Here is a 72,089-nt window from a genome sequence, read left to right on the forward strand (position 1 = left end):
CCTCCTCTGCCAGCAGCGCAGCAATCCCTGCCTGCCCAGGGGGAATGGGAGAAGCCTGGATTTTGAGTGCCCCTGAGGGCACCTGTGTGGGATGTCCTGACACCCAGGGATGCACCTGGGTGCATCTGCTCACTGAACTGAGACTGGCCTTATCCTGGGGAATTGTATTTTTGGTCTTAACCCTGGCTTTGCTTCAGGCTCGGTGCATTGCAATTTAGCTCCTGTATCTGCAAATGGCTTTGTGGCCATTGCACAGGCTGGAATTTGTGTTTATTCTCCAAAAATGTGTGGAGCTGGTGATGGCTCTGCAGCTGGAACAGGAGACAGGATTACCCAATTACCAGTTTTTTTTCTCCACTGAGCTCGACAACAAGATTTGTGAAAAATTAAGAAAGGGCAATGCTCTTCCCTGCATAGAGGAAGAATGAGAATCTATCTGCCTGCCATAGGCTTCCAGATGTCATTTTATATTTTCTATAAAAATTTATAGGGAACCCAGCTAGCCCTAGAGACACAGTGTGAGGAGCAGACAGTGAATTGCCACTTGGCAGAGGTGACCATGCAGCACGTGCTGGCAGTGCTGCTGCCTTTCCCAGCCGGGGGTCATGGCTAAAGCAGTCCTGGCACCAGCCAAAGCCTCTGCCCCGTGCCAGGCTGATGGGCTCAGCCTGGCCTCGAGTGGGCAGTGAGAGGGCAAAATCTGAGAGCAAGGTAGGCTCCTCCTGGAAGGGGTGGGTGAGGTCCCCAGGCTGCTCCTGCTCTCCAGCTCTCCTCACTCCTCGCTGCTGCTGGACCCGGTGTTCCTCTGGCAATCCCCAGCAAGCAAAGTGTGCTGCAGCAGAGAGGGGAGCAGGATTGGCCCCTTCTCTGACTTTGTTTCACATTTTCAGGAACATGAATTGCCATGGTTACCAAAGCCTGGGCTCCTCATTAGCAACATTTGCTCCCGATGTCAGATTAGTGAAGTTGTTCCCTCTCAGCACTGGCAGGAGCTGCAGCTGTTCTGGCGCCGTTCGCCAGCGCGGGCCATCGCTTCACCTGCAGCCACCACCCGGCTGTGGGACGAGAAACCAGCCTGGGAGCCTGGCACCGGTGTGGGAAGGGAGCCCAGCCTGGGAGCCTGGCACCGGTGTGGGAAGGGAGCCCAGCCTGGGAGCCTGGCACCACTGTGGAAGGCAGCAGCGCGACCAGGGCTCATTCTGCTGCTTTTCCCCAGATCCCAATTATTCCCTGTGTCATGCGGATGCCTTGCACCCCCCATGAGCTGCAGGAACAGCCCAGCTTTCATTTTCCCTAACGCAGGCTGCCGGCAGAAGTGCCTTTGAAAGCACAAACCACATCTGCTGCTCGTATCATTACTCGGCGATGGCTGCACAGAGCCACGGCCATTGTGCCTCTCTGACCCGCTCTCTCTCTCCAAAGAGGAGCTATTTAAAGCATCCTATTGAACCAGATCATGTGTCCACAGAGGAACTTCGAATGCTCCCACTATTGCACAGCTCTCGCTGGTGCCAGCTATGAAAATGCTGTTTGTGCACTCTCATCAGCAAGGAGGGAGCGACTGCTGGGATCACACAGCCCCTGCCAGGGAGAGGAGAGGACCGATGGACACAACTGAGTGCTGGGGATGTGCTGCTCGGCTGGGCATTCCCGGGATGCTGATGGGGGGAAGAATCATCAGCTCATGCCAGAATCTCTGGACCTGACCAAATGCCTTCAGTGACATCAGCATGTACATCGTTACCCGGCGATGTCACGCCATCAGGCTAATCCCCAGCGGCGCGTAATCCCCTGTCACTAGGACAACACCTGCAGAAAGCAAACCTGGACCAATATCTCCTCATTTACCCAGACCTACCTAATCCCAGAGAAGCAAGTTAATAACATACATCAGCTCGGTATCTGCAGGTTTTTTATTAAACTCTTCACGTAAATTTTATATTATTTTGATCCTTGCCAAGTCAAGCTGCCCAGCTTCAGAGCCAGCAAGGATGTGCTCACAGGAGATGTTCCATGAGCAGACCTCAGGCTAAAACTTATTTCCTCTCACTATCTGATCAACTCTTTAATAATGAAAACATTTGTTTAAAAAATAAAAAAAGTGGGTCAGATCCCAAGCATTTTACAGATGGAACAGGCTGAGAATGATTGACTGAATGATGTCACAACAGGTTGTCCGAGCAGCTCCTTTGGTGAGCGTCTCCTCCTGGCATCCAGCGACTCCCTGGTGCTCACGGGCCCCTTCCCACCAGCGCCTGGCACAGCAGCCACGTAAGCCTTCTTACCCACAGCTTTATCATCCCAGTGTGGATGAACAGGCTTTTCCTTACCCAACTATGGCTTAATAAGCTTCTCCAGTGAGTGCAGATCTGTAAACAGTGGTATCAGTTATTCTGTCTGACCTGCAGCACAAAATTGTTTTCCTACTTGTGAAGGAAATCTTCAGAGCAGAGCTGGGGATACACAAAGGCAGCTCCATGTAGACCATAAATAAATATATATCAGTGCACGTGCTCTTTTACTTTGCACGCCTGAAAGCTAGAAATAATGTCTGATGCTTAGAAGAAAGGAAATATTTAGTTAGGAGAAAAAGAGAGAGCTGTAAGAAAAAAAGAAAAACACTATATATTTATTTTTTATGGCATAAGTGAAAAGCCTGCGCTTTCAGCTTTGTTGAATTATTTTACGCCGTATCTCTGGCAGAAATCGAAAAGAGACCTGCTTGCATCCAGCCCCTCAATTATTGCACCTCGCTTTGCCGTGTGCCAAAATGACATCTGAAGAACTGGCAGGAAGATTTGCCTCTGCACTCTCCCTTGCATGCAGGAAGGCAGCTCTGCCACGCTCAAAGGTGTTGGGAGATTTTGCAGCTTAGGTCAAAGGATGTTAATAAAGCACTTGAGCCTCCATATGGTATTTTGGCACTAAAATGTCAGCTGCTTTTCAGACACTGTACTTTAATCATTTCAGACAGGCCCCTTTTAAATGGTTTGTTTAGTTTGCTTAGAGAATAATATTTGTTATTTGGTTTTCAGAATGACTAATAAATGAACTGTCTTTGCTCAGGGAGAATAATGCCACTTAAGCAAAACCTGGTACTGCAGTTCAGAGCTATTTAATAAGAAATACCTGTCAGTGTCAGAATATATTTAGTGTGCATTAGCTTTGAAGAATTGCAGAATAGGTTTTCCCCTCGCTAAGTTTACTTTATGTAAAATGTAACACATGAACTGTGAATATGTGGACAGCAAACAGACTGTATCAATGAATTCAGCCTCCCCCGGAAAATGCTGACAGTGGCAAGAGAAACACCTCCTCACAGACACAACTGACACCATCAAAAGCGGAACGCGTGACAGCTGCCAAGGAGCCGCAGCCTCCCGCCTCCCTCCCCTTGTTTAAAAAACAAAATCAAATCCCAAATAACACGCTGTAGTCTATTTATCCTCTTGTTTAATCCGCTGGGAAAGCATCAGCATAATTAAACGCGTTTAACCTTTCGGTTTTAGCTTGCGATCAGCCGGCGGAGCAGAGCGGAGCCGTGGGCAGCAGAGCCCGGCGCTGCCGCGCCCCAGCCCGGCCACGGGGCACCCCCGTCCCCGCCCGAGCGCCACCAAAGCACCGCCCAGCTGTGCTGGACCCGCACAGGACAGCGCATCGGGACTCCCCAGCAGCTCCCCATCCCAGATCCGGGCTGCAAACAGAGAATTCGCCAAGCCACAGCCACCCCGTGTCTATTATTCATGCGACCCGGCACTTTCTCTCACAACCCAGGTGCCTCTCGGATGCTCCAGCCATCTGGGGCAGCTGCTTGGGAGGCTGGCAGTGGGCTGCATGAAGAAGCAAGTTATTTACTTAGAAACTGTCTCTGTGGCATCTTGACCATCTGGAAAGAATATGGAAATGAGACTTTTAGCGAGATGGAGCTTCTCAGTTGATAAATTAACCAGGCATCTCCAGAACTAGGTAGAGCTGATAAAAGTGAGCATTTCTGAGCACGTCCCAGCTTGCACACACATTTATAGGTGTGAGCATTTGCAATTTCCCATCTCACTTACACATCTGGGGACCTAAGTCACTCTCCTGCAAACTGCCTGGGTTTCTGGGCAAACAAAGCCTGACTTCCAGCTGCAGAATTTTTGTGCAAAGAAAAGAAGGTCTAGGCAGGGCTGGGTTACACAGCTTTGCCACCAAAGCTCTGCTTGCATCACCAAACCTGCCCCAGGGGGACCAAGCCCAGTCCTGCAGGCAGAGCAGGGCTGTGAGTGTCCTGTCGGCGTGGCTGGCCAGCAGGGGCTCCTCATCCCATCGCAGGGATGGTGAGGTGCAAGTGTGCACCCCACCTTGGTCCTTACTCACTCCCTGAAGTCAGAGCAGCGAGCAGGAGCCTGGTGCAGTGGGGGAATATGCTCACAGCCTGTCACACACACAGGAACCACTCGGCTCTTATGCCAGCCTCTTACTAATCAAAATATCATGCTAGGCTGGAGTGGATCTGGCTTCTTTGAACGTGAGTCACATCATTTGCTGATTGCCAGGAGAGTTCCCAGGAACCGGGGGCAGCAGGACAGAAATTGCAGCTGTCCTCAGAGCACTGTAATTTGTGCTGGAGCTGGATGGCTCTCCCAACCACCCCGAGACAGGGCAATTAAGGCTGGCTTCGAGCCAGATGCAGGTCGCTGGGATCAGAGCATGGAGCCCCAAATTAAGCACTGTGAGAACGGAGCCAGGAGACTGTACAGAAGTAGTTAGTGAAGTCCCTGGAACAGCTAACGTGCCTTTCAAATGCAAATGCCATCCTCAAGGAAAGTGTTTTGTTCTGCAGCCTCAGAGCGCTGACTTCTAATCACCGAGCAGAGAAAATACACCCAGGAATACTAACGTGGAGAAAAGGCTCTGGGGGTGGCTCAGGGCAGGTCAGTGGTACAGGGAAACACATTCCCACCAGCTGAGTCAATCCAAAGGCACACACACTCAGCAAAGCCCTGCTCTGTGCCCACCGATGGTCAGGGTTTTTTTGAGTGCCACTGTCTTGCTGCATAAAATTACCTCCAGCTAATGCGGCCCTGACACTTTCCAAAATGAAATCTAAACTTCCCATAAGCAGTTGAGGTATATGGTACCCGTTGTCCTTTTGATATCACGTACAAAAAGTGACTTACAACAGCAGGAAGCTCCTCCATTGTCGGCTTCCCAAGTGTCAGAAATGGACAAAGTTGGATGGACACCCACAATCCAATTAAAAACTGGAGTTAATAGAAGTGAAACACCAACAGGGCTCTAGGAACAGGAGCAGCCCTTGACAGCTTCCACCAGGGGTGAGGGTGTTGCCAAATTCCCAAAGGATTTTTAGTTTCCCAAAGCTTCCCTTCATCTTATGGGATCAGCATCAGCCAGTGGTCCTTCTGCGCTAGGACGCACCTCTGTCCCACACCTGCAGGTTTTTCCATGGAGCTGTGGCTGTGGTGGAGTTGGAGGTTGCATCTGGCCGCACCTGTGTGAGCCTGTTCTGCACCAGCATCAGGCAGGTGGATGCCACCAGTCCCTGGAGCCTGAGGAGATGAGACCCAGCACAAGTTAAGGAACACCCGGAGGGGGCTGGAGCTGCCTTGGTGGAGCAGGGAACAATATTCCAGGGTGACACATATTGATCTCTACAGGGCAGAGGACCCTTTTGGAGAAGCCCTGCTGTGTCCAAGCCCTGATGATGGTCAGCAGACGAGCAAGTTCCTCATTTTAGGCTCAGTGTGGTCTGCAGGTCTCCTTCATACAGGTGCTGGTAACTCTGGTGTGATGAGGGTCAGGGGCAGAGCAGCAGCTGAGCATCTGTCCCCTGGGCCCATGCTGCAGCTACAGCCATCCACTGACATTTTTAACACTTTTCTCTACAGAAATGTTTTTTTCCTCTAGGAATGCGTCAAACTTAGGTGTGCCCATATGGCTCGAGGAAACCCATGGGACCTCAGAGTGGGATTTACTGCCTGTAATACTTTGTAAACATGTATGCATTTTAAAATCCGTGATTCTATTTTGTTAATTGACTGGAAAAAGAGATGCATTAAAGCAAAACTAAGATCTGAGCAATGTCAGATGACCTTGGACACTCACAGTGCCAGCAGGGCTTGAAGCTGGAGCTGGTGGAGGCTCAGCCTCTGGCTATTGAGCCAAAGGCTCTCCAGGCGGACTCATCCTCAAACTGCCCACTGCAGCAGCTAAACAACATGGGGAACAAGAGCCCCTTCAGCGGGAAATATCCCACGAGGCTCCATCCCAGGTCCTTTGTTGTGCTCCTTTAAGAGCAGTGACTCAGGCAGTGTGAGATTTTGCCATTGCTGGGGTTTCCTAAAGTCATGAGGGCCTTGGCCAGTGATGGGCTCCAGCTCCCTCTATACCCACAAGTGCCCTGAATTTTTTCAGAAGCAGGAAAGGTCTGAGAAGAGACCCTCTCCTCTTTCATCCCAGGATCACAGGCAGCAGTGCTCACTTTCTGAGGAACAAGGGTCCTTTTTAAAAGCACTCCTTAGGTTTAACTCCCACGACATTTGTAAACTCTTTAAAGGCAGGAATTAACCTCGGTTTCTAGAAAGCATCTCTGATGCTTTTAAGCAGTGTTTCAGAGCCAAAAATGATCTTCAAAATCTTCTGACTTCTAGTTTTGAGAGAAACACTTTTTTTTCTTTGAAATTAGTCTAATTAGAAGATCACAAAATTAATTAAAATGCAAAATGAAATGCAACACTTTGCATCAGGTCAAATTAAACGTTTTCACAAGTTTTAAAATGAAATCAGAGCTAGTTTTCACTTTGATTAAAGAAACCTCCCTCTCCCTCCCCAAGTTCTGGAAAACATACACCCAAAGAAAATCCTCCTTTCCCAAGCCTGCCCATTCCAGCAGGCAGAGGGGTACAGCTCTCCCTGCCCTGAAATATCAGGGACCAGAGCTTCCACTTCACACTCAACCCTCGGCTCTCACCACAGGCACTTTGGCTGGATGATATTTTAAGTGCTCCTACTTGGTGGCAGCAGCTCGTTTAAAATTAGCAGCACCCCTAATTGGGAAGGGGGAGCTGTGCCTGGCAGAAATGGCACTGCTGGCCCCTGGCACAGCGGGGGCAGCCCGGTGCCACTCTCAATAGCCATCACTGTCAGAGGTGAGCTCCTGGCCAGGGCTAAACCGTCCTCCTGTTTAAATATAGCAAATCCCAAAATGTCAGGAGCTCTGTCGATGGCTGCAGGGGGGAGGCAGGGCTCAGTGCTGGGTGCTGGCTCAGAACCAGTCCCTGCCACGGGCTGGGTCACTCGGGTGTGCTGGTGTAACACCTGAGCTTTAATTGCCTCTGCTGCGGCCCTGTCCTGCTCCCGGAGGAGCTGCTGACACAGCCCACTGTAGCTCTTGGCACCAGAAAACACATTCTCCTCCGAGACCAAAAATATCAGCTCACTCCAAACATCAAGAGAGCTGCTTGTGATTAAGCATTTGGGGTTTTACAGCATCCTGAGGATGTAAAGTGCTATTTAAGTGATAGCTATTTTTGCTGTGGTTATTTATTATGTGGGGCTGGTCAGTGCTGGGGTCCGGCCCCCTCTGCACAGCAGGTGCTCCCAGCACAAAATCCGGGTGTAAGGTGGGCCAGCCTCAGGCAAGCACCACACCAGCAGGTGGCCCCGTTCCTCCTGCTCCTTCAGCAGGCTCCCAAGGGCAGGAATCACAGAGGGAAGACCCTTTTGGCCCCAAGGAGAGTGGTTAAGCCCAGACCCTTGGAGGCATTCATGTTGCTAAACCCGTGGGGGAACCATGGCTGCTTCCCCAGAGCAAAGCACTGTAATGTGGCTGCAACGGGTGAATCCCCGTTTCACCAAGCCAACCTTGGCTTGGTTTGGCTTGATGAACTTGGAGGTCTTTTCCAGCCTGAATTCTATGAATCTATGGTTCTATCCCTACAGAGTGGGGGGAGGCACAAGCAGGCATTAGGTTTGAGAGAAATACTGCATTTTTCTCCCCTAACCCTGTGATCTGGCCAAGTGCAGCCAGTTCTGCTTGTCCCAGTGGGACGACAGCAGGACCACAATCCCCAGTTCAGGCTCACAGCGGCTGCAGAAGGTTTGGGTTTTACAGCTCCCTGCTGGCTCTCCTGCTCAGATACCAGACATGAGCTCCCTGGGCAGACTGATGGGCACATCCCAGTGGGAGGGCAGCCAAAGGGGCTCTGTGTGGAGGGACCGAGGAGCCAGGGCATGCACTGCTCTCCCTGCAGCCATGGCATTTGTGAATGGTCATTTGAGCCCGAACATCGCACGGCGTCACTCCCGCATTGCTGCAGCCCTGGGGGCCATTAGGCCTGCAGGAGCTGAGACTCCCCTCCACCAGGCTCACTGCCACTGCAAATCCCACACAGACATGGATGCTCCAGCACCATCAGAGCCCTGCCCCTCACTGCAGCCATGCAACCTCCTCCCATCCTACAGACGGGATGCTGTGCTGCAAAAGCTTGAGGATGAGCTAAGCCAAAGCTAACCCCCAGGCAGCTTCCAAGGGGTTAAGCACACCCTCTCTCCCCTCTGCCTTTCCAGCCTCCTCCTGCAAAAGGCAAACAAAGAGGCTCTCCTAAGAGTACCTCGGCCTGCCATAATGGCATTAGGGGAAGGGCGGAAAGAGATCCTAACTCTCAGCTCACATTTAAGCATACAAAAACAAACAACCAAAAAAAGGGAAAAGTTAAAGCCATCTGAAAGTGCCTCCCTCTCTCCCAGAAGAGTGATAAAGGCTTTTTGGCAGAGTGAGGTGGTGTTTATTTTGGTTTGTGTTGTGTTGCTGCTCTGACCCCCTCAGCTGTTAGCCGGCAAACTTGACAGCCTGATTGTTTTTACTGGACTGTGCCGGAGTTTTTCGCTCTGCGCAGCGATCTGGGAGCAGTTTGCACTGATTGCACAGAGGGCTCTGACCAGGGCCCGCTGCCATGTCCCGCGCCCTGCCCGCGTCCCAGCCCGGCCCGCAGCTGGTTCAAATCAGCACTTTCTCCCCATTTCACTGCACAAGGCAGCGCTTGAAGATTTTCCTTTCTATTCTGCTGAAATGTGACTCTAATTAGATGATAACAAGGCTCTGACATTTTCTAATCGTAATCCTATCCGTGCAAGGGGACATTATTAAAACGATTAAAATTATTGATAAAGGGGAGGAGGGGTGCTCAGTCAGAGAACTTGGCCTGTGGCACAGGAGGGGTGTGCAGGTCTGGGTGTGTCCCCCGGGATAAAGGCACCACTGTCCCCAAGGACATGGCACTCTCTAAACACTTGCTTGAGTAACACAACACTGCCCACCGAGCTGGAGCTTCCTTTCATGACCAGGACTTAAAGGAAAGCTGGCTTTGGAAACAAAAGGTGGCTTTCATGTAGAGCTAAGGAAGCACAGCTTCACCAGACCTGAAGTTACCAAGGAGGTTCTGGACCCAGTGTTTTCCACACCCATATGTGCTCATGTGGAACACACTAATATCAGCATTGCACATGTGGCTTTCAGTCCCTCTTTGAGCAAGGTTTTTGCTCCATGGGATTGGCACGAGGGATGAGCAATTTTACTACCTTTGCACCCATCAAGACAATGCAACAAGCATCTTCTCTCTGACCCAGGGGACAGGCAGGTGATATCCTACAGCCCCTGTCCCCTGTCAACCATGGGCCCTACACACAGTGCCATGTGAGGGGCGTGCCAGCATCCTGAGGGAGCCTGCTGTGCCATACAAGGGATGTGGGTCCCAGCTGCAGCCTGCTGAGCAGTCCACAAGCACAGGGCCAGGCCCTCCAGCACCCCTCTGGGTGGTCCCTGACTCTGCATTGCTCCTACAGGATCCCATTGATTTGTCAATCAAACACCCTTCTCTGCAGGGCTCTGCGCCCAGCTCTACATCATCCCTGTCTGGCATGGAGGCAGGCAGTTCTGAGCCAGTTTTCTGCTCTGGAAACCTCGGGAATCTCCCTCAGTGTTTCCCAGAATAGCCCCAAGGCTCCTCTAACTTCCTCCAGCTGCTGCGTGGCAGCGAGCCGGCGGCTCCACCCGGAGCATCCCCCTCGGTGGTGGCAGGAATGTCGGTGGCACAGCCCCCGGAGCGCGGGGATTCCTCATCCCTGGGGAAGTCCCGACACCTGCAGAGAACAAGGCTCATTTTTTAACACCAAAACAAACAACAGCAACCCAAAGGGGACAGGGACACGCAGGCAGCTCAGCCTGTGCACTGACACTGCGGACGCTTCCAAGGTCCACCACCAGCCCTCCTCACCCCGAGGGCAGGGCAGACACAGCACTGCCCACCCCGATCAGCCCACACGTTCCCCAGGATAAAACAGAGCACCAATTTTTCCAGCAGCATCTGTAGCCCTGCTTGGCATGGTCATCCCCAGCTGAGGGGGAGAAGTCCCCAGAGAGCAGGAGCCAGAGACAGAGTGGGATGGGTCGGTACAGCCAGGACATGCCAAAGCTTGAGGTGTTTCAGAAGCCCCCCCCAGCACTGGTTTGCATGCAGGGTCAAACCCCCGATCCACAGAGGACCAAAGACCCCAGCACTTCTCAAAGAGAAAAGCCCTCTGGAGCCAGCAAACCGTTTGCAGAGAACAATTTATTAATCCAATTTACATCTTATTTCTCTTCACAAGCAGATCATGGTCTTCATGAAATTGCCCATTGCTAGAAATTATGCAGCAAATATTTTAGGATATGAATCTCCAGCAAACTGCCTGCTGCCAGTGCTATTTCCCTATGCAGGGCTGGAAATTTGAGCTGTGTTGACAGGACATGCAGCTCCCATGGCACGGTGCATTCCCTCAACAGAGGCGTGGTGCTCTCCCAGCCAGGCACCAACAGGCAGCACTTCTTAGCTTATAAATAAAAAGCTACAACAGAATCAACCTTACAGTGCAAATATTCATGATTCTGAATTTGAAAATCACTTCCTATGAATAAGCCTGCATAGTTTGCATTAAAATATGCTGCTTCAGCACCATTCCTGACAGTGTACATGTTTGCTAGAACAGCCACACAGAGCAAACCTGAAAAGGTCAGGAAGGGAAAGGGAACAAATTTATTGAGGAATTGAAACATATGTTTGGTGCTGGTTTAAAAAAAATCTGCTGCAAGTACATAGGTGGTGTCTATGTCAGGGAAAGTGCACTATGCAGAACTCGCTACGCAGGGACAGAGGTCTCAACTAATTGAAAAACTGATTAATTTTTACACCTACGAACTTTGGTATTTGGAAGATTTTAATTTCTCTTTAAAACGCTGAAGATTCCTTTGAAAAAGATGTAGAATTCATACTGGAAACCCACAAAGGACTTTTTAAGACTCTACCTTCTTATTTTAATAAAATGTAGTTTAGATTTTTTTTTTCTTGGAAATATCTTCATTAAATAGAAGAAGAACTAAAGGGCATGGTAATATAATTCACAGATGATACTAAATTAGGATATATTGTACGGCAGTGCGGACTGAGAAATAATACAAAGGGCCCCAGAGAGATTGGAAACCTGGGTAGAAAATAAATGAGATTCAATTTGGAAAAATGCTGTCGATGCCTCTGGGGAAAATAATTTGAAACACGCGGAAACCTGGGAAGCAGGAACGGCTAACACGGAGTTTAAAACAATAACAGAGAGAAAATTGTCTGCAAAGCATTACGGACCCCCTCGGACGCCCGCTGGTGCCAGCAAAGAGGTTCCTGCTCCCTGCCAGGACGCCCTGGGGACGGTCACTGCTGATGGCAGAGGCACGGCAGGGCCAGGGGGAGGCTCATGGGCACAGCCCCGGGCAGAGCTCAGGTGACAAAACCACACGGAGGCCACCAGGGACAGGATCGGGCAGGGGAATTCAGGTGTCTGGGGGAACGACCAGGGCTGGGAGCTGGGACCGGCCCCTGATGGGCTGGCGTGGGGGCACAGAGAGTGAGGATGCTCAATGGGACCCTGATAAAGGTGTGGGGGAGCGGAGCAAGAGACACAAGCTAGATTTTGAACCGCTGCCTCAGAGGATCTCCCAGCAGTAAAGACCAAAGGCACAAAGAGGTTTTGAGAGCACAAAACTCTGCAGACACACATATTCCTGCATGCAGCCCTCTCCTGGGAAGGAGATAGGCTGGCACCTTGGTGGTCCTTGCCTACCTCAAGTGTCTCCTCTCCTCTCTCTTCTTCCTTCAAACTGGTTTGTGTTTACCAGTGGATAAAAGGCAGAAACGGGGAGCACAGAGCAAGTGTGATCGTGGATCACAGGGGTCCATCGTGGGATGGATTATGACCTTGCTCAAATCCCCTTTTTCCCCCAGTCCCCCACAAACACGTGCTTCCCCATCTCCTGGGACCACTGTTTCAAGAAAATGAAGTGGGGACGATGAGGATGAGGCTCCACAGCTGCACTTGCCCCTGCTTCAAGGGCTGTGAGAAAGGAGTCTGGTCCTGTGTCCAAGGCACAGGGGCAGCTCCATCACACACCCAGGTACACCCTGGCTGTGCCAGGGCTGTACCCACAGCCCCAACCCTTCCATTCACACAGAATGGCACCAGGCCAGGCTACTGCAGGATAACAACTATTTTTTTTAATTATTATTTTCTTTTTAAAGGGTTGGGCACTATTTCTCCAGGGCATTCAGAGCTCTGCTCACATGTCTTCTGTCTTTCATGAAACCATCTAAGCCTATATATTCCAGATGATAAACTCCACCTAGCAATTTTCTCCTTTTCATCAAAATTATTTACACCAGAAGAACTTAAAACAAAAATCGATTTCAGGAGAAACAAGGAGGGACAGACCAAGGACTCTGGCTTTACACTGCTATTTTTTAGCTTCTGAAAGGCACACACTTCACTTATGAACTTGAGCATCACATATATATTTTAAAAGGAAACAGTAGAAACGCTTGTTACTGTATCCATCACTTTTTCTTGACCTTACAAAAAATAGAGCTCATCAGGTAACAACATTTCTGACATTTTGAAGTTGTTTTCTTTCACCTTTGGGATAGAAATAAAACCTTTAAGCATTCCGTTGAATGAGCTTTCAGAAGTGTGGCTTTAGAGACATCTAACCAAAAATCAATGTTTTTGTTTAGATAAGGTTGAAAGTATCCAAAACTTCCAATCAAGTCTAAAAAAACTTCTTATTTCAATTCTAATCCTAAAATAAGTTATCATCTCCTAAGAGCATTTCAAATTAAATGCAATTGTTCTTTTCCTCCAGATAAAAACTCTGGCATGGGAGTGGGGCTGAAGATGGTTTTGATGATCCTCCCCAGAGACATCCACAGGCTCTTGGAGACTTCATCTCAAATCAGAGGGAAGTTGTTTACTTTTTTCCAGGACTATTGATTTTTAAAGACATCTCTGAAACAGTTTGTATCTGGATCTCACGAGAGGGGTACTCAGGAATGAAAGGTGTGGATGTAAAACTGGCTCTTGAATTCCTTGGGAAACAGCAGAGAGGAGGTTTGAAAAGGCATTTTCCTGCACACCAGGACTGCCACAACACATCCTCATTCCAGTCAACACTGAGATTGAGCCAGCAAACATTTAAACCTTTTGAGGGCAAGAGAGAAATGAGGAGGCCTCAGGATCCCAGCCTTGTACAGCTCTCACATCAACAACAACCAGGTGTTTCAGAAAGGCCAGCTTCAGGTGATGGATGTGGGAGCTTCAGCAGGCTACAAACTCAGAGAGGAGCATCCCTGCCTTCAGAAGCAGGTAACCCTTGGTTACCCTTTGGTTATTTAACTGCACTGGGTCCCACACTGGAACACCATGTCACTCTTTAGACTGGAACAAAGGATGGATTTATCTACTACTCGTAAATATCTGCACATTGTCACACAAAGCTCATCTCCTCATGCCACCAGTTTCCAGTCCATCTACCAAATGTAGCTTAAGGTGATCTTCACCCAGCCCAACTCAGACGGAACTGGGAAAACAGGGAATCAATCTTCCCATCCTTGCTCACCTGGCAAATCTGAACCCACAAGGGAAGGGTGAGAGCTAGAAATTCTAGAATTTAAGAGGAAAAAAGGCCACGCAAAACATTTCAAAAAGCTGTAGGTACTAAACCAGTAAATGTAAGCCCTTGCTCTCTCATAAATGGCTTCTGGAAATGCTTTCCATGGTTGCAGAGGCCCTGCACAATGAAAGGCATAGTCCTGTTGTGACCAGAATCTGTCACATTCATTATCTTGTACTCAATCACTGCAAAATGCAAAACATGGTTTGACAAGTTTAATTTCTGTATATAACCAGTTTTTAAAGTATATTGTTTATTTTAATTGCATACCATTCTTCATCTAAGTGCAGCCCAACAAAATTCAAGCTAAAAACCATCTCAAGGTTATGTTCACTTTTAAAAAGTGAAAAAGCTGAGGTTTTGAATACAAAAATTGAACTATGTAATTGTTTAAATGAGCATTCCTTTACCATATCATCCTCCCTAGTAAGAAGTACTGCCATTTTTAATGCAAGCAGCTATATTTGGTTACAAATCATGTTTTAGCAATTATACTACACAGCAAGAATGAACAACTCTGTAGTCTTTAATAAAATACACATGAGAAACAGGATCTTCAATTTACATTTATTTTTATCTTGCTTGTTCATTAAAAGTCTTGTTCAAAAACTACTTTGTCTTGTCCTTTCATGAGAGCAAAGCAAGGATGTTCTTGAGAGTGGGACTTGCCTGTCCTGATCGGCCTCTGCAGGTCTTAACTCACATGTGGCACCACCAGGGTTTGCAAGGGGAACGGGGCATAAATCCTGCAGGCTGGGAAGGGGCAGCACTCCCCTCTCTTGAGGGGCAGCACCCTGATCTCAGCTGCATCAGTTGCCTCAGGGGGCTTGCTCCTCCTCAGCCTCGCAGGTTCCTGTGATTTCACACACCCAGGACCTGACACCTGAGAGGTGAGAGCTGCACCTCGCAGAGACCTTGCCACCTTGCCTTCCTGATGTGTCCCACAGACAAACCAAGCACTCCTGCTACTAAAACGAGCCCGTAAAAGCAAAATTCATCTCATTTTAAAGCCTACGAAAGGCTGCAATTAATTCCCATTGGCAACAGACAGGATTCTTACATCTACTGCGTTCCAGCCCTTAATTAAGACTTCGTGTAAGGAAAGGAGGAAGACAAGGAAGGGCATAAGAATGTAAAATAAAATAACAGGGCTACATGGAAAAGAGATGAACAAATCTCCCTCAAAACACCCAAGTGATGAGTAGCAGCTCATTATCCTCCAGAGCACCTTGCTTTCCTGCTGCCCCCATGGTTGGCCGGATGTCAGAAAGGATTCTCACATCAGTACACTTTACTCCCACTCTAGGACAGGCAAGGCTTCACCATCACTGCTCCAGCAAGTACATTGACAATTTTTGTTAAAGATGACAATCCAGGTGGGTAACTTGAGGAGAGTGATGACTTTGGTGGACTTGGCACCACAGAGCTGGCTACCAACAGCCAGGGCAGTACCCTCAGAGTGTTCCCAACAGGCTCACTCACGTTTGCCAAGGCAAAGCCTTCCCTGGACCCAGAACTTCAACAACTGGGATGAGGATGCTGCAGGTCACCCAACTCAAGAACTCCCATCAGCAAAGTAGAATTAAAAGGACACAAGGGTGAAGACATGGCAGTGCAGTTCACTTTCCATCCACCATGGGGATTAGCATAATTAATGAAGTATTTAGAAGCATTTAGAACGGGAAGCAATGCCACCTAGTGAATGGGATGGCGTGTGACAGACAGGGGACACCTCTCTGAAGGTTGGTCCCTGGGTGAGGTGTTGATGCAGCAAGTCCCACTGCTGCCATGAGGTGAGCAGTGCTCTGGATAAGGCATCTGAGCAAGGACCATCCAGGAATCCCAACATCTGCCCCCAACTCACCAGCTACACAAACACAAGTTCAAAGACATTTTACCAATGAATAATTTAAAGAAAAATACATTTTCAGTAGACCATGAATTTAAATTTTCCTTCAACAAGACCTTTTAAAGCTGGAAAATATACAGCTCAAAAATGACAGATGGCTTTAAAATTAGAGATCAGATTATATGGGAATTTATAAAGGTATTGCAGAGAAAAGTGAGCACTGAATGTTACTAAATTTAGGATAAAGCCTGAGCAGACACCAGCAATTAAATAAAAATTCAAGAAAATGCATGGCCCAGAGGCTGTCACAGTGTTTGGCAGTGGTTGACAGCCACAGCACAGTCCCAACTCACTAACAGAGGGCAACCAGTTCCCATTCCTGTGCTGAACCATTTTCCATTAAAAGATGCAAATTGTGAGCAATTCAGACTCCACACAAGATATTTGATGCAGCCGTTTTTTGGAGTTTTGGGTAGGGTTTTTTCCCTCCCCCTAAAAGAATTCCTGGTTTTGTTTAGTTATTTGCAAAACCATGTCAAGTTATAAGCATATGACCACAAATCAGACAGAGGTTGCTACTGATGTGGTTTCTCCCCCCTCCCAGCATTTGCCACGGTAATACAGAGTTATAAAAATAACAGTCATGATCTATGGTAGGGCAGCAGTTTGATCAGACTAAAGACCTCTGGAATGCAAGGCTTCTCTACCAAAAAATGTTTCGGCCAATTTGTAAAATTGATGGGACTCAGGAGTAATCGCACTGGAGCCAAACACTTACATGTTTGATACAGAGGGATTTTCAGTGGATTTGATGGTGGGTGGAAGGTGCTGGTGGGGGGGTTGGTTTAACACACACATTCTTTCTGCAACTGCAGTGCAGACGTTGCTGAGGAACGTGTGAGAAGACAACCACCGACGTGGCAGCGACACGCAACCAGGAGACACCATGGCTTGGTCAACCCATGAGCTGGGAGCTGGAGCTCAGCAGCACACGCTGTTCTGGTGGTCCTTGTGTGACATCTGGTGGCCAAAGAGTACCCTGGGAAGATCCATCTGACTCAGGCTGCACCCAGGGAACCCCCACAGCCCCAGGAAAGGCCATGAGCTACAGCCCTTCTAAGAACTGCATCAAAACTTAAATGCTTTGTTTCTGATGTTAGTTCAGGTAAAATGATCAGAGAGTGAATTTGGGAGCTGGACCTTTTTGCTCCTTGTTTTCTAAATAGCACTGATCCCCTCAAAACACCTCCCAGTCCCTTCTAAAGACTAGGACATCCCATCTGGGGACAAACAATTGCTTACAGTGACCTTAAGTGGTCAATTAATTCAAGGCACTACATTTCATTACTTAAGAATATTTTAGCTACATTCATGTTCTAAAGGAAAAAAACCACTGACCTGAAGATCCATTCACCAGAGAACAAAATCCAAAATCCTGCCAAAAGTTCAGCCCTTAAGACTCTTTTCTGCCCTTTAGTAGTGAAACAGAAGCATTTCAGTACGCAAAACTGAGAGCAGATCTCCTAAGCCAAGTATCCTGAATGAGAAGGGAACATACTAATTGAATACCCTAAAACTCTCTGTACTTCAGACTTTTTTAAAAACAAAACAAAAACCAGCAACCCCCCAAACCTGAAATCCCAAAGAAGTCAGACCTGAAAGGTGAGCTGGAATCGATTGGATTTGTGAGCATCCTCCCTTGGAGCAGCCCCGTGTTTGCCTGGAGCAGCAATGCCTGCCAGCTCTTCAATAGGCTGGAGCTGCCAAGAGATGCTGAGGAGGAACTGTCAAGCCCCAGCTGCCCTAAAAGAAACGTGATGTTCAGCTGAACACTGCAGAGGGAATTTCCTCCTTTGCTGCAGTTGCTGCCTGCATTAAGTTGATGTAAAATGCACAGGCCTGAAGCAAGACAGTGTCTCTGTGCAGAGCAATGATCCCTGCAGAAGGCATCACTTCCCTGCATTTCTCTCCCACTCATCTCAAAGGTTTCCATAAACAAGATGGCTCCTTGTCTGCATCAAGCCCTATACATACCATAAACATGACCTGACCCACATTATCCAGTTAAATACATCTTTTCTAAAGCTCAGTTTCTCCCCTGCCCTTCCTCCCACAAAACATTTATCACAAGGTGGTGCAAACAGATTCCCCAATGGATTTTTGATCCCTCCTCCTCTCAGCCACTTCCCAAAGTTGCCTGTAAAGAGCGCCAGGTAACCTTAGTGCTCAGGTAAGGTCTGGAACCCCAAAGTGCCAGTCTAGGGGAGATGAGTTACCAGCAATGCTGAAATTAAACCCAAGAATGAATGATCATCAGAATTTCAGGCAGGAGCTGGAGCTGCTTCGCACATGTTCCGCTTCCTTGTGTTGAGAGAAAACAAACCAGTTGATTTCTCAAGATACTTCACTCCGTTTACAACAGTTTTTAGCTCTATAGTTTGTAATATTACATACTCTGAAATGAAATTCAATCCCCAAATCCTTCTAGCTGGTTACTCATAAAACCCATTAAGTTCAGGCATAAGCAAACCAGACTCATCTTTTTCCCTCCCAGTGCCTATTACATATAAATAGTAATTATTGTTCCTGGCAAGGCTCTAGTGTCTCTTATGATTCTGTACTTTAATGATCTGATTTCTTAGTACTTTCCACTGAAGAATATATTTAACAAGCATCCATGTTTCCTCCTCCAAGATAGGATTTTTAAATTATGAATGTAATAAAGACAATGATGTTGCCAGTCTCATGATTAATAGCTTAAAGAGACATTTGCTAAGCCTTCATTCTCACCATTATCACAAATTCACAAGCTGTATAGCTTTGTAACATGTAGCAAAGACAAGATTTAACTCTATAGTTACACAGCTAAATCCACAAGCAATACAAGAAGGGCATTAGTGTAGTTTGATCTAGAAAAGCAATTTAAGTCCTACGTGCTCTGTTGACAGATTTGTGTTTTTTAAATGCCACCTTAGAAGAAAGTGTCTAATGCAAGATTTCCACCCTTATTTATGCAATGGGTGACATCTCCAATCTTGTATGTTGTCAGAACTTAAACCACAGTAAGTTACATCACTGCGAGACAGAGAGCATCATTAGTGTTCAGCTCAGAGGTACTGAACTAATCAACTGGAGAGGCTTCTCCTCATAACACATCCCAAACCAAGCTGCTACAAACATTCCCTCAAACATCACATCGGTCGCTTTTAAAATTAAAATGAAACCGAACCACTGAAAGAAAACAGGGTTTATGGTAAAACTCAATTTTATTACTGCACAGGAACATGGGCTTCATTCAATGCAAGAGCACACCCACAGTGCACAGTCGTTGCTCAGTGGAGTTAACTCTGCAGCACTTTCCAAGGTTTAAATTTTCACGTTGAATTGAGTAAATGCTACAGTAGATAATGCCAATCAAAAGTCTGAGAAAGTAAAGGTAGGTTAAGCATTACGCTGGAGATTCAACACAAGCCAGCAGCTCTGAGCAAGCCTGTCTGGCTCAGTGATCAGTGCATGTGAAACATTCAAAATATCACCTTCACACTCAAGAGAGCCAGGTAAGAACAGAACAACTGCATATTAGACAGCACAAAGGTCCAGCCTCCATTCTGCAAGTGCCAGCAGCTCAGCAATAGGCATCTCTCTACTCACCTTGCAGAATCAAGGCCACACTCTGCATTTATTGATTTGTATCAGGGGCACAGTCATTTAAAACTATAGATTAGAGCAAACAAAATGGAAACTGATAATTCATTTTCAATTCTGTTTAAGGTTTATTACAACTCAGGTAGCTTAAATTTGTCACGCACAAGGCAGAGGCTTCACCAGTTCTGGGACTATTTGTATAAATCAGCACAGCGAGACAATCTCTTTGGAACAAGTCGTGAAATTTAAGCATCTGCCAAACCAGTTCAGAGTGATTTATGAAAATCTGAAGATCACATTAATGGAATTGCTAACAGCCATAACTACATCCACATAAATGTGCCTCTCATAATAAAAACACTCTACATAGTTCTGAATGTTTTAAGAACTAGTAAAATGACTACAGATTATGAAGTCCATCTCCTTTAAGGCATCAAAGACATTCTCAAGGAGGAGTTAATTAGTCCAGTTTCACAGGATACACCATTACAGAGCCTGAGATTCCGACTGCCTGTGATTAATTTCAACACTGCACCAACATACTTTGCTTACATTAGATCTGTTTTCGATTTCCCCTCCTTTTTTTTTCAGAGGCCCCTCACTGGTGTGTTCACAGCTGGAGACTCAAGTGCAACTCCTCTGTGCTGCCCCATAACCAACTGGAACACTTGTCAGGAAACCTCTAGATGACAAGAAAGCACATAAGAAGTACTTTCCGACATGCATGTTTCCCCACCCTGTTCCCCAGTTCACAAGGCAGCAGATTCAAATGCAAGCCCCCTCCCCTCTAATGATCTGGGACACAGATGCACTTGCTGCGAAGCACCCATGTTCAACACAGCTCACAGAAATCCTGTGCTTTGGTGATGCTGCTGATAAGGGGATCGTGATTAAAGGCTCCTCACCATCTCTCATACAGAGCAAGATGGATGCCTACCAACCAGCAGTAGGCACCAAGCCTTAGGAAACAACTGTTTGTAGTGCAGTGTTCCAGCACATTCCCATGCAATGAAAAATATTCATCAAGGCAACTTGCACAAAAAAATAAGGGTCTTTCTTTGAGGCATTGAGCCTCCCAGGCTGGTAGTCTCACAGGACACCTCTCAAGCTTCCTTACCAAATTGCTCAAGTTCTGAAAATAAAAGCAATTTGCTCATGCAGTTCCTTTTGTTCCACTCCCTTTCTGCCAGGAATCTTGAAAATAAAGCCTCACTTTTATGCACCCAAAGTGGTCCCAGCTCCACATCTCTTCCTGGCCACCCAATTCTGTGTATTCCTTCAAACCGGTATGCACAATTAGTAGCAGGTTATACTGAGGTAAGAACTGTCCTCTGGCTTAGCTGTGGCCTGGGTCAGCTGTCCCACCACAAAAGCACTGGAACCATTCATGTGACAGCAGTGCACAGAGAAGATGAGAATGGCTGCACTGGCTTGTATGTGCTACCCCACAGGAGGAACTACATCCCAAGTTTCAGTTTTCATGGAAGTCACTCTCCACTGCTCACAAGCACTCACCTCAAGAAGGTACTGCTGTCCTGTCAGGTTCACCTCAGGGAAACACAAACCATGTGCTGTGGGGTGCTCTGCACCATACAACGGGCAGATGTATCTTGCCTGTTTGGGTTTTAGGTTCTTTCTGATTCATTAAGTTCCTCGTTTAAATTATCTAACCAAGTGCTTAAGGCTTTCCTTATCTTGCTAAATTAAGCCAGTCCTTGCCAGCTGCCAACAAGGGGAAGTGGGAACACGCAAGAATACTGCAGGAACTCCTTCTCCAGCACAGCAGTGTGCACGTGCTTCCACTTCCTGGCCTGACTGTGCTTGGCACTCCCTCCCTTTTCCCTCCCGTCATCTAGGAGGGATTTGCACCTGGCTTAGCTCAAGTCTGAATGAATTTGCAAGACAGGGAAGTCAAAGCGGTTTTCCTCCATCAGAAGCCAGGGCTATGGATGGACACAAAGTGAAGCTGTGCAGCAGATGATGCTTAGCAATGAAAATACTTTTCCTCTGGGCTCATTCCTGTATCTGGCAGAAAAACGCATCAAAGACATTTGCTGGTGTAGCAGTGCCAGACAACAATCTCTTCAAGCAGAAGTAGCTCTCTTCAGCAAGGAGCACATCACAGTTTACAGCCAAGGTGAAAGCCCAGCAGATCCACTGCTCTCACCCACCCTCTGCCCAGCACAACAACCCTGTGAAGTTCAAGGCCGGGCTCGTGGGCTCCCACCCCTCTGGAGCAGGGTGACATCACCTCGCTGTGTTTGCACTGCATCCACCACAAGTGCTGCAACTCCCAACCAGACCTATCAGTGCTACTGGACACAGACAAAACCAAAGATGTTCGAGACAATCAAACAGCAGATGCAGCAGAAACAAATTAATTTACATTTGAACAAAAGCAAAAGCCAATAGGAGGTTAAAGACAACAATCTTTGAAGACAGAGCTGAAGGGAGAAATGGTACATTTTCACTGCATATTGTGGATCTGAGAAATGACTCAAAGGCATCTGAGATGTAAACAGTTACTGCCAAGGAGTTTATCTTACTATCTAGGCTGTGACTCTTCAAGGCTAGCTTTATAGTTCTCCTTAATAGACACATCATGGAGACTCCTGCAGCATCTTGGAACTTACCACCTACCTGACTGACTGAACTCTTCTGTACTTTCTCTTACACAGGCAAGTGCTGAAGCTTTATTTGTGCAAAGACTGCTTTTTGTCTACAGGGACAGGCTGATAATGACAGCCAGAGAAATGCCAACAGAACAAACTTTATTAGCAACTTGGACTATTTGAAAAAGGGGTCTTCACAAATTAAAGCTGTAGATGAGTTTAGCCACCCTAAAATGTGGTATTCAGTATTACACAGCCACAACAGGGACAATGAACTATCAAATACATTCTAGCTGTTCTTTTTATGGCATTGATTTTTTTTTTGATACATTCAAAGCATTATTGCATCAGAAAACATATCATGCATCTTTATTTTTCCAGACAAATTCACCTGTATTTGTCATTTCTAGCTACACCTCAAAGGTGCCCCAAATCTACGGTTTCATGGGTTTAGTTGCATGCTTTGCCTATATGCATGCTGAAATAATAAATATTAAATACAGGAAAGAACGTAAGAGAACCAAACTGACATTAGGAATAGTCTATGGCAGCTCTGTTATGTTCTGCCAGTTAAAGAACTTTGCAAAAGATTGAGGTAACAACAGTGGCCACACCACTCAGCTGAGAATCGCTCAAAATTCATGGAAATTTTCAGAAATTCAAGTACACAAACACCAGCTGCAACTTGTCAGAAATGCCAGAGAAATTAGGTTGGCTGCATTTTATTAGTCTATTAGCTGGCGTTCACACAGCTCCTTGTAAATCCTTTTTCTCACTCGGGGCATATCTTCCTGGGAGAACTGAAAAGGCTGGTCTAAGGCGAGGCACTTGCAGTACTGGGGAAAGGAAAAGGCTTGGTTGAAAAAAAGGACATTTACTACATGAACAACATAGGCTACTGATTTTTACATAGGAATACTCTTACCTGGAGCACAAAAACCCCACAGTCACTGTCATTTTTCTGTTGTGGAATGCACTGAAAGGAAAAGAAAAAAACAGAGACACGTCAGATCTTTATCCTTTTACTTAGATCCTTCCGTTCTCCAACTCCTGCTTAATGTCCTAAAGCAGATTCAGCATAAGGATCAGTTGTCTTGTGCTCAGAGATAGCTGTTCTGCAGCACCAGAAACTGGAGTTGAAATTACTTGTTCTCATCCCAAACTTTGCAAGGTGACACTCAACACCTTGTTAGAATAACACCTAATATTTAGAAAAATATATAGTGTAGGACAGAAAATAAATTACAGTCTTTCTTTCAAGTTTATTTTCTTTTAGTGACCTACACAGCACAGCTTCTCAATTAGTTTAAATAAATGTTTGTACAGCATTATCTACTTTACACAGGACAAAACTATATCAGCAAAGTCACACAGGCCTAGAGGAAGATTACTCTCGGCATCCATGCTACCAGCAGTGGCTTTCCTCCCCCAGCCACACCAAAGGGCTTCAGAGAACATGACAAATGGTTCATCACTAGGCAACAGGACTGAGCAAGGCAGTCTCAAATGATAACTTTCAACCTTCATTATTTCCTCAAACATGCTCAATTTTGATATGCAGAGCTAAAAAGTCCCAATCACTAGTGCTATTATGTCTCTGGCACTTGAAAAGGCAAAGTAATTGTTTTTTCTCAACTCCCAGATCTTCTGCCTCACAGAATGCAGGAGGATGAACTGACTGCACAGGTTGTGCATGAGTGCAGAGAAGAATCATTTTATCATTGTATCAGCATCTAAAAATAAATCTGTGCAAGGAGGGAGCTGTTGGAAGTATGTCTAGTGTGCAATGACCTGTTTTATATCTTTGGAGCCATTATGGGATGGCTACGCAAATTACATATTCCCTCATTTACACTACACACAAGTTATTCCCTTTTATTGTTGCCAGACTTTGTTTACTTGTGATCAAACGCAATGTACCACAAACAGCCCTGGAGACCAAAGCCCTCTATCCATAGCAAACATAAAATATCAGCAGTAGCAACACCAGCCTTCCCTCCCTCACCAAAGCCCATCCATTCAGAACAGCCCTTTCAGGAGAAGGGGGGCAGCTGAGTGCCCAGCTCAGGCAGTCCTTGACCCTTTGTCAATATGGACACCAGCTGCAGGTTTTGCTGTGCACACATTTAATTGTTCATAGAAAGGCTCAGATCATCAAACCACTTGCAGAAAGTGCTGAAGTCCTGGTGGGAGTTGAATGACCAACAGAGCTGGAATTCCAATGTGTAACTACCTGCATCTCTCCCAGCACCCTCCATGTGGGCAGCATAAACCCATTTACTTGTACAAATATATGAATTTAGAAGCAGCTTCATGAAATCTCCCACAAAGTCAGACCCCAGGCTCAAAGTGCTGTCATTTACCTTTGTCACAGCAGTCTGCCAACCCTGAAGGAACTCGGGGCGATTCTTCTCTTTTGCTTCAGTCAGCAAATACTTTCGAATGTTCTTTATAGAAGAAAGGGAAAAAAGCAACATTATTCACCAACCAAAGAACAGGAGAGAAACACTGCTTGATTGGCATCCTTTTGACAATGAGGACAAATTTCAGGTGAGCATTAGGAGCTAAGCTAAAATCTAGAGGTAAAGAGATGAACTCTGGTGGGTACTGCGCCTTCCACCATCAAGGCTCATTTTATTCTATCAAGGGGAGCTCTAACACCCCTCAGCCACATTGTACACTGCTCTACTTCATACCAGACTAGTTGTGGCACTCAGGCACAAGGTCGGAGTGCTCCCAGACATGCACAGAAAAACAGAACAGCCTGGCATGTGCTCTTTCCTGGCTGACACTAAGGCCCTTACATTCAATGTGGCCACATTTTCCTGCTGGAATCTCAATACAAAATGCTCGAGTTCTGCAGCTAATCAACAAAGCTCCAGGGAGAGCTTTAGTGACACACAGGGAAAAAAAATAGGCTGACACAAGCGAAGAGAAGGAAGCAAGATAAATGAGACTATGGTCTTGGGTTAAGCAAATCCTACTTCTCTGTAAACAGGCTGGGAATTTACAGTACAATTTAAACACTGCAGCGCACAAATATTCAACTTAGTGTGTGGATCACAGTGAATTTTGGGGTATTGCTCCTCTCCTACCCCTAGAACAGGCAGAAATAAAATCTCCTCATGTCTGTGAGACATTCAGGTGCAAATGCCTTGCCTGGAATAGGATGGGAGAGATCAGGCAAGGCAGCAGGAGAGACCGTAGGGCTGCTGAGAGGGATGGCCGGTTCATGCTGCACATTCACAAGCTAGAGAGCATGAGATCTCTTGCTCCCAGGACAAACATTAGCTTCATCCTTAGCAAATGCCAGCAGGCATACTATCTTCATTCAGAAGTCCTGGCTGGGAACTCTCCTGGGTACAATAATTACTACTCTTCTGTAAGCCAACAACTACACACAGTTAAAAGTAGAGGGCTTGCATCAAGCAAGCAATTAAGTTGACAAAATTAGCTTTTGTAAGAGGGTCATTACAATTTGCTAAGCCCAGCAAAAATTTCCTGGCTGTTCTTTATCAGGAAGACTGATAATTTAACTCCAGTGTTCAAGCTGCAGCCCTGAAAGGTTGCTGGGTTCTAACCAGAGGCAAACACCCCATTTCAATGCAGGACAAGGAAAAAGGCAACACACTGTTAACAGCACAGTAACACATAAACCCCAGCGGGTAACACTATGGCATCTTCAGTCCTGTGCTCTCACCCAGGCAACCTATCCCCTAAAGGACCACAATTTATCATTTATCCTAAACACAAGCCCCTTAACAGATGAAAGAAGTGTCCTCACTCTCCTTGGGGTCCTTCTGCTTCCCCATGGCACTGAGCTTTGAGCTCCTGCTTTTTGTGGGAGTGCCAAGTCAGAGTCATCAAAGCTGTGCTGATTACACGGTCAGGCTAATTGGGCAATAGGCAGTCTGACCTCAGCTCCCGGCTCTGGTGTGACCCTCGAGCTCTGTGCTTCAGACTCCTCAGCAGGACAGGCTGATTCTCATTTCATACACAGCAAGACAATGACAGACACACCACATTTAAAGTTTATGGCTGAACAGAAACAAAGGGGGAGTGTTTCCTTTAAGAAAACAGTTCAGACTTTGCAGACACAGCTGTCACTCTTACCTCTACACAAAACTTAAAATGAATGCCTTGGGAATCATAAAATGAAATAATTCGACTGGGGATGTTCACAGTAATGAGGGACCAGTGGACTTCCAGGTGAATAGGAATTAACAAGAGAGTCTTCTTAAATAAGTCCACCTGGCAAAAAGAACAACATATATTACAGAGAGTTCCACAGGCAGAATACAGCATAGCCAGAGATAATTGTATCCAAGTTTCCTTTCTGCCACTCCATAACTGAAATCTTCTTTTGCCCCCTCCACTCTTTCACCAGATTCTTCATGTTTAGCTAATACACAACTTATTAGCAGGCACAAAAATACAGGTACAGTCCAGAAAGTGGCTGAGGAACCTTGTACAGTATCAGAATTAATCACTACTGTTTTTGGGACAAAATCCTGCTCATGCTGCACTGCAACATCTGTGTTGAAGTGGGATTTCTGAGGTAATGATGGCAATACAATTGAGCCTTAGTTTAGGTTAGCTCCTCATCTCTTCAGTAATGACACTTGCCCAGTGTGAGCACCACTCATTTCTATCAGAGGTTCAGATAGAAATGAGTAAGCGACAGATTTTGGGGCTGTTGAGAAGCTCAACACAAGGTAGCAATGTGCATTCACAGCCCATTCACAGCCCAGAAAGCCAACTGCATGCTGGGCTGCATCACAAGCAGTGGGGCCAGCAGGTCAGGGAGGAGACTGTGCCCTTCTACTGCTCTCACAGGAGACCACACCTGAAGTGCTGTGTCCAGCTCAGAGGCACCACATGTAAGAAGGAGGTGGACCTGTTGGATCAGGTCCAGATGAGGACAAAAAGATGTACAGAGGCCTGGGGTACCTCTGCTAAGGAGACAGACTGAGGGAGTTTGGGCTGTCCAGTCTGCAGAAGAGAAGGCTCCATAGAGACTTTACAGCACCTTCTAGTACCTAAAGGACTACAACAAAGCTGGAGATGGACTTTGGACAAGGGCATGGAGCAACATGACAAGATGGAATGGCTTTAAACTGACAGAGGACCAGTTTAGATTAGATGGAAGAAAGAAATTCTTCCCTCTGAGGGTGGTGAGACATAGGCACAGGTTGCCCAGAGAAGCTGTGACCCACCCCAGGAAGTGTTCAAGGCCAGGCTGAATGGGGCTTGGAGCAACCTGGGATAGTGGAAGGTGTCCCTGCCCATGGCAAAGGGGCAGAACTGGATGATCTGTAAGGTCTCTTCCAACCCAAACCATTCCATGATTCTATGAACAGGCTGTAATTACAAACACCCCACAAAACAGCAAGTTTGTAGTTTGACCCCTTCTGCTCTAACACAAGCTTTGAGACTTGCCAGAGGAAAGCAGAGGAGTGCAGGATGCTTTGGTGAACGGAGGAAAGGAGGGCAAGAAGGTAGAGCAGATTCATACTTTCTCAAAGCTAGCTTTGTAGCAGATGTACTGTGGTCACAGGCAAGCAAACAAGAGAAAAGGTCTTGAAGTACAGAACAAGTAGATCAGATGCAACACCCCCCGCGTCTGTATGGCAGATGAGCCCTTACGCTTTTGGAAGCCAGCCAGGGCCTTTCATGATCTTCCTTCTCCTAGCTCCTCTTGAAAGAAGTGTCTAATTACTGGGGTTTTGGTGGCACAGTCCAGAAAATAAGCAAAAATAGAATCCTGAACTAAATGAACTCATCCTGTGGGAAGATTTCTAAGCTTTTTTCCTGTTTTTTTAAGCACTGTGCAATTTGAACAGTACATAATTGCAACACTACTGGCAAGGGCAGGTCTTTTGTAGGAAAGAAAAGTCTATTTCTTGAGTAACAATGGGAAGTCAAGAGACAAAAAGGTGTGGACATTCACAGCAGTTATCAGCTGAGCCTGGCTCACAACAGTCCTTTGATTGTGACAAGCATGGACCCTGCTCTCACCTGCAGAAACTGCTTCCTGACCAGATTACAGCACATTCACTACACACCAATCCATCACTCCTGCAGAGAAGCACAAGGATGTCAGCCAGCAGCAAGCTGAGACCACAAAGGAAAATTGGAATAAGAGAAATGAACTACATCTTCTGTGATGTCCAGCAACAGCAGAGCCACACAAAACTCAAGGGTCCTCCTGTGGCTCTAGTTGTGGGATTACTGCAGGTGTGCAATCCTGCAGCAGAAGAGCAGAAACAGGCAGCCAAAAGTTTGTCTTTAGTTACAAACTGATGTACAGAAGAGTGGTGGCAACCCAGATTCACTTCATCAAGAGAGCAGAGTCAGCTCTGTGTCATGACAGTGAATCAGGAGTGCCAGTGTGATGGGTGATCAGAAGGGACAGACACTAACAGGAGCTCTGAAACCACTGCAGCCAGAGCCAGCAAGGATATCCTGTATCCCAGATACTCTGGTGTGTTTAAAGAGCAGAAACAAATTCCCCTTAATTGCACATTGCAGGATGAAGGAGTCTACAGAACCCTTCCCATAGAAACTGCTTAGTTCTCATTCTTGCTTGAGAGATTCTTTAGGAATTTAAGTATAAATATCTAAAAATTGTCCTGTCTCATCAGGTACCTCTCAGCAGCAACAACAATACAGATCCTGCTTCCAGAACATACCTCAATTTCAGGGGTTTTTAGAAAACTTGGGTTGCTGGAGAAAAGGAATGTTTAAAAAATAATATGTGGGAATATTAAGCACCGATATTCCATCTCTCTTTAAAGAGATTTTTAATAAATTATATGAATAGATCTTATATTTGGATAATGAGTTCATCTCTAGCATTTCACAGATGTGTGCTATTTAAGTACTTCTGCAGAAAGATCATATATTCAAACATGGCCTTTGATTAGTCTTGCCTCATCTCCCATATTAGAAAGGACAAATGTTCATAGAAAAAAAAGAGAGTATTTCTTTTTGCATTAGCTATCCCTGAAAATATTACACCCATGATCTGGTGTGGGTTCTGGAAAGCAAGGTGAATTCTGTTCTTGCCAAGGGAACAACATTATTAACCATGGGTCTCTTTTTTCCTTTCTAGTACCTGGTATGTGTTACTTGGAGTAACAATTTGATTTTGTCAAAGAATACCAAGTTGAGATAAAAGGAAGAAGCAGAATTAAGTCTGCTCTCCTGTAGATTAGTGTACCTGGCACTGTCAGGAGCAGCAAGAGACATTTCATGCAGTTAAATTAACAACTTGCATGAACATACACAAAGAGATAACCTCCCACTGAAGATTTAGCCATCCCAAGTACAACACACCCGTACTAACTTGAGTAGTGCCACACTACTATTTTCATCAAGCCCTTCCCACTTTGTACAGCTCCTTTGCTAACCCATCCTTTGCAAATAACACACTGTAACGCAGCTTCAAGTTAGTGACTGAGCCCAGCCCAGCAGAACCCCAGCACTGATGACAGCATGCTGAAGGTACCTTTTTAGTCCATCGTTTTACCCCATTATATCCTTTGGTTACGAGCTGTCTATGAAAAAAGCTGTTAAAGAAATGAACCTAAAAAGAGAGAGAGAGGAGCAATGAGCACAGAAATTTTCATGCATAGTCATTCCCCTTCCCCCAGGATAATTTATACAAAACAACTTGTAATGAGGCAATATTTAATGTAGGTTTAGAAACAGAACCCCAGTAGGGACAAACAGAGGCTTTGCCAAGCCTCAACTCTTAACTGTTCTTCAGCAAGCTAATAAAATAAGCCTCATTTCCCTATAATATATCATGTGAGCCACTGCAGCATTTATATTTACATTTTTGTATCTCCAGGCATATCATGTTTAATTTTTTTGTTTGGGACAGACTTGGGAGAAAAACACCAGGACAAGGAGTTAGCTTTTGTTGTTCTTTACAGGGAAGAGAACACTGGACTGGAAAAGCAGGGGTGGTGGAGAACGGAGCAACTTCTGGCTTTAGTTGCTGGAAGCTGAGACACAGAAAAAGAAAATGGATCAAACCAGTTATGAGATTTAGTCCAACAGCATTGTCTTTGGCATTCAACTCTTATGACATGAACAATATTCTACTATTGAGAAGTATTTTTAAGATATGACTGATCCATTTGGAAAGTGAAAAACATTTATGACAAAAAAATGTAGGCTTATTCATAAAAAAAAATTAGCTCCAAGTTCACACCATTATTCCCTGTGCTTCACTCGGGCAATTATACTAACAGATTAATACAAATAGAAATCTGCAACATCTGTTTTTAATAATTCTGCTAGTGTAGAGGTGGTAGGAGGCTCGAGCTGTTACTTGAAAAAAAAAGTTAGAAAATTCAGCATCTGAGAACACAGTCTAATAGCCATTAGCTATGCCAACAGACTTCAAAACCACATTCTGAGGTACCAGCACAAAATCTCCCATGAGGATTTCAATTATGCACTAGGAAGAAAAAGCAGACACAAGCAAACAGATACAATCTCCAATACCCCTAGCCTAGCACACTCAGGAAATACGGAGAATACTAATGAAGAATCACCATCACCTCCAATCAAAGCAACAACGCTCTTTCTTCAGAGCTTGAAGATTTGAAGAGTTACATTGTGCACAGCTCATCTAAAAATGGCTTTGTTTGGTTCTTCCTTTGTGGTCTCACCTGAAAACTGTTCTGTCCCTAAACAGATGGGTTTTTATAATTGTCACTGCTGCAAATTTAGTCACAAAATTGGGGGGGGGGGGGGTGTGTGTGTGTGTCTTGATTACTTTTTTTTGCTTTCTTTCTCTCAATTGCCACCAACAGCCAGGAACTGCAGTTGCAAAGCTGTAAGCATTCTGAGGAGGATGCACAAAACAGTCCTGCAGAGTCAATACTGCCAGGGAACCAAGCAGCTCCACACAAATTCACATTCACCAGGCAGGCAGCTGACACAGCTTGAGCTGTTACAGCCCCCACAGCTACAAGGTGGGCGGGAGGGTGAGTGCAAGCAGCACATGTGCATGGTTCAGATGCTAACACTCATGGTTAGTCATCTCAGCAGAAATCCATCTTCATCAAAAATTTCAGCTGCAACACCAGGCTGCTGAGGAAAGGCACTTTAGGAGCAGATAAGCTAGAAAGAGAAACCTCCAGGGAAGTAAGGAGAGTGGGATGGGCCAAAAAGGGGCACGTGTCTTCTACAGGTACATCACTGACATCAGGCTACCACAGAGAGCACCTGCAGGGCTAATACAGACAGTTCCTGAAACAGGAGCAACAGCACTGAAAAGGAAAAAGGAAAGGTAGAAAATTTGAGCAGCACTTAGCAAAAAACTATAATGGAACCACTCGTTCCATTATAATTTGTTGGCCATCGTTGAGCTGAATCCTGATTCTATACCTGAAGTGTGCAAAGTTTCACCCTCCCCTCTCCATCTCTCATTAGGTACATTTGTGTAATAACAAAACCCCCTCACCTTTTCAGGAACTGCATCCATTACGAGTTCACCATACATGTTAATTATCTGGAAGAGTTAGTAAATAGTTAAATACACGCATCACAATTTTTTAAGACCCAAATTCACACGTGCCCATAAAACATAGACCCCTACCCACTTAAATCAGCAATATGGAGAGGAGACTTAAGAGCCACATTGTCTGAAGGACAAGAACTCTGCAACTAATAGTGGTCATCCTGGAGAGAGACTGTAACTTGCTGCTTGAAGTCTGCCTCAATCTTAAATGCAGTTAATTCAATTTAAATCTACTGGTGCATGCCCTGGGCTCTGCAGCCTTCCTGTTTTTTTGGCTGTGGGCCACAGTTCACTGTTTCACTCTTTCATTCTTGCAATCTGCTCAAGCTCTGGATGGGGAGAGTTACTAAAACCTATATGAGTAGCCACTATTTTATCAAAATAGTACAACATCATTTGTTCAAAAGGAAACAGTGTAATTGTGACACCTCCCAGCTTCCAGACTTACTGCACCTGTCACTGTAAAAGCTGCCCAACACTCCTTTTACTTGAGAAGTATAAAGTAAGGGTAGCCCACCTGTAATGTCAGCAGAAGGTGTACAACTGGTATTCTAATACAAATGGGCTAAGAAGGGTTAGGGAAGCACATAAACACCAAGCATCTCTGACCTGGTCATTCAGCCAGTTCTGGCCTTCCAGTGTAGCCAAATCATCCATATCTAGCATGTGCTTATTATAGAAGACCCGGAAATTGCAAGTGGAGGTTTTTGGATGTTTTTCTCGATACTTCATGATTTCCCTGGTGATAAAAGGTTTTCTAAAAGAGGATTGAAAAGGGTGAGAAAAATCAAGTCAAGGTCATGTCAAATGGATTCTGTCTCCTAGTTGTTAGATGTAGATCATGCAGTAGCAATGCAAGTGATTTTTGTTCTTTACCGGGTGTACAATGTGATACTGCTACACACCTATGGGAGAAATCTTCATTAAAGACTTCTTTTAATCTTCCCATGACATCTTTTTCACAGAGTGGTACTAAACTGCCATATTTCTTCATAACTTCATCTAGGAATCCTTTAAATACACCAGAAAAATTAAAGTGCAAACATATAAAAAGCTTCTGAGTTCACCAATCCAATAAAGATCTCAGTTTTTACAGGTACAAGCAGCAGCCATTCTGCACCCAACCAACACGCAGCACCACCTCACGTGGCAAGTACAAATTTAAGAAAACTAAGCTCAAACTGGCAACATGAAATAAAAGCGGGGGTAGGGGAAGAAGGACAAAAATAAAAATGCATGAATCTGATCACTCAGCTTCACAGGAAAAGATCACCCTCTCTTCTTGCCATACACATACATATCTACAGCAAACTAATTATACCAGGGCTAGAGAAGAACCCATCCCCTTCCCTGCTTCAATTAGCATTTTAAATCATTTTACTGCAACGAGAAAAGCATTGGTTCCTGCAACAGGTTTCATTGAAAAGCCAGTATCCTGTCCTTATGGCAGGCAGAATGACTCTCCTCAAATGCAGGCAGCTGGAGCTGGCAGTGTTTGCAGCCTGCTCAGTTCCGCTGCCGCACCACAGTGAACAGAAAAGACGCCAGACAGACTCCCAGCAAGTTTAACTCCTTTACCCTTGTATCCTAGGGATGGCATTTAAGGTGACACAGACAGCCATGCCAGCCTGTCATTGCCCAGGAAAACACGGAGAAACCACACCAGAAAAACATATTAACTCAGAAATAATGAAGAGGTGAATGCTGGAAGAATTGAAAAACCTAGGAAATAGATGTTTTTCTTTCTCAAACACAAGACTGGAATACTGGAGATAAAAATTCCACACAAGCATCCAAAACCACTCTGAGAATGAAAGAGAATGGAGAACAGGATTTCAACACTTGCTAGTAAACAAGAGAAAAAAGACCAAGCTGTCCAGCTCTCTGAAAATGAATTTTCAGATGCAGCAGAAAACATGTGTTCTGTGTACAGAAAGCTGGTGCGTACAGAAAGCTGGATCCGAGATCAGAGTCCAGGAAAACTGCATTAATCCAAAGTCCAGGACTCTTCTGAGGCTGGGGTGTGATGGCAGAGCATCACTGGATAGGGCATTGTGTGCTTACTAAGGCTGTAAGAACATTTCCTGGAAACTTTCAAGATCAGGACAGGAAAAAGCAAGATGAGAGAAACATTGGACAGAAAAAGTGCCCGAAGAACAGAAGTAAGAATAAAAACCAAAGGAGAGAGACCAAGAAAAAATCCAAAACAAAATGAGCTGAGAATACCAGTGAAGATATAACAAGAAGTGTGAGGGAAGGAAGGGAGGAAGGATTGAAGAACAAGATCAAACCACAGTGAAATGGTCTTCATGGGAGAAGAACCTTCTTGCAACTCTGCCACACTTTTGCCTAACAATTTTTATCCCTTACATCTCAATACACTGCGACAGGGAAGATGTTCCTCACTCTGGCTAGAAGTTACAATGCATGGGGCTTATGAGGGTACCTTATTCTGTTTTAATATGTAAAAAATTTAAAGGCTTTTTATTAATGCACAGAGGAAGGACTGTTCTTGTCATTACAACTAAGAGCAGCAGAGCTCCAGACCTCTAGCACTGCTGACCTCACTTGGGCTGCTGTAACTCAAGGAAGAGAATACAAAGTTCAGCCCCTGGGCAAAATCAGATACCCATCGTGAACAGGATTTACCAAGGGGCTGTTTGATACCTAATAGCACTTCTGAATGCACTAAGCATTGCAGCCCATTAACGTCCGAGTTCAGCTGCTGCAGAGAAATTCAAAACCCAAGAGCAGCCCTAACACTTGCACCTCCTTCATGTGTCTACCCCAAGAGCTCTTGCCAGGTCAGCGCTATCTTTTAGGGTGCAGTTAATTATTAACAACACTCCTAAACACACAAGAACTCCTACAACTAAAATTCTTCTTTACAGCTTTTCAGCTGAGAAAACTCAGAAGTACCATACTGACAGACCACAAAACGTTAACCTTTGCCACCCTGATACAACCTTGGCTCTTGCCTGTTGTAGAAGGACTACATCTCTTTTTCTGATGGACAAACTTTAAAACTCCGTTGCAGAAGTGATCTCTTCACTGGGTTACCAGAGTTTCTCTCCATTTCTCACACAGCATCTGGTCCTTGCTCCATCACATAAAGCCAGTCACCAAGATGCACATCCCACACTAACTTACAGATATGGATGTGGAGAGCTAACTCCTCTCTCGTGGTTCACTGTCTCCTTCTTCACATTTTGCTTCAGAGAAATCAATTGCAAAATTGAAGGACAAACAGGTAGGCAGAAAAATCAGAGCACGTCAAACTTCAAACAATTCCTTTAACACTCATTGACACCAGCTTACAGTTTATGGGACTCTAAAAAGCCAATTTCTCCAAAGGAAGATATCAGAAACTCTCTGAAGTTACTCTGATGATACAAGATGGCACAATGTGTTAGCTTACTGCTCCTTACTCTGTGTGTAAAAAGCTGCTACACATAAATAAGACACCAATTACTATTTTTATCATGCTTCTCTTTAGAGAGACTATCGAATACTGCATGCTCAGCATAGCACAAAAAAACCCCAAAGACTTTTTGCTGAACCTTTGCGAAGTCCAGTCTTTTAAAAAAAATATTGTCTCATAGGATTCATTAAGCTTACTCTATGAACAACTGTAGAGATAAATAAGGGACAATGAACAGTATTTGGCTATTAAAACCCAAGTTTAAGTGATTTAGTGAGCAAGAAAAGAGAGTATAAGAGCAGAAGGAAGCATTAAAATATGTAGGATTTTCAAAAACCAAATTAAGAATAACAATTGTCAACCAGTTAAAAACCTGAACCTTTTGATTCCTCATGATAAGACATTTGAAATTTCTATCAACAATTTCCTGCAGATTCCAATTAAACTACATTGTATTCTCTAAAACAAAATAATCTTAAAATAGCTTGTCAGATAAACACTCATTTGTCCCTCCCTTCATGCAGCTCCCCTCTTTGCAGCCTCATTTAACCAAATGTTATGCTAAGTGACCTTTACAATTCAGAGTAAGAAACCATTTTTATAAAGGAATTAACACAGTATGTAAACTCCACAATACACACAGCAGTTTTCAGGAACTACTCCTGGATGCCCTAAGATATTTAAAAGGTATACCACAAAGCCACGTTGCCAACTGCTCATCAGCCACCCGGGAAGTTTTCTGACTGTTCCTTTTGCCTCCCTTCCGAGCTCCTGACTTCAGTCCTGTGCTTTCTGGTGAAGGCTCCTCCAGAGGACTTTTACAGTAAGGGTGATCTAGTAATTTTGAACTAAAAATGTCCAAGTTTAAGGAGCCTTCTACTTCCATCTGGCTAGAGCTGTCCTCATTCTGTGTCAGCTCCATGGATAAAGGTCCATTTGCAAAATTATCATTGACATCAGAATCCTGCAAGGAGGATTGCAACAGTGTCATTCCATCTACACCTACAACCTCCTTGGATTCTGCCCCATCTTGATCTGAAACAGCAATTTCTTTTCCTGCCACGGAGACGACAATGTCAGAGCAATGATCCTCTGCGAGAGCCCCATTGGTCTCCACCTGGTGCAGGGTTTCTGCCTCTGGAGAAGCTCTAACATGCAGTTCTGGTGGGACAGCATCCACACTGCCACCGTCCCCTCCGGATTCTGGATCCTCGGAACACGGCTCCGTGGACACGTCCTGCGTGTGGCAGATCTCAGGTGCACATATCTCGTTCTCCGCTCCTAAAGATTTGGGTGTATTACTGTTCATATCTGATAAGCTGTACCGCTTCCAAGGACGCTTACTTTTCGATTTCCAGGAGGAAAACAAATTACACAATCCACCTTCAAAATCCCGCTGAAGCGTTTCCTGATGGTCCCTTGTAATTTTCTGCACCCACCTTCGCTTGATTTTTCTTAATTTGCAAGTCTTGCCTCTTGCTCGAAGTTTCGGGAATTTTATGATTCTATACCGAAACCTAACCATAGAAAGTTTCTTATGCATCATAAATAAAAATCTCTTTTTTACAGTATGATGGTTAAATTTGGACCTCTTTAGAGCTGCCAAGGGGCCACAAGTTCCATTCCACTCCCTTTGCAACAGCATTTCCTTTTATAGCCGTTTAAATCTACCAGGACTGTGCTGCCCTCATCGTTATTGCTCTCCACCACGCTATATACAAAACCACCTTTCTTCACAGGTAAGGCAGCACCTTCCAGCAAGCCACATGAGACATAATGGATATGGCCAGAGATGCTATTGAGAACAGCAACAGTTTCAAATTCTTCATTCAAGGGATCTTCACTCTGAAAGGATTCATTGTTGAGTTTTCTTACTGCTTCTCCAGATGAGCTTTCAGCTTCGTGATAGGGATAGGATCTTTTTGCTCTCAGTAGTTTTGTAAGGAAAGCTGTATAATTCAACAGTAGGTTTTGGACAGGTTTCTGCATTTAGAAGCACATCAGGAGCCCACCTGCTTTGGAGCTCAAGTGTCTTCCTTCTGCACTGCAGTATTCTGTACAGTTTGTTGTGATTTAAACTCACAAATAGCTGGGCACTCTGTCTTTCCTCCTAAGTTAGGAAAACTTGGTTTTTGAAGCAGTATTTCCCAAGCTTCCCAAAACCAGTGGTCCATCTTCCAGACTGGGCCAACAGCTGACTTCTTTGCCAAAGCAAATGTCTTCTATGGCTTTTCATTTTTCTGCTGCATTATGATCTTCAAAAATAGCTGAAAGAATAGGGGAATTAATTCAGAGTTATCTGGACTGTAACATAATAGCAAAACACTAAGGCACAACCCTCAGGCCACATGTACATCTAAAATTCCACCCCTCCTCCATTCACAGCCCCACATTCCCGAAGACATTTTCACTTCCACCAAAAGGAAAAATAAGTAATAGTTGCAATGGTTCGGTGTTTGTTCATTTACCTTCCCTAGAGGCAGAGCAATAAACAGGTAATTCTCCATCCCATGCTCCCCATATGTAATTCATGACTCTCTAGCCTGAGGTTAAACCTCTCTCACTGCCTATGCCTAGGGCAAGCACAGTTAACCAGCTTGCTTTTGAAAAACAAAACTCTGAAGTCCAAGTTATCAACAAGTGTGTGCAGGTACCTCACACCATCAGCACTGTACAAAGGAGTCCTTACTCTTGTGCAATAAACGTGAGCAGCCTCTGAAAACACTTCAGTAGCTCACAGTTTTCCTTTAAAGGAACAGCAAAACACAAACACCCACAGAAATTTTGATTCTCTGACTAGATAAAGAATGGCACAGTTTACTCTTGAAGTAATTGCTCTGTATTTACAGCAACACCTCACTCCGTATGACACCACCACCATCAGCTTCTATAAACCTGTGTTTATCTTTGCATTAACAAAGCAGTACCAAAGCAGCACAGCAGCTAATCATCTTAAAAACTCTTTTCCCCACTAAAAAACCTGCATCTCAAAGTGTTCAATAAGGATATATCTGAGACTACACAAGCGTGTAATGCCTGCATAGTAATATCTGTTTACTCCACTACATAGCTAAAAATATTAATTAGAAGTTAGAAGAATTCAGAAAGGGGAAGGCAAAAGCAGCACACACAACACAGATGTTCCATGCAAATTGCCCCAGCCTCACTATGTACATCTCATCCTGTACTTTACAAGTTTGTATTTTCTCAAGTTCAGAAAAGGACTTTGTCCTGCCTCTCTATCAGAATTATTCTGACTTACAGACTATTATAGTAAGTTTTGCCTTAGCTATGTCTAATCACTACACGTGTAGCTCAAAATAAAGGAGTCTATAAATAAACAAACATAAAACATTAACAACTGGACTTTTAAGGAAAGTATGAATGACACCTGCAAAACCAGGTATTCAAAGTCTGCCTTAAGAAGCTCTTCTGCATTTTTCATTCTACTTATCTAAGACACAAACAGCAGTCAGGATTGTTTTTTGTGTGTGTTTTTGTGGGTTTTTTTTAATTTTATTTTTTTTATTTTGTTTTGTTTTTGTGGAGGAATGAGAGGGGAGTGCAAATGTAGAGAGGACAAAGAATAGAATTTATCACTTGGGTAAGATATTCCCATCACATAGAAAACTGTCCAGAATTCACTGGACCTACAACATAGAAGGAAATCTGGCTACCTCCACTGATAGCACAGCTTAACAGTATAAAAGCACTGCAACAGGGCCTAGCTCTTTTGTAACCCTCTATTACTCACCACACAAACCAGTTATCGGAAAAATCAGGACATAACACCTCGTCACACCAATTTTCTTGTACTTGCTCGTCTAGCACTTCCATATTTCTCTACCCTAGATGCAATTTACCCCTGCTTTTCCACTACAAACTCTTATGTGTCTGTTTGTTGTGTGCAGCACCTACAAAACATTCCTTGGGTGGCCTCAGTAAACATCAACCAAACCACAGGCTTGCTAGGACAGCTTATTCCAGACACATTTCATCCAGGTAAAACAAACAAACCCAGGCAAATCTCAACATTCTCAGCAGAGCCCCATACACAAGGGGCTTCTGCCAACACAGCGAGTGTTGAGCACACCAAGGAGAGCACAGCAGATGAAGGGTTTAATCTTCTCAGGCTCTGCAATAGGTGCCACATACCTGCCAGCTTTTAAGAACACTCCTGAACAATTTGGAGTCATCACCTTTCCCTGTGCTCTCTCACAGCCAAGCCCAACAGCCTCCACAGACACTGCCTCAGATATAGGAAAAGGCTCTCTGAATGGCCATGGACTATGCAGGAGCTGAAATTCCTACAGCTGCCACTGCTCTACCCAGAGGAGACTGAACTCATGGGGAAAAACACTGCTTCAGATTCTAGCAAAGGTAAGTCCTGGTAACAAAAAGGACCCAAGGCAAACCTGAACGGAGACAAGAATGATGCCACAGTTTCAACATAATAGCAACAGCAATGGAAATATTTACTTATGGGTGTCATGAAATCCAGCCTCTTAAAACTGCGGAAAAGGAAGACGTTAGGAAAGCTACTCTACCTACCTGTTCTTCTGTTTAATTTTTAACATAGACCATTAAAAAATGCTTAAATTATAACTTACAGGATTAAAAAATATTCCATGTTTGTCTGTGATGTCCACACCAATTTTTCCAATTATACAATTTTTCTGTACCAAAAAGTTTCTCCCTAAAGTTTGAGTAAGCCATTTAATCCATGCAACGTTTTCTTGCCCTCCCCTCTCCCTTTTCAAACATGATCTGTTTTGAGTCTGAATCCCCTTAAAGCGAAGGCCTCCAAAGAGCAGTTAATCCCAGACCTATAAGCTAAAACAGTTCACTTTTTTAACAGCAGTGTTACTTAGAGTGACAAAAGATAATCCATATGCAAATACTTAATTCAAGATGCTGCTTGAAGAACTTACTTTCTACCAGGGCTACAGGAGTATCAGTGGGTCTACTTGGCACGATAAACCAGCAAGACAAAGGGGCAGCTTAGAAGTGCACTGCTAGAAAAGGAACTGAAGTGAGCAATGTAAAACTAAAAATAAAGCAAGCACTGCCGGAAGTTTAAGAACCTGAAGAGAAGTGAAATATGTGCCCCATTCATTAACAGAGATGAAAAACCTCTGAACTCAGGAACTTGCACCACTAACTGAGTTGTGTGGCTAGTCAGTGGAGGTAGCCAGGTTTCTGTGCTGTGTGACTACACAGGGATGCTGCCAGTACTACACCAACAAACCTCAGAAAGCCCAAGATGTACACGTCCCAAAGACCAAAAGTGAAAGAAATTTACTGTAACTGACCCCTTTAGCTGTGCTTGACATACCATCTGCAAATGGTTAAATATTAAAAGGCACAATCTCTTTTGCACTGGACGAAGACAACCCCAGACTGTTACACCTCTATATTAATGGCAGATTCTGATTACAGATTTGCTTTATACTCGAATTTTTAAAAAATATGTTTGGGAACCACTCAGTTTTCAGAATGCTTATCCCAAGAGCTCTGGTAAGATACAAGCAAAATGACTGTAGCAGCTTGTCATCAAGCACTGCACACTTGCACGGGGATGGAAAAACATGAGGCCCTCCATCCTTTATGAGTAACAAATTCAGTGCACACACACACACTCACACTCTGTATTTTCCTTAGATCAATCAGATCACTCCATTTGCAACTTACATGGCTGAAACTTGCATCACCTTCAGTGAAGTTGAGCACTGTAAAAGATACTTTACATTCACCTTTCACCCATTATAAGCCTCTTAGTTTAACCACTCATTAGTCCTTGGCACTCCTATTTATTTTTGACAGTTTTACAGACCCCAGGTTCTAACTGAAAAGCACATAAATGGGGAAAGCAATCCCAGCAAATGCTGCCGACAGAACGCTACCAAAGGTTTCTAGCTGACACCCGAACTGTCAGACCACAGAAACCTTTTGTCCACACAAGTGCAGAACAAACTCACAGTACTGCAGAAGAGCTCTCCTTCCTGCTGAGATCAGCACAAGCCATCTAGGGCTGCGTCAGGGTGCCCAGTGGGTCAAGAGACACATGGAAATTCTTCTGTTAAAGAAGCTTGTTTCTAAGAGCATCAGTAATGTAAATAAAGCGAACAGCTGTGAGAGCGTGGCCTTGTGCAGGCAGGAGCAGCTCAGGCATCACCCACTCACTCCCGTGGGAGGCACTTCTTACAACATCCAGAGCTCAGCCTTTCCCACTGGAGGTCTGGGCAGCTCCCAAGGACAGGAGGTAAGGAGGAAAGAGAAAACCAGCCTGAGACCTTGGTGTGCAGCTGAGATATGCTGGGCAAGAAGATGCCCTCCCTCCACCAAGCAGGATCCAAAATTGGAAAGAGAGAGAAAGCTGAAAAATGGTGTCTCTCCTCAAACCACCACGTGGCCAGAGCTAAGCTGATAAGGTCAGGAAGTCTGAAATTGCTCAATTATCACATGCAAAAGCAGACTCACAACCATCCCCTCTTCTCTTTCTTTTCTGACCAGCACAGTTGTGTGAACTGTTAAGCAAACATTTTGTCCCAGAGGTGAAGCAAGCCCTAGGAAAAGGCCCTTTGACACAACATAACTCATTAGCACAAGACCATACAGAAATAGCCAAAGTCCGAAGTTACTGACTCAGAGGAACACAGCAGGACATGCAGCTGGTGACCTCATGGTCACACTGCAAAGTTTCAACTCCTACAGTTACCACAGACTCTTCTCTCAACCAGCACTTCTGGGAACTCACAGTCTCACCTAGCTCGCTATACAACTACTGAATTTATTTCTGGCAAGATGATAGAATTTACTTACAGAAACAACCTCCTTTAGGCTAAACCAGATTAATGGAGATATATATATTAGATAACAGAACTTTTAAGAGACATACTGTCACAAATCAGAGATGGAAATTTTCTAGATTAAAGAACCCAAAGATTCTTTCCTATAAGCAAAACATAAGGATATAAATATTATATAATCTTCAGGCTTTAGATTGATTTTAATGAAATATTACTCAAGCTTTGTCCCTTCCTTCCTGATTACCTCAGCAAGGGAGAAGCACGGAAGCAGCTGAAACAAAGTCCATCAAACTTTGCTGTCCAAGCTCTGTGAAGGGAACAGAAACTGGTATTTCATCTGGGGTCCTTGAAGGTGCCTGAGGTCAGGGGTCTTCCTGATGCCTTCTGAGGGCCTTCCTTAAGAGAGACTGTATTTCTACAAGTATTAAACACATTTTCCTGCAGCTTTTAAAAATTACTTGTCTTCTTGTGTTAGCAACATGAAAAGATAAGATGAGGGTATAACCAAATGCAAACCATCTCTCTTCTGAGCTAGAAGTCTGGGCTAGAACAAGTGGAGTTTGGAAGTGGTAGAGCACACTAGTTAAACACAGCTTTTAGCTGAAGAACACATTTCTGCTGTGCCTGTCCCGTGGCTCAGCACTCACAGCTGCTGCTGCTGAGCTCCCTGTCCCTCCCGGCCAGCACAGCTTGGAAAGGCTGAGAGAGGGGAGAGCAAATAGTATTGGAGCAGATAAGCGCTGTGCTTACACTACAGAGAGACTGGAACTCAGGGAGAAGACAACTTGGGGGCAGAGTGGGGTCGAGAGCCCAGTGATGGAGCAACAATGCTCTTGCAACACCTGAAAATTCCCTTCTACAGCTTCCCAACCCCAGCAACGCCCCAACTCTCACAGCACGTAGTCAGGGAGAGCCTGCCCGTGCTGCCTAGGGCACAGCGTGCCTGGATTGCCCCCGAGTCCCGCAGCCCCGGCTGCGGGGCGGGCAGGGCAGGAGGCCGGAGCGCAGGGAGGGCCGGAAGGCAGCGCAGCCACACGCGGCGCCCCGCGGCCTCCGCCCGCCCGCCCGCGGCCCCGCGCTGACAGCGCCCGGGCCCCGCCGCTCCGCGGCCGCCGGGCCGAGCTCCGGGCGGGCCGGGACCGCCGCCCGCCGCCCCCCGCTCACCTCTGCCCGCGGCGCCGCCCGGCTCAGCCCGGCCGCCGCCTGGGCCGCGCTCCGCCCCCGCCGCTCTCGGGCCGGAGCTGCGCCGGCGCCGCCGCGTCAGCCCTGCGACGGGCGGGGAGCGGCCGGGCGGCACCGCGGGCAGGGCCCGCCCGGGCAGCCAGCGCAGCGCGGCGCAGCGGGGCCGGGCCCGCGGGGCAGGGCCGGGGCTCGGCCCCACCCGGCGCAGCCGTTCCCGCCCTGCCCGCGGGCTCTGGGAGGGGCTGGCGGGGCCCGCGTGGGGCCGGAGCTGCGAGGGCGAAGGTGACACGGGCCCTCCCTGCTGCCCTGGTCCGGCGGCACCTCGGGGCCGCCGCTGTGCCCGGGAACGGCCGCGGAAATGAGACACTTAAAAATGCCAACCTGACTTTTTAAAATAAACCGTTAATTAATATCTCGGTCTGTGGAAGTGCTTCGCAAAAACTCAGTTTATAAAATAAGAAACTCAACAACCTGACCTTTTAAAATAAGCCATTAATTAATATCTCGATATATGGAAGTGCTGCTAAAAATCCCCAAATTAAAAAGTTTTGCTGTTAACTCTGGCCCCAGCAGTCTGGCAAAGCTGCTTCTCCTACGAGGCAGGGCTTATTTCTCCGTGTGCTGCCATGTGTGGGTCAGCCAGCAGCTCTGTAGCCCAGTTCCCCCGCCTGCAGCCAGGGAAGAAGGTACGGGCCAGTGTAACTTCTGTGCTGCGTTGTACAGAGACATCATGGAAATGGGAAGTGCTCCAAAACCATTGCATTTTTGTTGCTGGGTGGAGAAAGGTTACACTTCCTCTCTCACTCAGTAGCCCCTGTGAGGAGAAGCTGAAAGAATTTCTCCAAATAAAAGAAACCAGTGAAGCAGGGACGGTTGGGAAATAGCCATGTTGCATCGTTTTCTGCTATGGCTTTGCACGAGGTGAGGTATTTTGTGATCATGCAGTATTCATTATGCTGTGCATTCCTTCAGGAATTACCGTATCCAGGCTGTGGGTTGTGAAATGCTGTAACAAAGAAATTTTAAAAAAGAAGGGATAGAGAAGACAATGGGGTGATGCAACAAACAAAACGGCAAAGTCCATGCCAAGCTCAGAGTTGCTGGCTTTTATCTGTTTGTTTGAAAAAAGTCCAGCCCGTTTCTCTCGTTAAATACAGCACTTTCCTAAGCAACCGTTTGTTCTTCCTGAACAGTAAATCCAGCCAAAGATGGGCTAAACAGTTTCAGAGCAACAGGATGAGTCCTCTGGCCTTTATGAAACACACAGTAAACAGGCTGCACAGGGCAAGGCTCAGGCCATGAAGTTAAAACAGGAATATAATAAATGGAAAGAGGATTCCTCCCCCAGTCCATCTGAGTGTTGCAGAGCTCTCTGCATCTAACAGCACCTCTGCACTCACATCACGGCCTGACCCAAGCAATCATTAGTAGAGTCTATGCCAGGCACTTGAGACACATAAATGGGAGACCCAGTTCATGAGATCCTCTTAAAAAATCATATTTGACTTTTTAAATGTGGGGTTTTATGAGCCTTCTGGTTTTGCCTGTAAGGATCAGCCTCATCACACGTTCGTGCTTCCTCCCTGTCCATGAGGGCTAATAGCAGATCTTTAAAAACTGGAAGCTGAGCTTCTCAGATGAGTAAGATGCCTGTAAACACCGAGGCTTTATGGAATGCCTGAAAAACATGAGACTTGTGAAAATGAATAAATAAATAAAAGCTGGACTTGGCAATGCTGACAGAAAGGACTGAATACCAACTGCATTACGGTAACATTTTTGTGGCCAAACTTGCAGCCTCAATGTTTTAATGATGGCAGCCTTTACTGCATTTAACAGAAGCCTGGATTTGATTCTTTCGGAATAAAAGGGCTTTTGAATGCTCTGTAAAGGCAGTTTCCTGACTTCATTGATCGCTGACACAAACACCAGAATTAAATCTCCTACATCTTGAGCTAAAGCAACAATCCCATTAATTTGGAGAGCAGTGGGCTTGTACAGGAAGCAGTTGCTGGAAGAGGACATGTAGCATGAGCTGAACCAGTTGGCTGCTCTCTGCGTCTCATGTCGCCAAGCAAGAACAGGGCCAAGGTAAATCTCCATATAACCATGTTTTATTTGGAGACTCCTAACAGCCAGTCTGAATTCATGAAGGAATGTGAACAGCCACATCAGGAAACTCAGCAAGAGATTATTCGAACTGGCAGGGTTTTAAAAGGAAAATTAAATTTGCTCTTTGTTGTCCCTGCCTGTTTTTCCACTTCTGAATCAGAATAAAATGAAGGACCACTCCAGAGAACTTGCACATTCCTTCACATAACGTCAAATTGTGATGTAAAGACTATACTGGCAGAAATATCTGTAGGTCTCAGCACATACTTTCATTAACTACATGGAATGGATTGTAGTTATATTACAACTAAGTAAAGAAGCTTGAAAAAAGGTACATTCAGAGCAGGCAAACTCTAACCTGAACATAACTATGTACATAATGATGGAATGTGGCTACTCCTTGGCCCCTGCTTTGGAAGTCTGAAGTTTTTTCAGGCCATAAGAATTTTCATGAGGTTAATCCTTCTGTGACACAGGGGTACATGAGATGGGAAGGAAGCAATAATACAGCAGAGGTAGCCTAAGCTCCCCTGAAAGGAAACAGCCCCACTACATAAACTTGCCTCAGTACTTCTAGCCCCTGTGCAGTTAACGAAGAGAATCTCAGTCAGTTGGAGAACCTCTGCTCCTGCTGATCCTCCCCATGGCCACCCCATGTGTTCACATTCTGCCCAGGATTCTGCTGCCTCCACCCCTATTTGTTCACTTATTCCTCCCAGGACAAGTGCACAGCAGCTTCTGAAAAGAAGATCACTTCAACATATCCCAGAACTGAATCTTCTAGAATTTAAACATTGATCTCTATGTCACAATAAAAGTAAAAGTGTCATTTCTTCTTCCCCCAAATTCAATGGACTCGATAAAGATTAAGCCTTATATCACTACAGCCATGTAGATCCACACAAACCTCATTTAAGGGGTTGCCAATTTTCCAGCTGCACATCTTAGTATATGCAGTTACCCCAAAGTAAGGACTGTCGTATAATGTATGCAGCAAACTCCAAACTGGATTTGCAAAGTGACCTGGTTAAAAACTCCCAAACCCATAACATTTTAAAGGTAAACTTCTGATAGCTTGTTTAGGGCTACTCCATGGCCTGCACAATTCACCCATAGCAACTTCTGGCAGAGGTGGGGGTGAGGGCACCTCTGACATTTTCTACCACTGCAGGGTAAGGCTTTCAGTTCCTCCTCTATGATTATAACCCAATTATATAAATACAGAGAGAGCTTTTAAAGCACAAAACCACCACGACTTGCACATTTACTCAACTGCATTTAAAAAATCTGTACTTTCATAATTACAACATTGACAAGGATTTCAGAGGCAAGGCTAATTTTCCTGGGGGAGAGAGGATGCTTAGCGATTGAGAATGATGTGCACTGACACCAATATTGTGCTCCACTACAAACTCCTAGAGTGAACCCCCATATATCTGGCATTTCAGGACAGTGCTTTCCCTACAGTGATCACCTCCTAGCCCAGGACACAAAATGCTCTTGCTCTCTGTCCACTTTGTGTGCAAGTCAAAATAGCTTGGGGCACCCTGAAGCGGTGAAATGCAGATACCCAGCCTTGTGCTGAGGGATGAGGAGCCATCTCCTGGCACTCATGGCTGCCCTCACACTGATGGAGTGGTAAAGTCCCAAGTGATCCTTGCTGCTTTTGAGTGTGTTCTCACATCTCACTGACGGGACACAGATAGGGCTGCTTGCCTGCCCTGCAGGTATGTTTTGAAAACAAACAGATTGAAGTTACCGGGCTTGAGATTTAACTGCAAAAGGGACTGTGGTAGTGAAAGAAAGGCAGCCCTAATATAATGCTTAGCTTTGGACTTGGAAAATCCATAATTATATCTTGCTCTGTGTGTGTGCACAGACCAAAGCTCACAGAGACCACTTACAGGCTATATTTAAATGAGCTGTTCCAGGTACCACAGGCAGTGTCATCATGGTACCAACACAGGCTGCAGAGTCCACTCCTGAAAACATGTAGGTGACCACTGCTGTTCTCTGCAGCTCACCAGCTGCTCAGCAGGTAATATAAAGCTAGTTCTAGGTACAATTCAACATGTTTATTTAAGCAGTAAAGCCAGCAGAGGAATTTCTTGATTCCTGTCACTCTTTTTTGCTCCTGCATCTCTGTTCTCTTCCACTGTCTTGTATTATGCCACCACAACTATCCATGAGGCTCACTGGAAATGGAATGATTGAATTTATCCACATGGAGATAACAAAAATAAAACCAAAACAAACAAACAAACAAAAAGAAAACAAAAAAACCCCAAACCATAAAAAAATAAGAGGAGAAGCAATACCCAACAATTTTTCTCAAGAGTTGCACAGAGACCACCAGGGGCAGGGGCTGAAATGGTCAAGGCTGGAAGCATAGGTGGGAATCTCCCCTGAACATGTATAAATGGCACTAGTCCAAATGGTGATACAGAAAGAATAAACACAGTTTTTTCTCTTCCAGTCAGCTGCCAATATTCTTCATTAAAACATGCTGGTTGTGTTCTCTCTAGCAGTGACACACCAGGGACTAGATCTGGAAGAAGGCTGCCTCCTGGAAGTGCTGCTGCTGCACAGCATCCTACTGGTACATTTTGTCTTTTGCTTGGCAGCCAGACGTGGGACTTGCTTTTGACACTGTGCTGGCTTTCACTGATATCAGATTGTGAGGGGTTGTTTCATCAGAAACAAAAAAGTGAAATGGAATAAGGAATAAATTAGAAGAAGGACCAAGCTGTTGTTGCAATTCTTGCAACTTGAAAGAAAAAGAGGTAAGAACCAGCAGAGACTTGATTATCAGCTTCCTGAAATGATACTAATATTGTAATTGCTGAACTCCTTCTAAAGCAGGATATAGCTCCAGTTATTGCAGCACCAGAACTGTACTTGGAGAAGGATGCAGAATATGCACTGTAGGACAGAAATGAGGATGTTCGAGTCGGTGAAAATCTTTGTTCTCTGGAGAGGCTGGAGAAGCCGAGACCATTTTCAGAGAAAAATGAGAGTGCTGGAGGGGCCTTCCTACAAGTTTTCACACCATTTAAAGGCAGCTGTGTTTATGGATTTTTCTTAGCCTGGGAGAATCCACCAGGAGAAAGTAAGGTCAAATGGGGCAATCAAAATGATGTGGGCAAGGATGTCAGCCTTTCCCAGTGTCCTATGAAGACATTTGTGCAATATCATCTGTAGCTGAGCTGCCATACTTAAGGCTTTTGACACAGAATGAACTTTGCTTCTCAAATTAGAACTCACAAATAAAATAGATTGTTCATCTCTACTCAAAAAATGAGGGAGAGGCGAGGCGAGGCGAGGCGAGGCGAGGCGAGGCGAGGCGAGGCGAGGCGAGGCGAGGCGAGGCGAGGCGAGGCGAGGCGAGGAGAGGAGAGGCGAGGAGAGGAGAGGCGAGGAGAGGAGAGGCGAGGAGAGGAGAGGCGAGGAGAGGAGAGGAGAGGAGAGGAGAGGAGAGGAGAGGAGAGGAGAGGAGAGGAGAGGAGAGGAGAGGAGAGGAGAGGAGAGGAGAGGAGAGGAGAGGAGAGGAGAGGAGAGGAGAGGTTCCTTGTGCTCTTCAAGTATACAATAAAAACAACCAACCAAACCCCCCCCCCCAAAAAAAACCCACAAGCAACATATAAACAAACTCCTAGCAAAACTTGTACAGTGTTAATGGAGCTGTTCTAGCACAAGAAGTATCAGGGATCCTCCTGTGCTGAAATACAGTGGTATTAACCAAAATTGACTGTGTAAAAGGAGACATCCAGTCTGACCTTACTGCCAGGACTTCTGAAATGAACAGTAAAGTATATCCTCCTCTAGTGGCAAAGCATCAAATCTAGATTAGATGATGAATCTTCAGGTGAAGACATCATTCACCATTCCTTCTCCATTCATTATGGACACACCCAGACAGCTCCTACAAATTAAAGGTGAGGCAGATGAATTACCTTTAGTGAAAAACAGTTTCTGCCTTTCTTCCCTAATTTATCACCAAAGATGATGGAGAGATGTCCCAATCCAGACTCCAGAGCTCCCAGCATGGGGATGTGATAGGACACCATCTAAGGCAGATGTTTACCCTCAAGCACAGGGCAGTCACTGGCAAAACCCAGCCAAACCCTGTAGCCAGATAATCCCCTTTTTAAAAACAGAAGTAATCTCTCCTGTACAATAATTATTTTCTTGAATTATGAAAACATTATGCCTATTGTTTTGAACAAAATCCTGACTCATCCTTAGTTGACCTAGTTGACATTTTTAGTAGTTTCTCACATTTCTGCATTGCAGTGCTGTTAATATATACCTGCAATATTGTTATAAAGATCAAGGGCTCAGCTTGTTTCAAGAAGGATACCTGTAAATATTCCTACAGGCTTTTATGAATAGTGATCCAAATTCTGCACTCACTTTTCTCTGGATAGGAGGGAAAGATGTTAATTTAAAGCCTGTTAGATAATTATTTTAACTTATATTTCTTGAACACTTATTTGTGGTCCAGAAGATAATGTGATTTAGAATCCTACAAAATGTGTTAAGTTGGCTTAAGAAGAGCCACACAATGATCCCATCTAGCTAACATGTTAAATTGGAATAAAGTTGGATTAACTCACAAGAAGAAAAACCACAAAATACTCCAAATTCACCCCAGTGACCAGTGATTCACCCCAGGCTGAATTTCAGTTCAAGGAAGATTTTCAAAGTTACTGAAATTCTGGCTGTTGAGCAATTATTCATCTACAGTTCTGAAGGACATTCTTCACATTCCCCACTTCTACTAAGAGCTATTAAGTATAAAAACATGAAAGAAATAAGCAAATGAAATACTTGAGCCTCCTACCAAAACACACTAACAGCTAATCATAATGCAGTCCAGGAAGGTAGGCTGCCATAATGTATTCAATAATGTGTTAAAGTTCCCATTGCAGTCAAGCAAAATCTGTGGTAAGAGATTTCTAGATAGACTCCAATTAATATCACTTACAGGAGGTCTTACTTGTCTCTGTGAGGCCAGAGCAGCTGGGGCAGCCTGTTGACTGACTGCAGGGATTTTCATCCAGCTCACAGTCAGTGAGCAGCTGCTGCCTTTGGTTGTTCTCTAAGGCTCACGTGTGGAATTTTCCTTGGATGGAGGCCTTGACCACCCCAAAGTGGCAGGCAGGTTCTTGGGCTTCTCGGGTGCTTTCTTGGCCAGGTGATGGCAGTTGAATTGAGAAGAAAAGGACAAATGGTGCAGACAACAATAGGAAATGAGACATGTTTTTCCACAGGAGAGTTGTAGAATAAAATAATGCCACTGCTACAAATTCTAACTCCAGTCTGTTCTAATTCAGATGGTCTTTAAGCACAGTTGAAATGCTTTGCAGTATTCATACTATGAGCAATCCACATTTGAATGCTTTTTTCTTAATACAGTGCTCCCTCTTAGAAAGAGGAAGGAATCAGTTTAGGACTGGGATTGCCTCATGTGGTAACATACATCCTGTGAAGATGAACATGTTTTAGGCATTCAGTTAGCAGAGATACCCTGACTATCAGAAATGCTATCAGAAATGCTGAGAGGATCTTGTACTGTTATGTTGGCTGTCCCCTTGTCCCAATATAGTGTCACGGTAGGTGACTTCTAACCCTCTCCTAGAATATATTTACATGTGCCCTATTTACACAGCCTTGTGTCATCTCTAGATTTAATGTTTGATACCCTTCTTTTGATACCCCTTCTTCAGGACTCACCCACAGAAACAAATCTGTTTTCACACCTTCCCTGTAGTTGCTTGAGATTCTTAAAGAGCAGGTTCCCTTTCCTTTTATCATTACCCACAAGTCCTCAAACAATTTGCTCTCATCGATCTGTCAAGGCAAGCATACTCAGATGAGACACTTCAAACAGTATCTTCTTCCTTTTCCTCCTGCCTGTCCTCTATGAGCAGTCTGTTCATATAGACAAACTCTAACTAGCTGATGCCTTCAAAATGCATGTCCAAGTCTCTGTTAAAATCTGTCCCCCCTGCTCTGAAGCGGAATGAGTTGCAGAGCTTCTAAAAGGATAAGGCCTTGACTGCTGGAGTTTTAAAAACTATGCATCCCTTTGATCCCTTTCCCAATATGCACAAAATACTAAAATTCTCTCCTGGATTTCATTACACATAAAAAGACATGAAAGTGCAATTTGCTCCTTACTCATCAACAACTACCCATCAGCCTTAGCTCCAAGCTAGACCATTCTGGCCACTTCAAGAAATGGTTTTGAAATTTCCTTTTCCAGATTGCCCTGGCAGGTATAACTGTGACTTTGCAAACAGCTACAGCTGTGTGTGCTAATTGCTTTCCTCTAAATTATTTATGAGACGCTTTTGACTGATGAGATTTCTCACAGCAGCATGTGCTAAGCATTGGCAGTGGGCTCCTGAAGTGGTGGGGACTCATCACCTGCCGAGCTGCAGAAAAGCCAGCTGTTAGCAGGCACTGCATCCCGCGTTTGCACTGAGCTGGGAGGGCAAGCTCTACCTGCTTTCAGCTCCTTTTGTCGCAGCTGCTCAATAGAAATTTATGTGTAAGCATTATATCTGCACATAACACACACCCACCACTTTTGGGATTAGATCAGAGAATACTGGAGACTGCCTAATTTAGATAAAGCAGAATATAGGGTGTCAATGACCTGTGGAAGACAGTCCATTTCACTAAACAGGACTTTTCAGGCTCTGGTCCCAGAGGCAGCAGGGGTTCTGTAAAATGCAATTAGGACAGCTACAAATCAATAGGCTTAAATTCACCACATAGAAGGTAGCAGATTTACTGGGAAAATTTTACAAGATACATAAACTGAAAAAGAATGGAAAACACGACTACAGAGAGAACAAAATATTTATAATGACCCACCACTTTACCACTGCTTTTTCCTGGAGGGCTTATCTCTGTCATCCAGCTAAAAACTACTTTAAAAGCTATGTCTGAAGGTAACCATAAGCCCTGTCAGTTAAATTAAAAAAAACTTGTATTCCAGGGTCCAGCAATTTATGTCGGTGTTTTTCCTTTCCCTTTCAGATATGAATAACTGATAGGGAGAAGCAGTTGGAACCATGTTGGGTAGAAGAAAAACTTCATCTCTGGAGTTGTAGAAGCTCAACAAGGAATAGCGGGAGGAATGAAGCAAAGCAGCCTGTTAGAATTACTGCTCACTATTGGTGCTGTGATTACCTTCCCAGGAGGCTCTCAAGGTTGTTGGGTGAGCTACTGATGTGACATCTTCATGAATTTCACGACTGCATTTAAGAACCAAGATTCTCAGCCAAACTCTAGATGAAACTGTGCTCTGGGTATTTTCTTAAGCAGTAGTTTTATCCTGCCCATTCCATAAGTTTTAAACAATTTGAATTTACCTTGTGCTCATTTATTCAATATATGCCAGAAGATTTAATGTTTTCTGCACAAAAGTGTACTGACCCCAGATACAGGAGTTCACACAAGAAAGAGACAATGACAAAGGGGGCTCTGTTGTTTCTCAGAGGTGAGCTGGTATTTCAGAGCCAGCTCAGATATTCCTGAGCTACTCTGCTCAGTGGAGCAAAGGTATAAACTGAATTGTTGTGGAAGGTGTGCAGAGGACAGCACACCATGATCCAGCTGTGCAGAAGGTCAGGAGCAGGAAGGCAGGGCAGAATGTGCCATTGCTCTAAGAGAACCCAGAAGTTTCATTTATTTACTCCACTGTCCCATGCAGTGGAGTTGACTCTGGCTGTGTCCAGTTCAGTAGGTGGAACTTGGGAGTTGAAACAGATGTCCAGCTTCCAGGCCTGTCCCTCAGAGAGGTGAGCCACGTGGACTCCTTGTACCTCCACGAAACAGCAGCCTGAGGATAAGGAGTTGGGCTCCCTACAGAAGAAGAGGAGGAAGCAGGAAGGGGGGAAAACTGATGCTTGCAGCCACCCATCACAGATGCAGAAGGAGACAGGACAGAAGGTATCTGTCTGGATCTGACACAGACTAACAGCATGGCACGGGTAAGGCTAGGAAGTCATTCATGCCTCATTTCTCCCACCTGTAAATTATTCCTCCCCCTTCATCCCCATTGGCACATCATTATGACTGCTCAATTAATTAACAGTTTAAAAGAGCTTTGAGACATTCAGATGAAATAAAAGGATTTTTTTGTATTTCTGCTTCTCCAAAGTTGCATGTATAAACACTGAACTTTTCAAGTCCTTCACTGATGATGAAGATTTACTTCCTATTTATGGATGGGAAAGTTAGATCATGGAAATGTTAAAGCACACATTTTGAGAAACAGCCTCAAGTTCCAGATCCTACTTTCTGCATGTTAAGCTACGTACAGACACAGCTTGCCTTTCACTCCCAATCCTACCTGTGAGCAGCCACAAGTGAACACATTCACTCACTGGAGATCTTGTGTTCAGGATCCCAAATCAAGTATCTCAAAACTCAACCCTCTCTAGGAAACCTAAAAGAGAACCCAAGAAAACTTGTCTGGAAGCAGCACACTCCAGTGCTCTGCCCACCACATCACACACAGCACCCCCGTGTTCAGCCAGAGCTTTGGAGCAGCTTTGTTGCCACGGGGGAGTCAGAACCTGAGATCAGACTTTAGGAAGTGTCTGTCACATGGCTCCCCAGCACAGTGAGTGTAAATCAATGTTTTACAGGGGTGAGAGTTTCCCTGACCCAAACAATTAAAACTCTCACATAAAAATAGAATGCTGGAAGGAAAATCTGTCCATTCTGCACTGTTATTGTGTCTAACAGAAAACCCAAGTTCCTGTCAAAAACAAGAGAATAGAGAATCTCCAGCCAGCTTTAATAGCAAGATCTTTTGAAATGCTCAGCCATCTGTCACAGCAGGAGTGCTTGTTGTTCAGCCCTGCTGAAAAATTTGGCCTTTCTTTGGGAACATGATGCTTTTGAAACTCAGCTCTCAGGCCCCTCCCAGGAATCACTTCTTCCATGGAAAGTCCTGCTCTTTTTGTATCTACCACAGAGCTGGACAGAGCTGTCCTCATTGCAGTGCAACCTGCCAGTAAATCAGGTAGAGATGGGCTTGAAGTGCAAAGCTGGAAGATTGCCCTGAGGTAGCCCTAAATCCAAGGAAAAATGGGTATTCCAGGACTAACTGTACTTTCATTTAACGTTTCTTATGAAAAACGTTACAAACATATTTTAGCAAATTTCCAAATGCGTGTATCTCATGAAAAGTGATCATAGAGTTTTCCTTTCCCCCTTCCACTGAGTCTTCCAGTCCTTTCTCTTCCTTCTCTCACTATTGCTGATACTTTGATACGTGTGAAGAAGAGGTAACAAAGGACTCAGCAATGGAATTAACTGCTCCTTGCTCATAAAATATTGTTAATAGTAAGACCTCAGTTTGAGGTGGAAAACCAGCTTCCACCCCAAACTGAGGTCTTCCTATTGCTGGAACTTTCTGGGGTTTAATAGAATCTGCTATACAGGAAGGAAAATCCAGGAGCAGGTGAATCCTCTCATGCGCTGGGAGCAGGCAAACAGAGACAAAATAATGCACAGCCCTGCACTGAAACAGAATCTCCTTGTAAACACCTACATCTGGAACCTGCAGTGATTCTCCTCCACAGAGCAAACATTTTAAAGCAATGATGTGAAAACAGCTGAGCAAAGCAGAGCACTAACCTGGACATTTGCCCTTTCCTCTGCTACTGTTGTATTAGAAGAACATGTTGCTGGTCTCCATTTTAACAAATATAGATTGAGTTCCTTGTGGTTCTCTGGGACAGGGACAAAAAAATTGTGTTACCTTCAATGAAGCAAGACCTCTAACAAGTCAGTGGGATATATAAGAATATTTTTTTTTCTGAAGTGGGCCAAGAAGCTTTGAAGTTATATTAATACCTCCAGATAGAGAGTCACACAATCCCTCCTGCTGCAAAGAAAACCTCAGTAAAATGGCTACATGAAAGTCAACAGCAAAATTCCCACCAGTTTCACTGTGAACAAGACTTCAGGCCATAAATCTGTTCTGTAAAGGGTTTCCTACCAAATGTTTGAAAATTATTTTTTCCAAAGGAAAAAAAAAGTTAATTGTTTCATTGTATTTTCTATAAAAAGCCGTAACCAAACATTTCATTTTAGATTGGGGTCAATCTCAGTTAAAAAATTTTCAGTTCCCACACACATTTTCACAAAGTGTTGGCTGACATGTTCTGTTGCTAAACTGAACTGACACGCAAGAGTTTGATAATGCCAGGCAAAACGTTTTGAACTTTCAGCCCCACAAAAGAAAAAAAATCAGCTTATCAAGGTTCTTCTCCAACCCTCACTCCCAAGTTTTCACAGTACAAATACATATGGTAACACTGCAGTTTCTGAAAGATACGTTAGAACTACAACTCACATCACAAATGGCTACCACCTGGCACAACCCTACCAAAGCTGAGAAGTTACTCTGGAAAACGGAGCATAATTTGGAACAGAATTCAGCCTGAAGAGCTCCATTTCCCAAAGAGCCCCACAAAACCTTTCCCTTGGCTCTGCTCATTCCTTTTCAGGAGGAGCCCAGCGGAAGGGAGGCAGTCAGTGTGACTGCCAGTTTTGCAGAGTCTGTGAAACTCTTTGGAGACGTGACCCCTGTTCTGGCTCTTGGATTTCCAACAGAGAACTCTATTAAAAATTATCCTCTCCAGGGCCCCAACATCTTCACCCTTAACCTTTCTGAGTCATTAAAGAGTATTCAGCCCATAATACAACAAATACAAACTTCCATTTGATACATACAAAGCAAACTTCCATTTGCTACGGCACAGCCACCTCAGAAGCTGCTGAAACATAAAGTAACAGCCCAGACTTTGTTCTGCAAGGCTGAAGCCCCAGGAACTGAAAAGAACTTCAGCACTTGCTTGAGCTTAAGCACAAGCTGAAATGCATGGCTGAATAGGAATGGCCTGAGGAATTATGCAAATGCTTAGCTGAATCCGGGTCCAAATATGAATTACTTTAAAAGATAGAGAAGCAAGCAGTGCAATTTAATCATTTTTATCTCCTTACCAAGAATGCACAAGTTCTTACAGCTAATATTACAGCATCTTCTGCTGCTGCCAGAAGCCAAATGACCTATTCTTTAACAGTCAAGCTCTCCTCATTTTCAAACTGAAGATTAGTCCATTTATGCTGAACAGCGGCACAGAATGACAATTTCATAATACACAGATTGAGAGCTATTCCACTCACATGTCACATTACCTTGCCCTTTATCCACTGCACTACCACTTGCAATTGACTATCAAGATAATAAGGTGGAGCTGCTTCTAATCTCCAATTTTGTACGTTCTGGGATGCTGGCAATTCATTATACAGTGCCACAGAGTGACCAACTGGATCTGACCTTGAACCTGAACACAGAATCTGAACTCCAGAAAAAGTGGAGACATAACTTATTCATATGAACAGACTGCAGTAAAGTTACAACATGAGCTGGGCACTTCCTTAAAATGCTGAATAAAATGAACCTCCAGCAATGGCACTGCCAAGGGCAGCCAGCACTTCCCAGCAGACTCTCAGCACTGTCCACAAATGATCCATCCCATAAACATGAAGGCTGATTGTGAAAATTTTTCTACACATGACTAGTCCTTACTTCTGCAAATATTCTCCCAGACATGAGCATTTTCAGGGTCAGATCCCACAGCTGTACTGCTAATAGGCAGTGCAGTAAGTGTTCAGCACAGTTTCCAGTTTGCTCTCCTTGCAGGAATATCAGTGAATCCATAATATAATCTCTGATTATGTCACCATAGAAAACTAATGTGTTACAGTAGGCTATCATAGCTGTTCCACACACTGAAGAAAGTCTTTATTTCACTGTGATCTGAGCAGAAATGCATTGGAGAAAGTGGAAAGCAATTAATAAATTCTGCTACCAGAAAGAGGATTGTGGTGATTACAGCACAATTGCCGTAGAAGATATACAAAAGAGCTTACTGAGAAAACATCCCAATTTAGACTGCACAACTCCAGGGACTTCTTGATAACAAAATACAGAGTATTTTACTTCTAGGTCACTGATTTCAATCTGGCCTCAAAGGAAAAAGTGACTGGAAGCTAATGCCAGTTGACAGTGGTGTGAAAGCTGCAGGGTGGATCTCAGCCCACTTCCTAGCAGATTGGAGGACACAACCCAAGTATTTGTGATTTGTGTAAGTAATACGGCTACAAATTCAGGCTGTGATTCAATGATACTGCAAATCCATCTGTAGGACTCTTAGGACAAGGAGCTGATATGACACACACAATTCTGCCGATTCCAGCTTGTCTGAAACCTTTTGACAAGTTAACAGTGCGCAAACAGGTGCTGGAGCAGATCAGATATCATTATGCTTTTTACAGCTGTAAGAAAAATCCAGGTTGTGTGTGCCAACCAGTCCAACAGGAATGTAGGTAAGTGCCCACAGCTCACTGGGATCCAGCCTGCCTGGTCTCAAGGGTCACCAATCCATGGCCTCCAAGCTTCATCCTTCAGTGACAGCAGGTGCAGGCTGTGTCGGAGCAGGCACATCAGAACTGAGCTGTTTTACTGCTGCTGGTCACTCTCTGAGCCAGAGACAAGTGAAGGTGCTGTCTACACCTCCGTCTGTCCTGAGAAAGGCTGGAGGCTGCCAGATGGTTTGCAAGTCACCCAGGGCACATAAAGCCACACAGGCATTAAATAGCATAAATAGCGAGGCATTAAATGACACCATCCCTGCTGGCACCACATCCCTGCTCATCAGTGCTCCATTCATTTAAACACTTTAAAGAGAGCAGGGAAATAGGAGATTAGAGAGATGTGCTGCTGCCTTTGATAAGCCTGAAAATAGAAGCAATGTTTGTGTTAATCCTGGAGCAGTAATATAGAAAAGGCACGATTAACTGCAGTTGCAGGAACAGTCTAGTGCAATCTATTTTTCCAGTGAATTTCTCCACGGAAAGATGGGTCACAGAGCACACCTGCAAAATGCATCCAGGCGTTTATATCTGCATTGTGTCCATGGCCTCTGTTCCAACAGATGGTTGGCCAAAGGATTTCTTCTCCTTTTATTTTATTTTGGGTTTTTTTCTGAACACACAGGAGCAGAGCAAACCCTCCTGCCAAAAGCGCAGTGAATGCAGAGCATTCAGCAATGAAAGGGTGACCTTGATTAGTGTCTAATGTGTAAAAACCAGTTACTTTTCAGCACATCATAAAGTAGAAGAGTTCTGCTATGACCTGCCAGAGTTGTTCAAGCTGCTCTGAGGAATACTGCTGAAGATGCTGTCTATACAGTCTCTGCTTCAGGCACCAGCTAATCCTTGGTCCCTCCACCCAGGTGGTTTCTCCTGCTTTACTGCAAGATTGCTCCTAGAGAAGAGTGTGTACTGCTTATTGCATAATAGGCTACTCCTTAATCAGCAGCACAAATGTTAGGGCAGCTCTACCTGACTTGTACATACAGTTGGAAAATGCAGACAGCTTTTAGATTCCTTATTTTCTGTCTTATTTCCTTTCAAAATTATTATATTGTGTAAGCCATATCTATCCCTCTTTGCTGCTAGTAATGGAGAGGAGTGAGCAGCCCTGTAGGTAAGAAAATAAGAAATTCTGGATCCACTGATACTGAGTGAAAATATGCTTGCTGAGTGTTCCCCTTAGAACTCTACACCTTTGGGAAAGAAGCCAAAAGAGGTTGGATTAGCTGGTGTGAAGGCTTGCAAGATCAACTGTAGCTTGGAAAGGCAATACCATCATAAAGGTGCTACTGAGAATAGAGGGGGATTAACACAGTGTTTGAATGGATCCACCAAGTCTTGGGATGAGGAAACATGAACAGTGTTGGCATTATGTGATTGTAATAAAATCAGACTGATGATGGAGAGGGGGAAAAAGTGATACCTCTTCTCTACTAAATAACAAGAGAAGAATGCTGGCTAGGAGGCTGCAGTCCCTGTGCACACAGCCACATTTCACTGGAACTGCAGAGAAAACCCCCATTTGGGACGGACTCTGTGTTAGCAGAGGCCACAGAGGAACAGGAATCAGGAACTGGAGGTAGCAGTACAGAAACAGAATAAACCAAGGACTTACCACATTCTTTAAAAACCTGGGGCACTCACAGGACAAAAGCTTCCCCGGGGGCATGGGAGGGGGGTAAAATCTGTGCTTTGAAAGGGAAAAAAATTCACAGCTTATAAAAAGGAGGGTGGGAATCACAGATCTGGAAACCAAATGCATACAGGGGCTGCACTCTGCCTGCAGGGGGAGGGGTGTTGCAAATGGGAGGAAATATTTTTGTGCTTTTCAGAGATTTCTAACCCATAAACCTACAGCCTTTGCTTCCATAAGCTGTTCTGCTCTCTCTCTTCCATTTCAAAGCTTATCTGGAGAGGAAAATGTTAAGTTGTTAGCATTTAAAAGAAGGGAAAAAGTTAAGGTGTTTTTAATTTTAAAAAGAAGAAACTTCTTTATAGCTGCATAATCAGTTAAAAGTTGCCTGTGGTGTTATGTCCATGTGCTACATTTCCTTAGGGATCCACTTACATCTGCATAATCATCTATTTTAATTATATGATGCCATAGGGTATATGATACTGTATGGACAAGTAAAGAGACAAGGAGATGACAGTGGCACAGAAAATACAGCGACCACGTTTCCATCAGCAAAAATGACTGTTGCATGCAGTCATGAGCATGGGATAGAGGAGGAAAAGTCACGTGAAATGAGTTACTTTAATCCTTCAAGTCCCTAAAATAAATTCCTTCAATCCCTTGTGAGGCAGATTTTCTCTCTCTTCTGTTCCACATCTCAAACCCAGTATGCTTTCCTGCTCCAGACTATGGCAATACACGTCAAGCCAAGGCATCCATCTTCTCCAGACTCTGATCCCAAGTCTCTGCCATTTCAGAAACCCCCACCTCACAGCAACCCCCCCAATCCCAAATCAAAATCCTACCATTTCTCCAACCTCCCTGTTATCACTTTTACATATATAAACATTGACATTATCTATACAAAGAAAGATCAGGAACTTCTGGTATCTGAGGAATCCCAGATCACTCCTTCCAACCTTGAAATGTTCCCATTTCCTAACCTCATTTGCAATGGAGGTGATACAAAGAATGAGAGTTGTTGACATCAACCACAGCAGAAGGATCTCCAAGCTGGAGAGAGATCAGGGGAATATGGCCTGTGCACAGCCAGATCTCTGAACAGCACATGCTGTTTATCACACCAAGCCAGAGTCATGACTGCATCTCTTCCTGGCAGATGAATGCTTTCTCTTCTCTTCTCTTCTCTTCTCTCTTCTCTTCTCTTCTCTTCTCTTCTCTTCTCTTCTCTTCTCTTCTCTTCTCTTCTCTTCTCTTCTCTTCTCTTCTCTTCTCTTCTCTTCTCTTCTCTTCTCTTCTCTTCTCTTCTCTTCTCTTCTCTTCTTCTCTTCTTCTTCTCTTCTCTTCTCTTCTCTTCTCTTCTCTTCTCTTCTCTTCTCTTCTCTTCTCTTCTCTTCTCTTCTCTTCTCTTCTCTTCTCTTCTCTTCTCTTCTCTTCTCTTCTCTTCTTTCTCCACCAGTGGGTGTTATGCTCTCCCAGCACCTCTCCAGAGACCAGCAAAGACAGTGGTAAGTACAGTGGCAGCACATCTGCATTAGTCATTTCCCAGTGATCTTTACTGGCTGCTCTGGCCCCTGTGAGTTTATGCAGATTTTGTAATGATGGATTCTTAGATCTCTTTTTGGAGGAGAATCCCAGTAAATTACAGCACTGATGAAGGCACTGGGACCAGTGATGAAGCTGTCACACCTGAGATCCTTAGGGACACTAGGAGGTGAAGAGTCTACCTGAAAAACAGAGCAAGGCACAGGGAGGACTTTTCAAAAATTAAAATTTCTAGCAGAAAGCCAGACGGTGACATGAGCAGTCTAAAACAGCTGCCAGAGCTTGTCTTTCAAATGTTTGGTTCTATCAGGACAGCACATCCAGCCACTGAAAGTCAATTCAACAATATCTGGATTAGTAACTTTACTTGCTCTGTTAGAGATTGAGACACACTTGGGTGGAAAGGAGTTTCCAAGCCTGGAACTGCAAGGGCTCAAATTTAGTTACAGGTTGAGCTTTAACTCCTGAGCACCCTTGAACTTTGTTCTAACTATAGGACAAAAGATGCACAAGACAGAACTAAGCAGCTTAAAACAACGCTGTTGACATTCACAATTTCATAAAGAATGGTTTCACCTACCAAAGTGAAAAGATGATCATGCAAGTGGGTAAAATATATTAAACCAGGAAAACAGTGCTAGCATTCCCCATAAAGAAAATACTCTGTAATTACAAGAGACAGGATATGGATAAGCAGTTTTCAAGAGGAAAGCCCCTCTATCTCATTAAACAGCTGCTTCATTCCTGCATTTTTTCCCTGTTCAACTCTTCACCTTTAATCTGCAATCCTCAGCTATGCTGCACACACCAAGAATGCAAAGCTGACAAGCACAGGAGGGCCTCCCTTATCAGCTTAGGATAAAAGCAAGAGATCGAAAGGATGGATTGTCTGTGATTTTTCATTGCAGACTGGCAGATATTTTATGCTGGTTTCAGACAGGCTAAAGATTTGGAGATCTGAAGATTCATTTATCTTGAAAGATTTGGAAGAATATTGGTAGAAAATAACAGGTGAAGTTCCACATGGGAAAGAAAGAAGTGCCCTGGTGTGGCTGTGTGGCAGGAGCTGGGGACAGCGGGGCGCTGCCTTTCCTCCCCCTCACAGAGGACTGAGCACTCCCAGCGCTGCTAAGAGGAAGATGCAAATCAATGAGTCAGTCCTCTCTCCCCACAGGATGCAAAAAAGGGTACGTGCAGGTATAAAGTCTGCAGTAATATGCCAGCAAAGGAAGTTTCTTGCTAATCCCAGTGACTGCCTTGTGGCCTTTAGAAGGAGGATTTCGATTTTTCCTGAGGACAGCAGGTAACCCCAGAACACTGCTGAGCCACTGCGGCAGGCAAGAGGAGCACAGGGGCTCCCATGCCCTCTTCCTTGCTGTCTGAATAAAGCTCCTGAGTACAGAATAGACAGCTTGGTCAGGGCCTTCCTTATCCTCCCCTCCTTGCTGTGATCACAGGGAGCTCCCACTCCAGGCCTCTGGTGTGTTGGCAGCCCCTGTAATTTAGAGTAGCAGTGATTTATGGCTTGGACAGAGCCTGTACTTAGGGAGTACCAAGGTAGGGCTGGCCTGACCAGTGTAACTGTGTTGTTGCCGGCCCTTTGTATTGATCCAGTGAGTGATGGAAGGGAAGGATTCAACGGCGTTTGCTGTCTGTAAGGAGCAGTGAAGGGACAGGAGCTGGGGTGGAGGCAGGGATTTAATTACCCCTCATACCAGCACCAGCAGCCAGGAGTGTGATGGTGACACTCTGTATTGATGGGGAATCGCTCTCGGCGACCTCCCTCTGCACCTCCGCTCAGTGAGGAAGGAAACGGGAACAAGAATGAGAAAATTTTTTGAATGCTTCATCCTGCATTAATCACGTACCATATCCTTCTCCTCATCTAGTCTCAGGGGGAATGTCACAGGCACTGGAACAAGAGAAATGAGGGGAAGTTTACAGTTGCCTAAATCTAAGAGAGAGAGAGGTGTTTGTGGCACACAGCATGTTGTAGCTCCCACTATAAATTCATGGGCAGATTTCCAACAAGTAATAGGGAGCCAAATCCAAACTATTCAGTGAAAGGCTTGAGCAACCTTTAATCAGACTCCTAATTGGTCTTTTCCTCTGTTTCAACATTTGTTGTTTGAGGAAACCAACAAAAGTTCCCAAATGAGCTTTTTAAAGTGCCATTCAGGACATAATCAGGTCTCTTTGAAAAGGGACAGCTCTAAATTCAGTCATAAATATTTAATACTGTTGTCTGCCAAATTTAGCAAATGGATTTAGCGGGGACCTGTATTTATCAAATTACCACCTTCAAGACAAATGCTTACGAGGAATGCTCAGTCTTCCTAGACCTTATTCTGCTAATGAGGGCATGCCCCATCTTTTCCAAAACACCACTTCTAAGACAATGGTCCAATTTTTACATTACAGCCATGTCTGCCTTGTACTGGCTGAGTAGCTGTCATTTGGATTCCTCCTATCAACTCAGAATTCCCTTTCATCTAGGGTCTGTGTTATGTGATGGCAGCCCAGAGCAGTGACCTATGACTATGCTTGACTTCTTATCTCATGACATGTGGACTAACTTACAAATGCAGGTAATTAGTTAAAGACGTTTCATGACAAATTAGACTAATGGAATTGTAATGGTTAAATTAAGTCTTGGGGTCAGTTTTAAGGTCCCTTGTTAGGGGTGATAGTTAAAATGCAAGCTGTCAGACTCTGGGAAGTATCTTGTTTCTTTTAATAAAGTGCTTCTTTTGCATGTGAAAAGCCAAGGACATAACTGCTTCGATAGGGTCTGATCCAAGGGAAACAATCTGGCTGGCAGTTTTTGGATAAGTCCCCCAGTCCTGCCCCCAAACTGTGTCCTATAGGCAAGACACACAGTGGAGAGGAGCAGTAAGTGTGCAGAAGGATCAAAGCACACAACTTTGCACTGCTCTGAACACTAATCTCTCACTCTCCCCTTGCACCTTTCAACTGAAAATTTCATCTGACATCTTTCTTCAGGGAGGAAGTTAATTTTGCAAAATCAAACAGTCCAACATGAATTAAACAGATAAATCATGTCCTGTTATCCACATCCTTCCTCCAGACGGAGTCTGCAAGGCTCTCCCTGTAGGCCCTTCTAACAACAGAGCGGCTTGATAACTCACACACTGCTAAGGACAAATGGGAAAGGAAGAGGCAACAAAATGGAAAACATTATTCTGCAATTTTGTCATTCCCCAGTGTGCCCAAGTCTTGAGCACTGCCTGCAATTCCATTTGTGCAATCTCAGAAAGGCACATTAGAGTGAGGAGAAGCAACAAGAACATCAGAGGTACCAAATGGCTTCTGTGGCAGAAGAGACTTCATACACAAGGACTTGTTTGCTTGACAAACAATAGCTGAACCTGGATGTGACTGAGGTATTTAGCAGGGAGTAGGATGGAGAAAGCAAATGGAGTAATTGCTCTTCTTATAATAAAAAGGAAACACTTTTTACACAGTTGGAAGTTGTATGTGGATGTTCATTGATATAGAGTGCAAAGGAATAAGTGCATTGAAAAAATTAGATAAATTCATGGGAATCTAACAGCCACTACATACTGCAATTCAGATACAGCCTGGAGCTCAGCAAGTGCCTCCACATTGAGCACCAGAAGCTGGAAAGAAAATGGAGTTCTCTCCAGTAGCATCTTATGCTCTTTCCTTACACTTCCAGCACTGCAGTCTGAGACAGGACACCAGGTTGGGCAGGGCTTGTTCTGACTCAACAGGGCCACTATCATCACCTGGTCTTGGGTCCCTCCTCCCTGCAGACAACAGATCAGTCACAGATAAGGTTAAGCCACTTCCCTTCAAAGGCAGCCCTGACCTCTGATGGCCATGGCAAGGAACAGCTCGATGCAGAGCTGTGTGCTGGCCCAGGATGGGCGGTGGTGAGGGCAGGAGGATCTCCTGTATGTCAGTAGGACATGTACATGGGACTGGGAATGAGACTGGGTCCCTAATTACACAGTCTCCATTTTCAGCTCCACACACATGCTTTGATCTTTCCTTTTCCAATGTAAACACAGAGCAGAGCACAGATTTAGACAGACATCCCCTGCTGAAACGCTGCACTGCTCCCAGCCAGGCAGAGAACCAGACAGCGAGTGACACAAGGCAGCTGTTTGCTACATCCCTGCATCCACACTCTTGGGACATAATGGCAAAATACACAGTGCAAGGACTCCTAAGGAAGAGAGAGTAACATAAGTATGTGTTCAGATACCATTCCAGAGCCAGTCCAGGCAGCTCTGGCAGGCACAGTACACTTCACTGCTGTTTACCTCTTGAAACTAGATCAGTCTATTGAATTCACCTTAAAAAAAAAAATCCAAGCCAGAAGAACAGAGCCCACTCTGATTTGGTACTTCTGCTTGGTCTTCTGCCATGTAGGCAATCAGTGTCCTCCCCAGTCCCACAGTGCTGGTGGCAGTAGGAGATGGAGACCCCACATTCCAGTCACAGTGTGCTCCCTTCCTGACTTGTGGCACTCACTGCCCTCGTGTGCCCCTGCCCCTGGGTGCAGCCTGCACAGCTCATCTCTGGAGCTCCCCAGGTCCCAGCCAAAACTGTGCTGTCATTGCTTCTCTTTCTGCCCTTTTCTCCCAGCACACACACACAGAGTAACAAGCCAGATCTCTGGCGCTTAAAGGAACACTTAAATTATTAATGTGCATCAAAGGAAAATAATTATTCTTTAGCACTTTTTCTCAGGACAAAAAATGCAGGGATGGAGAATTTAGGTATTCAATATGCATGTAAGTTACCAGTAAGATGACAGGAGGAAATCAAGGCCAACATTTACTCAGTGCCTTGACTTTCTGTATCTTTTATTTCCCTAATTCCTGGCATTCAGACTTTTTTCATATATGCATAAGGACCAAATGACACTCAAATGCAACAATTCTCCTCCACCAAAAAAACAGGACTCAAAAGCCCATTAATAGAACTATGCAGAATTCATTGCATTGTGCATCCTTGTTAATATGCGTGCACACTCTTTTTATATCAGTTCATGTACGTGAAATAGTAATAAGTAATAAACACAAAAATATAAAACAGTGTAGTAACAACTACAGTTCTTCTTCTTTATGTGAGAGCTTTTAGCATTAATAGCTAGAGGAGAGTACACACAAGTCACTCTGAGTTGAGAGAACTCATTAAGTTCTGCTGGTTTCTATTACAGGGATGGGACTATTTGGACCTTGAACATGAGACAGAAAAACGTGAATAATGATTTATTTGGAATATAAGAGAGAGAAGATACTTCCCATTAGTGGGATAGCAGCAGCTGTTAACTCTGTAGAGCATGTATGTATTAGTTTGAAAAGTCTGTAGGTAGGGAAGATATTTCAGCCTCAAGTATCCTCATAAGACACTGACACACTTAAGCTGTAGTTTGCAATATGTTTGTAGAGTTAATGCTTGACAATTTTTTGGTTTAGTATTATTATACCGAAGTGATACCAGGATGGTGTTGTCAAATAAATTATTATGTAAGATGCATAACCAATGGATATAATAGAAAAATTAATTTGAAAAATGGATAACATATCTAATCTAATCTAATATCTGTCTTTAGTTTTGCTTTGAGAGAGCCAGAAAGCAGGGCTATTCAAGAGTTTGCCTTTGGTAGAATACTTACTCAATCCTAGTAATAAAGGATAACAAACACTTATCTTCTTTGCTTCCACTGCACAAAGATACAGATATTTCCTAAAATAACTTTGATATTTCCATGTAGGACAAAGCTAATTAGATTCACAGAGTCACAGAAATCTTAGTTGGAGGAGACCTCTGGAGATCTGCAGTCCAGCCTCCCACTCAAAGCAGGAGTGCTGCCAACACCAGATCAGGTCAGCCACGGCTTGGCCCCACAACCTCTATAAAGACGGAAATTTCACAACCACTTTTGGTGACCTCTTCCAGTGCTCCACCACCTTCTTGATGAAGAAATCTAGCATGAGAAAGTCTGCAGAGAGTTGTAGTATCTTGTAAAAGACTAATGAAGGTCAACTAAATTTTGTTCTTAAGAAAGAAGCTAAAAGTCTTGTCTCACTGTTAATTCTTACAGAAGGAGTAAAACCCAGTTAAAGAATAGTATTTACTGGCCTATGTCTATTTTAATCTCTCACCAGTGAATATATCTTCAAAATCACCTTCTGATGGTATGGAAATGTTCTCAGTTTTAACTGATGGAAGGAGAACTGAGGTGATCAGACACTGTGCATTCAATTATACAGCACATCCAAAACAAAGCCGGGAGCTGAATCCAGATTTCCTATGCACTGCATAACTGAGTTAACCACAAAATCACTTCAGTGTTACCTAGCTTTCTTTTCTTTGCTACTGCAAAGGCAAGTTGCAAAAAGTTGAAATAAGTATCTAAGGGCAGCAGGAATGATGACAGCCTTTGTCAGGATCTGAAATTTAGAATTGCTCTTTGTTACTACTTAAGAAAAAGTCATTCTTCCTTATCCCTGTAAGTATGGAGCTCGTTTTGTCATTCTTTCACTTCTTCACTGAGATGGATCCTGCAGTTCCTCCTGGACAATGTAAATCAAAGTCATTGACTGGCACACACATTGACTTTAGATTTCTATCAGATTTCAAAGATGCCACTGGAACCTTTGAGAAGGGTTCAGCCTTTAAAGAAGCACTTAAAAATCACAAGTGGTGATCGGAATGCAGCAGTAGGGGTGGCAAAAGCAGGGTTCAGTGTATGTATCTACACTCCTAAAATGGATCATCTGGAATGTCATTGAGTGTCATCTCTGAAGAGCAGAACAGTAGCCAGGTCTCTGTGCTCACTTCCTATCATTTTATTCCTATCATTGTTGTGCCACAGGGCCAGTTTATCTAACAGTAGGAACTGACTTCATGGAATGAGGATTTACTGCTGAGAATGGGACCACTCAAACCCCTGCAGAGGTGCTGTTTTGTACCTGCAAACCTTCTCTGCACTCATCTCGTGATAGCAGAGAGATGCAGCTCCCATTACTATCTCTGAGCACACAGTCCCCTGTTAGCCGAGATCATGCAGTGCCCCTTTTACTGCAGCAATGTAAACATTTACCAAGAGAAGACAAGGAAATATGATCTGACACAAGAAGATTAAGCTGTATGGGTTTTTCACAGGAAGCCAAGTCCTTTAGCTGTCAGGTAGAAGCCACAGAGTGATGCCTATTGTTTCTTAAAGAGTAATTACTTCTGATTGCTTCCGAGTACACTAATTTGTCTTGATACAGAATGACAGCATAACCCAGAGCAGTGGATAACTGCATTACTTTACCTGTGTACAGGTTTTCTGGGGCTGCCAAGTACACCTATGCTGGTTTGAGCAGCACTAGAGCATTGCACTCACACTTTGCAGGGCTGTACCCACAGGAGCAAAACCTGCCGCCTCTGCCAGGGAGGGGCAGTGCCCTCACTTGGTGCTGAGATGGGATCCCAGAAAATCCTGGCTGGCCAGGGATGGGGCTAGCTCAACACAGCATTATGGAAAGGCACAGGGGACTGGGAACAGCTGGATTCTAGAAAGGAACAACTAAACTGACTGACTGAATGACAGGACTGCAGTTGCTGGTTTTCTGATCTGCTCTTATTTTCTCATATATGTTATATATGCTACATATGCTGCTCCCAGAATCTATGCATCCATCTATGAAAGCCTTTTGCTAATTTCATCCAAATAAATTGTTTTGGGTAGTATTCCTTCCAAAAGGTAGGAATAAAGAGAATAGAGGGAAAACTTGCTACTTCACAAAATTGTTGGAAATGTCAGAATATGCTGTGGGTGCCACCAAAAGTCCTATTGCTCAGGGATGACTTTGCTATGTCACAATTTTATGTGGTTGTTGCAGGGCAGGAAGAACCCCTGCACCAGTCAAAGAATCCTGGTTTGTCAATGCTTTGCTCCTGTGGTGCAGTCAAATCAGGAAAGTCTAAAAATTTTGCAAACTGAAAGCCAAACAAAATGTCCAGGTTAGGTCACTCAGAGTGTTTTGTTGTAATTTTTGCACATTTTGTTTCTATTTTAATTTTATTCATTTAAATCTTATTATGTCAATTACCTTAAAACTTTGAAGTAGAAAGTTACTTCAATTGAAATAAAAATATTAAGGTTTCAGGTTAAAAATGTCAAAAAATACTGTCATACATATTCTGAAAAAGCACTTCCATGCTTTGGCTGAGCTAGAGAAGATCTTCGTTCATGAATCATTTCATTTTTGAAAAATTAGCATTTCCAAGAGGGGAAAAATAGTGAAAGGAAAAACAAAAATCATAAAAGGATCCCTGATTGGTCCTAAACAAAAGTACACCAAGGCTGTTATCCAGTGATGCTGTCTATTTGCAGAAAACAACAGTTTTATCATTACTGACTGATGATTATCATAAATTACTCTGGTCAATCAGAAGCTGCCCAGGACTTGGAAGTCAGACCCACAGAACTGCAGTGAGTGGGTCTGACCATCATGTTCCAAACTTCAGTTGTCATCCAGAAATTCCAAAGCCAGAGGAGAAGCATTGCACTGTTTTTCCCACCCTCCTGGCGTCCCTCAGATTCTCCTTATGCCACTTTACAGCCATAGCAGCTCCCTGCTGCTCTTCACATTTTCTGACACTTCTAATAATTCTGGTCTTAAAATTTCTTCTTTGCAGGGAGAACAGTGGAGGCATTTCAACACTTATTGCAGATTCATTGCAACCTGAAAAAAAGACAATGCTCACCTCACGTTACCTCTGTGGTGGTAAAATTATTATTGTTAAGATCTGAGAGGGTTGGCTAAGTTTATCCTAACTAGAAGAATGCTCTGTTTGGCTTAACAGTGATTGTTCCCAGCTCCCCACTTCTGAGGCAAGATAATACTGAGTGTGCCCCTCCTGTGGGCTCCACCAAGAGCCAGCTCTCCAGAAGGCCTCATTATCTACTTGGATTCATTCTCAGAATTGTGCCAGTTTAAAAGCTTTCAAGGAGTCCCTCCCTCCCAGGGATGGCTCCCTGCCTTTGTTAGCCTAAATGATGTTTTCTTCACCTGGTTTGTTATTTTCTGAACCAGTATATAGGCTGGTTCTCTGCAACCACTTGGAGGAAGGGGGAGCAGAGGGGGAGATGCTGTCCAAGTGCTCTCCCACTGATCAGAGTTAAAAAGGCTTCTGTCTATTCCAAACTGTACCTGTGTCATGATGCTCCTGGAGTCCGCAGTGTCTCCAGCCTCTCTCCTGGGGGCACATCCCACTGTGCCACAGACACTGCAGAGGGAGACATGAGCTCATGGGAAATGCACACCAATCTCTGGGGCCATCATGGGAAGCACCAGAGCCCCGAGAGCTGCACAGGGGCTGCATGCCAGTGTGTGCAGGCAGAACCAGACCTGCCACGGGGGGTAAGCTCAGGCTGGTGAGTAATGAGGACTCACATAACAAGAGCTGCAGAGGATTTACACAGCTGATGGACACAATGAGTGGCCAGAGACCAAGCAGGGATCACAGGCACTGACTCGTCCTCAGGAGCCCCTGCTGCCTGCAGCAGCCAGGAGCCCACCCTCTGCACCAGAGCTGGAACAGGAGTGGGTCTGATGGCTCAGCACACACCTGATCCTCCATCGTCCATCACTGTGTCACAGTTGTGCACCCAGCCAGGACAGGCCCCAAGGCAGTAAAATGTCAGCTGCCTGCTCTCCCAAAGTGCACACAGGCACAGAAAAGATCCCTGTGACTGTGCAGACAGGTTTTTGGAGTCCATGTGTATGGATGCTTCAGGTGTGATCAAGCTAAATCCTAATTACAGTCAATACAAGCACCTGTCCAGCATCCAACATCCATGGGATGGCACTCTGAAAGCAAATAATATTTCAGAGTGACTGCAGTTATTTACTCTGCAAATTTAGCTGGAGTAGCAAAGAAATTTGGCTCATGAAAGCCTAAAGAGGATCTCATGTATAATTTTTAGTCAGAATTTATTGATTTAATTCTGTCTACAACCAGAACATGAGCTCTAATTTTCCACTGGACATTAATTTAGAGAGCTTTCTGAATTTAAAAACAACAAAAATGAAGACCAAAATGTGACCAGTTCTTAAAATAACCTATAGAAAATTAAATAACTTTAAAGCGTTAAAAATAAATGTGTATTTATGCTAGAAATCAGGTTTTTCAGATTTGAATTATGCATTGTGAAATAAAAAGAACATAATAAATGCCTCTCCTCATTTGTGTGGGCTTCATGATAAAAAGAACTGATAAATAGGTCAAGATTTTAAAAAAAATGGATGCGGTGGTTTGGAAGTCTTGTTTTGTGTTATAGAAGTAATAAAGTAATAAATCAGCATTAACATAAACACATTTACTCCTCCTCTCCAAAGCAGTTAATTGTTTCACGTTATCAATAAATATGTAACATTATTGATGATGTTTTCTCTTCTTAAATCAACCCTGAAGTAATTCTATTGATTTCCACTGAGTTACCAAAGACCAGCTTAGACCCACTATGACCATTTAAATATATAACTCTGGAAAGCACCTTTCCATAAGATCTGTGACATTAGTTGCCATTATTCAGTGTTTCCAAATACAGTTCTTCCATTAAAGTTATTTACCAGCTTCTTACACTGCAGTTTATCACAACCTTCATTATTCCCTCTAGGAGTTGCACTAAATCACCCAGCTGACAGCTCAAGTGATCCAGCTCCCTGACTGCTGGTGCTTCTAAAATAATCAAGGTCCAAACCGCCTTCTATAAAGCTTCCATTTAATCAGTGCTGACATGCACCTTAGATTGCACTTCAGGAGGTGCCAGCAGTGCCTCCAGGGCTTTGTGCCTTTATCACCAGGCAGACAGGACCTTGTTCTGCTGGCAGGTCACGCCGTGTGAAAGTCACTGCCTGGGAGGGGGATTTGCTTTACTACCAAATCTCCCTGCACCTTTACAGTTTTGACCCATGTCAAGGAGGTGGGGAGTGGTGTTATTTGTTTTTACTCCAGGGAAGCAACAAGAGCAGAAAGCCCCTTGCAGGATGAGCCAGATGACAGGCAGGACCAGGTACAGCCTCTGAGTCCTTGCCTGCACATCATGGGTCCAGTAAAACAACTGTCTTGATGAGAAGCTGGATATTTTTCTTCTTCTGACAATAGCAGTGTCAGCAGAAACAAGTTTTCTTCCAGGCATAGTTCATGCAGCATGGGAAACTAGTTTGAAGCAGATTGGCAAAAGA

At 44.5% G+C, this 72,089-nt stretch overlaps 1 protein-coding gene across 1 annotated transcript; it reads right to left on the reverse strand.

The window, feature by feature from the left end:
- Positions 1-19,293: 19,293 nt before the first annotated feature.
- SENP5 (SUMO specific peptidase 5) lies at positions 19,294-36,879 on the reverse strand. The gene is made up of 9 exons (XM_084212706.1): positions 35,788-36,879; positions 32,579-32,684; positions 32,283-32,430; positions 31,617-31,664; positions 29,646-29,723; positions 26,249-26,386; positions 24,499-24,582; positions 23,061-23,111; positions 19,294-22,971 (listed from the first exon to the last, which is right to left on the reverse strand). The coding sequence occupies exons 1-9, from the start codon at positions 36,737-36,739 to the stop codon at positions 22,861-22,863; spliced, it is 1,716 nt and encodes a 571-aa protein (XP_084068832.1). The 5' UTR covers positions 36,740-36,879; the 3' UTR covers positions 19,294-22,860.
- Between the last annotated feature and the right edge of the window lie 35,210 nt (positions 36,880-72,089).

Source organism: Fringilla coelebs, assembly GCF_963513975.1.
Source record: "Fringilla coelebs genome assembly, chromosome: 10".
Lineage (NCBI taxonomy): Eukaryota > Metazoa > Chordata > Aves > Passeriformes > Fringillidae > Fringilla > Fringilla coelebs.

Excerpts from the sequence above, each read along its gene's own strand:
- SENP5 (XM_084212706.1), bottom strand. The coding sequence starts at position 36,739 with ATGCTGTTGCAAAGGGAGTGGAATGGAACTTGTGGCCCCTTGGCAGCT. Across the intron at positions 31,665-32,282 it reads AGAACTGGCTGAATGACCAG|ATAATTAACATGTATGGTGA; the intron begins GTCAGAGATGCT and ends TAACTCTTCCAG. Across the intron at positions 29,724-31,616 it reads TGGATGCAGTTCCTGAAAAG|GTTCATTTCTTTAACAGCTT; the intron begins GTGAGGGGGTTT and ends CTCTCTTTTTAG.